This window comes from Nesoenas mayeri (genome assembly GCF_963082525.1).
Source record: "Nesoenas mayeri genome assembly, chromosome: 3".
In the NCBI taxonomy this organism is placed as follows: Eukaryota; Metazoa; Chordata; class Aves; order Columbiformes; family Columbidae; genus Nesoenas; species Nesoenas mayeri.
This window is the reverse complement of record NC_137544.1, coordinates 111,633,175-111,702,417: the sequence shown is the minus strand read 5'-3', so window position 1 is coordinate 111,702,417 and position 69,243 is coordinate 111,633,175. Positions and strand designations below refer to the sequence as shown.

At 41.7% G+C, this 69,243-nt stretch overlaps 1 protein-coding gene across 1 annotated transcript; it reads right to left on the bottom strand.

The window, feature by feature from the left end:
- Nucleotides 1-35,945: 35,945 nt before the first annotated feature.
- Nucleotides 35,946-47,940, bottom strand: MDH1 (malate dehydrogenase 1). The gene is made up of 9 exons (XM_080342743.1): nucleotides 47,903-47,940; nucleotides 42,135-42,233; nucleotides 41,728-41,824; nucleotides 40,637-40,812; nucleotides 39,145-39,267; nucleotides 38,836-39,012; nucleotides 37,144-37,257; nucleotides 36,869-36,958; nucleotides 35,946-36,518 (listed from the first exon to the last, which is right to left on the bottom strand). The coding sequence occupies exons 1-9, from the start codon at nucleotides 47,903-47,905 to the stop codon at nucleotides 36,393-36,395; spliced, it is 1,005 nt and encodes a 334-aa protein (XP_080198869.1). The 5' UTR covers nucleotides 47,906-47,940; the 3' UTR covers nucleotides 35,946-36,392.
- Nucleotides 47,941-69,243: the final 21,303 nt, after the last annotated feature.

The window sequence follows — 69,243 nt, the reverse complement described above, 5'->3', positions numbered from 1 at the left end:
CTTTTTCTTTTACATGTTTAAAGCAAAGAAGCACCCTTTGGGGCAAGAGCTGAAAGCTGCTGGATCAGAAATAAGCCCAGTCATACCTAAAAATCCTCCCATTAATAACCTCAGCAGGGAGGGCCTGAAGGTTCTGGGCGCTCCCGCTTGGAGCTGCACCACTCTTTATAAGTGTTTTTGTATCGCAGCAACCTACGAACACAACAGAGGCATCAAGGGCAGGATCTCCTGGTTTGGGGGTGGTTTTGGTGGTGGTGGAAATGGCTGGAGCTGCTCAGGGGTCACCAGGTAATGGGGGTTATTTTGTTCGTAAGCAGGCTGGGCAAAAGCTCTGGAATAACTGAGTCTCTATTTTTAACTCGCTTCTTGCAGTAATTTTGCATCACTTGACGCCTTGTGGCACATCAGCATGCAAATGGCACACACATCACTCCTGATGCAAGCCTGTGAGGGGGCTTCATCTGGAATAATAAAGCCCTTTCTGGCCTGGGGATGTTGGTGTGGTAGAGGGGAAGGCAGGGTTTCTATACATCCTGTCCCATGAGCTGGTTCTTCACGCACTGAAAGTCTTTCTGCTCATTTTTCATAGGAAATAAAGCCCTTGGGATAAACCCTTACGGCAAATGACAGGCGAGTCATGTCCTTATCACCACACGGTCATCACTCTTTCACATTTGCCCCGGGCTTATTCCCACCACTGTAATTAATAAGGGCAAATCAGGTGTCGGCTCGCTCCGTTGGACACAGCCATCGGAATTCTTGGCACGATGCTTTTCCTTTCAGGGCTGGAAGCCAAGTGCTGGAGAGATGAGAGAAAAACAGCTCATTACGGCCACGGCTGGGTGAGAGCCTTCTCCTTTTTCCCCCATGTGCTCAAGGCTGGACCCAGGACCTAGCTCAGACAAAGTGGCTGTGGTTGGACATTCGTGTGCCCACCCAGTTGGGGAAAGCCTCACAGTGCTGTGCCTGACTCACCCACCTCCTGGTGTCTGCACCTATGATCAGACAGGTTCTCTGCAACCAGGGACATGGTGGACCTTGACATGCAGACATCACGTTGGTGCTGCAGGAGCCAATGTGGGTCTGGAACTGATGGTAACACTTTGTGTCTGCAAGGGATGGAACTGAGCCACTGGATGGTGAGTCTCTCTGATGATTCCTAGCTGCCTTGTTGAGGTTGGCTGGGCATGCTGACATCAAAACATCCTGCTCTAAGGTTGTAGGTCAAGCCAGGAGGACAAGGAGACTCTGTCAAAGAGGCACCAAGACCAGCTTGCTGGTATTTCCATGCCTGTGAGAGAGATGCAACAGGGAAGCAAAACAGGGATGTCATGATCCCTTCGAGTATCAGGATGAGGAGGAGTGGAGGAGACAGCCACCTCCTCGCCCTGTGTCCACACTTGACTGTTGTAGCTTCTCCCTCCACACCAGCAAATCCGCTGCAGAGGCACAGGGGGTACAGCAAGGAGCACAAACCTCTATGCTTGGCCAGGATGGGAAAGGACACAGCTGTGCTACCAAACACAGCTTGTCCTGGAACCTCAGGTGACCTGACCCAGCCCAAGGCTGGGCATGATACCCCATGGGCCAACGCAACCACATCCGTGGGGTTACAGTGGTTTCATGGGATCCCTACATGATGAGTGATTTTGTCAGCCCTGGTAGCCCATCATCACAACCTACATTTGTCCTTTCTAATGATGAACTATCTAGGGCCCCTTTTCAGCCCATTGGCTTAATCAGGTCAGCACAGAAACTTGAATGAAAGTCCTAGCCCAGAGGACTACAACTAGCCCTGCTGATGACTCCTCCTGTAGAACAGGAGTGTGAAACATCTCAGGAGGATTTTGATGATTGACCAACAGTCAAGGGCGGCAATGAGCACGAGGTGGAAGATGAGAAATGCCAGTTTAGATATTAGGAAATAATATGTTCACCATGAGGGCGATCTGACACTGGAGTCCAGCAAGGTGGTGGGATGTCTGTTCTAGGAGATGCAAACCTAGGCCTTGAGCAACCTGATCTAGCAAGGGTTGGAGGAGGGACCTCCAGAGGTCCCAGCTCCAGGGGCCCTCACCAGCCCCTGTTCTTCTCCAGACCTATGACCATCAGGAAAAACCCACAGTCTGTTGGCAAAAGTTATAATCACTCCTTTAGTCTTGGTCTTAACCAATGTGTTTGTTTTATCATTGCCAGGTTCACCATGCTCCAGTGCATGTACTTTTTTTCTGCTGGTCCAACATTTAGGACCTAATTACATGCCAGAAAAACATCTCTTCATGCTTGTGGAGCAAGAGGGGACTGGATAACCCTCTCTCTTCTTGGATAGCTCAAATTCTTGTTCATGTGGGAGGTACTACTGACACATTTTAATGCAAAACCCCAGATTATGACAACAGGGAATGCCTTCAAGTAGTTAAGAAGTATGTGCCTAAATACAGTAGTTTATGTTTCATGCAATAACATTCACAGAATTTTAGTGTTTATTTTAAGTAAGTTTAATTTAAGGTAGCAGAACCTGAACAAGAAGGAGAATATGCAATATTTTTGTGGAGGCAGACAGAAGCAAACGCTTAAGGTGAAATAAAAGGATAACCCTTAGTTGGAGGGGAATTTAAGGACAAATTAGAACACTCAACTTATCTGTGCTAAAAATGTCCATCTCCTACCCGATTCACTACAAAAAATTAATATGGCTGTATACTCACTTAAGAATCATTTTTGTATCTATTTCTTCTCTCTGTGATACCATAATAACCATACACTGTCAAATTTGAAGACGAAAACAAACAAAACAAGATCTTAGCTTCCTTCTAACTGCTGCTGGGTTTCGTAACACCCAACAATCCTCAAGATAAATAAGGAAATGAAATACGTAAGAAAGACCTACCCGTATCATTTAATACCACGTTTGCCTAGCAGCCCAAACCTGTGCAGCAGCCCTGCCCTCCAGCGCACTGGAGACTGTGCCCTGGGCCAACTCCCAGTCCTGCAACGGTGCAAAACCAACCAGAAGACCAACCCCAGTATGTCCAAGTGGCCCCTTTTTTCCCTGAAATGCATAAAACAAATCCATTTGCATTTTATGCAATGGTTGTGCCAAGCCAGTACCTTACTGACACAATGTCAGCCTCCTTTCTTGGCATGTACGGGGTTGTATACACTACTGCTGGGGTAAGGAACCAAATATCACCCATTCTCAAGTATATAACAAATTCTCAAGGCCACCTGGTATTTTCTGGGTCCCTGTGATTTGACTGGAGGAAGCACATCCCATGGTGGTGGTGCTGCCAAGCACCCAGGGGACAGAGTAGCCCAAAGGGCCCGTGGTGGAGTCCAGGGTTTTAGCTGTGCTATGTCCACAGTGCTGCCTTTGGGGGAGTCAGCTAAGAAACCCCAAACCCCCTGATTTGCTTTGTATTAGTGGACTGCAGTCAGGGTGACAGGATCAGTAATATCCAACGGAAAGATGACCGAAGCTGCTGCATCCCAAAACCTCATCAGCAATGTGAGCCATTCCGACAGCCGAACATCTCTCCACAGCTGCTTCTCATAGACATAACACGTGGTGTAAATACTGGCTTCGTGAGGTCACGCTGCAGTGATTTCACAGAGGAGGAATGAGGCATGTAGCAGAGATTTGGCAGGCACATGCTGGACCAAAAGTCAGGACGGCCTCAAGCCTGGAGACAAATCTTGACGAGAATGTCCTGCCCCTGGGAGAAATCTGCAAAGAATGTGTGGTCTCTTTGAGTCCCCAGTGTCCCTTCAGGTGCTTATGCTTAAGGACATGTAGGAGGAAGGTAAGAAATTCCAGCTGCTGACCCATTTCAAGTAACAGCATTGTTATCATTGTCTTACTGCTTTAGTTATGTTTAATTTTTATATCTGCTGGTATGGGGTATGTTTAGGTCTAGAATAGAAAGGACAAGATTATGTGTTTATTGCTACAAATGAGCATGTTTCTCATCTCTTCCATGTCTTGCATTTTTAGCCAAGTTGTCCATTGCCAGGCAGGTTCCCCGGAGCCCCTAGTACATGCTCACGTGTATTTTTGTGGTAGAACAGTGACTCCACACAAAGTCTGCCCTGCTCTTTTCCCCTTTCTCTGACAGAAATCAGTGGGTTTCATCGTTTTAGTTCACACCTGCTCCACACTGGACTTCCCTGCTGTGTTTCCACTGAAACAATCCTGTTCACAGACAGTCCCTAGAAAGAACAATCAATAAATCCTTTTAATTAAGGCCGTGTTTGCATCCCTTAGTTACAAAGGAACAAAAGGCTTCAGTTGGAACCGCTGCTAAAGCGTTTCTTCACAGTAATAAATAGTCATGGAGAACCAGACAAAAAGTCAGCAAACTATTTTTAGTGCCCACGCTGCATATTGTCACCATAATCTCATTTTGGTGGCAAACATGGAGTCTCAGATACATTTGGATGACATGTCACAGCTGCTCAGGCTTTGCTGGTGGCAGCACAAATTGTCTCTGAGTACCATCGGCCACCATCCTTTCCACCCAAGTTTGGGTGGAAAGGCTGAACATTTTCCCACAGTACCATTATTTAACTGTTGGATAATAAATGTGTTGGATGATAAATCTGGCTGTTGATTATAAATTACATTTACTGTGGCTTAGCCATTTTCAATTAGATGCTTACTGAAGTATAACCCGTGCCTTCAGTGAGATCCTGGAGGCTTTCTGAGGGCAGTTGTGGTCCCTCCTGGTGGACCAGGTGGTGGCTGTAGGACACAGCACCGACAGAGAAAAGGACTGCAGGGGGGCTAGCAAGCAGAGGGACTGTCTTCTCCAAACCAAAGATATACTAGAGGCCTCTAGCAAAAATGAGTGAGACCAAGCCATTGTTGCACCTTGAAACATCTTGAGAAGACATGACAGCACTTCCTCAGGGAAGGGATTTTCCATCCCTTGATCAGAAATAGTGACTCCAAGGCTTGTGAGTCACTCCTATGCTTGTCCGGGCTGCCTGCATGCTGGGCAGCAAGGGAGGGGACCACATCTGCACCCTGCTTGCTGAGCTACATCACATCTGGTCTGGGAGGGCATCAGCACTGCTGGAGCTAGCTTAGAGGGGAGTGGTGCAATATTTTTCCCATTAATCATTTACTGCAGAGTGACGTTTTCTTCAGCAGAAGTGAATGGCCATGGTGTACATGTTTTGGGTTTCCGCAGAACTCCCGAGTGATTTGCTGCCTAACGTAGTATTTGAGTAAGAGGCACTAAAACCCAGACAGCCACAGATTAGGTTTGTGTTCCAGTCTGCATCCTCCTTGGTGGGGAAAGCCTGTCTCAGGCACATCTTCCTCATCTGGCCACAGCAGACCTCCGGCAGCTTGTAGAAAGCATTATGAGCATCCTTTCCAAACCATCCATACCTCCATGACCCAAATCAGAGAGTTGGTGTCCACGAGGAAGTCCTTACAGGAGCTGTATTTTCGAAGGTAGCAATGAGGGCTAAATCATGTAGTCATGACTAAATCATGGCTAAGCTTTTACCCAGCAGTGAAGTTGTGCTTTGATTGCAGCCATGAAAAATGAAACTTCACAAACATAAAGCCAGGCATTTCTGTCTCTGGTACATTTTCATGGAGGGTCCTAAAATTTTCAATCCCAATCAAGTTGCTATTAAGATAGAATCATAAAATCATTTTCATTGGAAAAGACCTTTAAGAGTATCAAGTCCAACCGTTAACCTAACACTGCCAAGTCCACCACTAAGCCATGTCCTTAAGCACCACGTCTACACATCTTTTAAATACTTACAGTGATGGTGACTCAACCGCTTCCCTGGGCAGACTGTTCCAATGCTTGACAAGCCTTTCAGTGAATAATTTTTCCTAATGTCTAATTTAAACCTCTCCTGGTGCAGGTACACAACAAGCCCAGATGTATTGCTTGCCCCAGAAAGCTGCTTGTCAAGGTAAGTGCAATCACTGATTGTTAAGGATCATTGTTCAGCACCCTGGAAATAGAGGACAGGACTGGAAACCATGTCTCTGAATGTGTGACTTCTGGACAACATGGAACCAGCAAGCAGCCTGAATGAACAACCTCACACCAGGCAGCAGAGAGACAGAGCTATTGAAGGACAGGAGACCTGGGATGTCTCCGCTGCCTTGTGCTGCACTTATTACTGGGACCATATAATGTGATGTGCTCCAAGACCTGTATTTCACCCCACCAAAAGCTGCTAAAAGCCAATGGCATTTGCTGTTCTGCAATTGGGTCCTGATGATACTGAAAGCGGTTTCTTCAAATCCAGGCTTCCCACCTCAACCCCACCTGATCTCTGTGAGAACACTTTCGTTTTTTTGCCCTAGTTTCCTTAAGCTATGTGGTGAAATATGAGTGAGTTTAATCTTCTACTACATAACTTCACCAGATAAATCCAGAAACAACCAGAAATGTTTTACAGACTTATCAAGGGCAATAAATGTTCTGTGCTCAAGTGAAGGGGCTTTTAAAGGACTTTGGCTATACTGGTCAAGGACTAGCTCTACAACAGAGGCAGTTTCTCCCTTTTGTGTCCCTCAGCTTTATCTGTAGCTGCAAGAAACAAGCTCACATGTCACTAAGATCAGGCTCTGGAGAACCAGCAACAGGACTGTGAGGAACAGGCTGGGGTGAGAGGCTCTCACTGAATTCAAATTGCACAGAGGAGCCAAATCCTGCAGCTTTCAGTAAAACCGATTTATTAGGAAGGGCAAACCACTGGGTTTGTGTGTTTTCCATCTGGAAGCCTCAAATAAGGAAAGCAACAAGTTGATTTACTGCAATGGTGAATGTGCTGGGCCACATTCCTGTGTTAATGGCAAGGGGACAATGCTGTTGCCTTTGTCAGCCACACAGGTTTGACGCAGTGCTGGGCCAGGCAGCAGCTGATAGTGTCGTATATGGGCTATATGCGTAGCGTGATTGAGATACCCTGAACTTTGGCATCTCTTGTGCATGCATCATCACACTGGGCTTTAAGGCAGGACTTGCCATTTTGCCCCTTTGGAAGTTTGAGACTGAAAAAAAAAAAAAGGCATTTTTTTCATTTAAAGGGAAATACACTGAAAAAAAGTCAAGACCAGAAAGCCCCACGGCCATGTAAGAAGTTAAATTGGTAGGTACTGCCTCTCCAGAGGACATGCCGTTTTTGCTCAGTGCTTTTCCTGCCGAACCTGGAGCTCCAGGGGCTGCTCCACATCCTGCTGGCTCCTTGGCTGGTGGCACCTCCTCCCAGCCCAGCACAGGTGCCAGCTTGTCCTCATTGCCCTCTGTCCCTGTGGCAATGCAAAGGTGGTTCTGCTCCAGCAGCCACACGGCATGGCCAAACCCTGCCTCCAGCTGCAGAGCCACCACCCTTCCTCGTCACCGCCACCGGCTCTCTGCTCACAGGCGGCTCTCCCTTTGCCAGCTCCGATTGCACAAGAAATGCAGCAAAGTGCTGCTGTCCCCCAGATGACAAAAATCCACATGCCAGATCCTTTGGAGAGCTCATCCTCAGGGGAGAGGGGTCCCAAAAGCCAGCACGGCAAATCAAAAGCTGGTTAAAGAAGCCTGCAAGGCTACTGGAGAACCACCCCGTGCTCCTCTTTGGCCAGGGTCCCTGTCTCAGGGGTCTCCCACAAGGACTGCAGTTATTATAGCGAGTGCATTATTTATGGGAAGTGAGAGCATGCATGTGCAGCCCTGCACAGTCTCCTGTGGATGTTTTACATGGTGCTGCACGACCGCAGCTGCAATGGTTGAGCAGGACTGATCACAGCAACACTTTTGCTACTGCAAATCCTTTTTTTACCTGCTCGGCACTGGACCCAGCAGCAGAGGACCTTGCAATGCATGTTAAAATGCTAAATATCCAAGTGACCAACACCTCGAGGATTGTGCTGTACTTTGTCAGCTTTTTGGATCTCTCCGAGCGTCCCTATCAGTATGTGTTGGTTGCAACCCTGCGGGACAGCAGATTTCACCCAAATGGCTGGGAGGTAGTGACACAAAGCCATACAGCTGGGAATAAGACAGCCTGTCAGGAAATAAGTACAGGACTTTTTTCCTGATGGCAGAAGTTTGGGGAGATCAGCTCATGAATTCAACTGGAGGGGCAGAGTAACTTTTGCCTTTTTTAGAGGCCCAGAAGATTGGGAGCCCCCGTAAACTTTAATGAGATACTTTTGCCAAACCATTAATAGAAGCTGTTGAAAAGCAAATTATACCCATGTATGGGGATTCAAGAAACTCCAGCAGTTATTCACTCAATGAGATCTGGCAAAACAGCCTTCCCTTCAAATTTCATAATCCCCTTTGTCAAGAACTTCCTCCTTTCTCTTGTCAGGTTTTAATTAAATTTGCCCAGGATGCGCATGTTTTCCTTCCCAAGCCACTTCTCTGTGGATCAGCCCAGAGCTGGATTCAGACAGGCAGGAAGCCTGGATTGTCTGCTGGGCACCGAGCATCACAGTTCCCCAGGGAAAACTGTGATCCTCAGCAAAATGAGACCTCACCTGGTGTGTCCCAAAGGGTGACATAACAGGTGGCCTCCAGAAAGCCCAACTGCTAGGCAATTGGATCTTTTTAAGCTGATTTAGAGAGACTCCTGATCTAGTCAGGTGGGAGGTGGATACAGCTTTTTGAACATATCATATGGCTTTTTTAATGCCGTTAATGAAACCTAGAGAGAGGGTAAATTTCTTAGCTGCTTGGCTCTCCTTTAAAAAGAAAAAAAGTTACAATAAATCTCAGCCTTTCCCAGAGAGAGACTGTGGCATGTCATCCTTCACCTTCAAGCTTTGTCTACAGAGCTGAGTCATTACTGCAGCTAATTAGAGACCTCAAGCTGATTATAAGGATTGCAATAAGTGGAGTTACAAAATCTCTGGGCCTGATACGCCTTAGTACAAAAGCCATTTTACACTGACCTGGCCTTAAAATACCCTGGGATGATGTAAAGTGCTCTTAGAGCAAATGGGATGAATCCATCTGCAAAAGCAGGGAGGGACTGGCACGCATCACAGACCACCAGCATCTGAGGCTGATGGGACTCTCAAAGGCCTCATCAACCTCCACGTGAAATGAAAGCATCTTTCTGGTCACACAAAGACCAGTCTTTCACAACAAACAAAAGTTTTAAAAATATATTCAGGCAACTACTTGAAATGCCGACTGATATTGATCCAATAAAAGCCAAACAAAACCTTGCCAAGTCCATTTGCAGGTGCCTCTAGGGGTGTCTTAAGACCTTAACAAATCGGTAAAACTCCCCTGCAGGTCAGTTCTGCCAGCACTTCCATGGATGGACTCTCCCTAAACTTCAGACATATTTTAAACTCGATACAAACCTGAAAATAAGAGCTCAGCTTTTCCATAAGAGTGATACAGAGAAAAGAGCTTCCTGTGTTGTTTTAAAATAACTCAAAGCAACAGATATCAGCCCACTGTCCACAACACAACTTTTGAACTGAAAACACCAGGGATGCACGATGATCTTGTGGCCTGGGGGTGACCATTTGGGGACAAGGTGCCAGTGCTTGTCCCAAACAGGGAAGAACCACACTCCCCAAAATGGAGAGCACTCTGCCAGCCCCAGAAGCCCCAGAGCTGCTCTGTCCCCACCCACAGGGTCCTCTCAGAAGCCACCAGTGGTGTGTCCCAGGGCAGAGGACTGCACACACAAGGCAGTTATCTTGGCAGAGGAAGGAAGCTGAAGAGGGAAGCCTTATCTCTAGGCTAAACACGGTTTCAAAAATATGACAATAGTCATGAGACCTGCGACCCCAGTTATCTAGTGTAAGGTTACTTCCACGGTGACATTTGGATTTCAGCATCATCTGTCACAGCTTTGAGTCAGCAAATAGCTACAGCCAAAGGTTTAGTTTTCCCTGAGTAAAATAATGCACGGTGTTTTGCTGGTCAGCAGCTCCCAGAACCTGCGGGATGGAGCAGGCAGGAGGTAGCTCTTGTCTTTGAACTTTGGGAGCGACTCCTCTGCTTACCCTGGGCACTGCAAGGTCCTGGGGATCAGCATCTGGGTATGCATAGAAGGTTATGCAGAGAAGCCAGAATACTACAGGTTCCCTCCCACTCGCTTACCAGGGCAGATCAGCCCTTTCATATGTAGAGATAGTGCTGCTGTATGAAGGCAACCTGTGATACGTAAAAGAACGTGAAAATCCAGCCAAACCAGTATGCCCAGCTGGCAGTATCGGGGAGAACGGCCCGACCCTGGCTGGTGGAAACCAGGACTCCATCTCCTTCAGCCCAGGCATCCTGCCCTTCCCCAGGACCAGTGCTCCAGGCAAGTGGGAGTACAGAAACCTCTGCCATCACCTTTGCTTGTCAGCAGATTAGAGATCTTAGGAAGGACTTTTTTCCTGCAATGGGAGGTTGTAGTGGGGAACAGGTACGAGCTGTGGGATAACACAGTGGCGGCCCCACACCTAGTGGGTTAGTGGAGAGGATAGGATCAGCATGGATCCCTCTGTCAACAAAACTAGAGCTTGGGCTGCTGTATTGGCTCATTTAGGAGAAATTATAGGTTAAGTAGGATGAAGAACTGAGAAGCAACCTGTTTCTGCATGAGGAAGAAATGCTTGTGCATAAATAAATACATGTATGTATGTATACAAGCATTTTCTGATTTAAAGAAAAATACATGTTTCCATGGCTTTGCGATCTCATACTAAAACATATAAAAATATGTAAATATTTCTTCATGTCCTGCAACCTTCCTGCTACCCTCACCTGTCTGAATGTCTGATCTGTAAGAGATGCTGCATCAGGATACAGAGAGGCAGAGTGGGGCAAAGGACTGGCACAGATGGAGCTCACAACACTCTGGATTATGTTCTGATTGCAGTTGATACAAAAAAGAGAACATGGACTTCCTGCAATCCTTTTGGTGGATGCAATTTCCATCTTCCTCACTTTTTTCCCTCACTTTTCCTTTTGGACTTCTCTTTGCAGACACTTTCCACTCTTAACCTGCTTTTCTCCAACCACTTCTGTCATGATCTTTTTTCCTCCATTTTCCTTTTCTGTTTCTCCTAGGCAGCCATTCCTCTGGACCAGCTAGAAGGAGGGGAGTCCTGAGCCCATCCCTTGTCCCATATGCAACAGGAGCATTTTGGATCACGAGCAGCTCAGAGGGCACTCCCAGACATGCTGTAGCTTTGCTATGAAGTTCTGTCACTGGCAAGATCGACCTCAGCTTGGGAGATCTGCTCCTCTGCTTTATGAGCAGCAGCATGCTGGGCTTTCAACACCAGCCCTGTTGCATCAGCATGTGGGCTGTGGTCTCTGTTTGCCACAGCTACAGTCCTCTGGGAAACACAATGTTTTTGGGAAAATCAGAAAAGCCTCCCTCGTTGTCCTTGTGCTGGCTGGATTACACCCCACAGAGGACAGAAGCTATACCAGCCTCTGCAGCACAACAGCTGCCAGGTCAGAGGAATGCCAGAGCTGCAAAGTTGCCATCTAAATTCAAATCCACGCTTTTCCCACAGATAGGGTGCTCAGAGACTGATTTGGGGTTCTTCTAAAAATAGTGACCCAGCTGCTCATTTCTGATTTGTCTCCTCCAAAGCTCAGGAGGTTTTAGATTGTTTGGAGACCCTGCACCAAAGCAAAACTGGAGACATCTAGCAACAAGTGAGTTAGCAAGTAGGACACATGGAAACAGAATTTAAAATGTCAGGGCTGTCTCTAGCACTGCTGTAAATCCTGCAGTTCTGCCATAATTATGTCAACAGCACAGGACATGGATCCCCTGTGACTTCATCTCAACCTTTCAGAGTGTCCCAGTTCACACTTGATGGGTGACCTTCCTCCAAGTCACTTTGGACATGATTGGGGAGGAAGAGAGTTTTAGAGTGTGGATAAAACCTGCTCTTTGCCAGTTGGCCCCCAGTGCCAAAAGCCATCTCAAATGCTTGTTCCCAGCTTGGACAGGATGATTGTGAAGCTGTGTCTAACAAAAGCCTTAAGAAAAAGAGCTACAGAAATATTCCAGCAGCTTCATGTTTCCCAAGGAGAGGAGGAGCAGGCTGCCAGCTCCCTTGCCAAACAAATGTATTTACAGGAGGAACCACTCCATCAGCCCACTCTGTATCCAAAAACCCAGGAGGAAAAGGTCTAATGCCTCTACCCTGGACACACAGCTCAGTTTTATGCTGGCATGTGTGCTGCATAGGTGGCCAGGGATGTTCTCAAGCACAGGACCTTGATCCCTTCTGTGAGTAAATCATTAGCACAGCCCTGGGCAGTTTTGGCCAAGCCAACCAGCCCTGTCCCAAACCATTCCTCTCCAGCTCTGCAATGGGTAAAGAGGCGTCTGAGCAGAGTGGGCATCTTGCATGCAGAAAAGGTTTTCTTTGCCTTTGTCAGGGACACCTAAAGAAAAGGGCAGACCTTATTGGAACTGACATAGAGAGAAACATGCTTTAAAAATACCCACCTGCATGTGCCAAAATGGAGCAGAAACAAAGTGAGAAAAGAGGCATTTTACTTCCTGGCTCATTAGCAGGCCCACAAGGGGAATTGGGTCACACATCCCATATACACCAGGAGCTGGTGGGATGCCAGCAGCCAAGCACTGCAGCACGATGTCTCCAAGAAGCCCTTTTACAGGGACTGTAGCCTGGAGCAGATAGATATCTGCAGCCCAACAAAGTGCACCCCCTGATACTTTAAGGCCAAATAGCTGGTTACTGAAAGTAAGGTGCTGAACTTAGAGGTGGCTTAGGTTTGTACATTTGCACCTGCTCCCACAAAGGCAACAGCACCTGGCTGAGCTGCTGTGGAGGAGCTAGTGTGGAGGAAAAACAAGAAAATGCTGCCCTAAGAAAATCTGTATATAGCAGAGCTGTCACTGTGAACACACATAAATAATAGTAAACCAGCATGGAAAAAAATATCTATGGTTGCTAGGCAAATTAATGTTCCAGCTTAAACAGCAAATACAAATTAGCTCAGGGTGCACACAAGAGAGTGCGGCCTTTGCAGGGGCATGAGGTGCTTAAAAGCTAAATGCTGGACAAGGCAATAATGTTTGGTGAGAACGGAAATTAATGCCCTGTTGTTAGAAAAACAGGGCTAGGGAGGAGGGGTGCTGGCTAGAGAAGAATTTGTCAGTGCATCACTCCCATTAAATCTTTCCTGTATGGGTTTTGGGGAGAGCTCAGGCTAGCTGAACTTCTCTGTACCTTTTTTCAAGTATGTAATAAGGTAATGGCTTGTAATTTCTCGTGCACAGCTTGCCGTATCTTCCAGGTCGATCCAGTGCTCCCATTTTGCTCTTCTGGAGCAGACCCTGGCTGTGTCCCCAGTGGCATTTTGAGGCCAAGCTGGTCACATGGTGAGATGGTTAAAAGGCACCGAAAATAGCAGGAGCTATTGAAAAGACAACTCTGTGCCGGGAAGGCTGCAAATGGACCTTGGGAAGGAAGAGAAAGTCACACTACAATCCCTACATTAATGGCACCACACGCTGAGTGTGCTTTTCATCTCTCACGGCTGCAGAGAGAGACAGGGAAGGGTCATGGAGGCGTTTCTCATCCCGGTCCCACTGGCTCCAGTGGCTTTTGTCTTCTTGTACCCCTTTCAGATGGGGAGGAGAAGACAATTCTGTGCTTTTTTTCCCCTTAGAAATACACCCTTGTTGAACTCTGCAGCACACTAGGTCTTCAGTGGAATATTTAGAGTGGCTGTGAGTCGTTCTGCGGTTAAACAACAAACAGCAGTACAATACTAGTACATTTTCCTAATGCAGGAGACAGAGTGTCTATTGTCATCAGCACTTAAGAAGGGCTATTCTTATATGTGATCCCTGTCCTCATTTTTTATCCAGTTATCTGTTCCCCAAAAGCTTCATTGGGAGCAGATGCTAAATGTATGTCATCAATTCTTGCCATATATTGTTATTTTGAAATTCAGCAGTTGTTGTCAACTTTTTGTGAAGTCTTACTCGAGAAATGAAAATAAGATGGCCAGTGCTATTCAGTTTAAGAGATTTCATTTCCTAGTCCTTTGAACAAGGGTATAAGCAAGCAACTCTACTCATATGAGCAACTGCTAGGACTGAATCTGTGTCTTGCTGTAAACTGAATCCTTTATAAGTCATTCTGTCTGCAAGCATTCACCATCTAATTATTAAATGGCATAACACAAGGAAGAAAACTGTGAACACCAAAAGGAATTTAAGTTTTAAAATGCTGTAGTTTCACAACGCTTCATTGCCTTTCTCAATTGTATATTTCCTACCAATAATTCTACTAGGAATTTTTCCTGTTGAATACAATATTTTTTCCAAGACTAGCTTGTAATTCTGGGCTATAATGAGACTCACTGAGAGATTTGCCATTTCCATACAAAATTAGGGGGAGAAGCGTATCCAGATTTAGAAGTATACACAAAAAACTGCAGGAGACATGAACCAAAATCTGCTCTACAGTGGGTCACGTCCAGTTTGTATTAAAGAAACATGCTCTGCTACTGAGGAGAGGTGAATCAACCCGTCTGTGCTGTCCTGGGTCCCGGTTCAACGACAGCACATGTGTTTGGATATGCAAAGACAGAATTTGGCCTTCCACTATCATCACATGAAAAACAAATGTAATATGGTCAATGTAGTGATGCAAAACCCAGCTGGAGTGTGACTCATATTTAGTTTTCCTAGTATAACTCAGCAAACCTCTATCCACGAGGCCGCACGTGACATTTTTCATTAAACTGTACAGCACGTACCAAGCCCTCTGTCTTTAAGATGACATTTCAAGCCCCCAGAGGAGGGACGGTTGTCAGGGCTATGATTAAAATAGATCCTTGTTTGTTGGTGTGACTTTTACTTGGCTCCCAGGAGATGTGTCAGTGAGCCTTGCCACCTCTCCTAAAATAAGATATGCCCTGGATGGATGCACATATAACATCCAGTTGAATGCTGACGGCTCTGAACCTGCTCTTGTTTGCACCCATCCTAGTTGGGCTGGTGATCGCCTCTGAGCACCTCTCCATCGTGCAGGTGTGAGGACACCCAGGCTGTGTGCAGGAGTCTCAGATGGGTTGGCAGAGTCCTTCCATCCACCAGGGAGAAAACCTAAAGATGTCCTGGTACTCAGCTAAGGCAAAGAACTGGGGTTTTGTGTCAGAGCCAAGAGCAATAATTTGAGATCCTAAAGCTGCATTTGCTTGTGATTATGCAGTTCAATTACTTTTGGGGGACCACAAAGATCTATAAGAAACCTTGAGGGTTGATGTCCTGTAGCACGTCCATCACTTCACACAGCCCCACAGCCCTGGCCATGAACTCAGCCCAGGCTAAAAATAGGGCTGAGCCGGTGCAACTGAGCCCACATAAGCAGCTCTAATGCAACACCTGCTAATCACTGGCTCTCGGGAGAGACAGACACTCAAAGCTGCCCTGCCAGGGTGGGTTTCCGGAGCTAACACTGGAAGATAAACCTTTTTCTGACATTGCTCTTTCAAATGGAGCAACAGGGCTAAAGGGAAGTAGCTGTGGCTGTGTATTGGATTAGACACCAAGACCTTGAAATATGCCGGTAGAGGCAAAGGAGAGAACACAGGAACTTCGCAGGTGGGAATGGGACAATAAAATCTTTTTGTGACTTCCACCATCTTCTTGAAAAAGTCCTATAAGGAAGTCCAGCAGCTACTCACTCAATAAAAGCTGGCAAAACAGCCTAAACTCCCTAAAAGCAATATCCCATCCTGTGACTGCTCAAGTCTTGCACCACAGAGTGGCTCCTCCCTGGACAGTAAGCTTAAAACACAGACTTCATTCCCGGTTTCATCCAGACATGCCTTTTCACTGAATCTTACTCTGACTTCAGCAGCTCCCTGGTAGGAACATGATAGATGCCATGACCCAGATCTCATTAGCTTATAGTTGTTTGAATGTCTCAAACCTCCTTTTTTTTAAACTCATCTTGTATTCCAGCTGGTTCAACAGCTTCCTTGGAAAAGGAGCAAGCTATAAAAATACGTTCTTCTTCCTAACAATACATCTTCCACTTGTTGTCCACTCCTTCTTTAAATCCTCAAAAGTCAGGCCTGGTATTTTTGGCTGGGGTGCCAGCAGATGGGACCCGTGACTTGGTGGCACTTCTCCTCTGAAGGTGAGAGCTGATGAGAGCTGGACAAATGCCAGCGCTCAAAACTGAGGCCAGCTCAGCCCTGGCTGATCCGCCTTTCCCAGATGGATGACCACGTCTGCCTGTCAGCCCTGCAGAGTGAAAGGCCAGGTGAAATAAATACAAAGCAGCTTAAATATTGCTTTAGAGATACACTGGGTGGTTAGAATGAGTAAGTTTTCTGCTCTTAGTAACTAGGAAAATCCTTGGTTTGCCTTTGAGTCCAGTTCGATATCAAGTGGGGCTATTACAGAAAAAGCAAAACCTGCTTTTTTAATGTTTTTCTCAGTGACAACTTGTAGGTTGATTCAGTCCATCTTATCAAGGGACTTTAGAAAGTTTAATGTTTTGTCCTTGGTATCAGCAGGGCAGTGTGTGCACACAGTGAGTGGAGGACCTGCTCCCAGGCTCCAGCTTCTGCTGTTGCATGTGCCTGAGGGCTAGCAAACTCCAGGTGATTAAATATTAACATTTATTGCAGTGCATCCACTTTTTTCTACATCCAGTGCAAGCTCTTTCTCTCAGGAATGCAGTGGTTATGGTAAGCCAAATAACGTGGGAGCTCAGTTATTGTGCACAGTACTGGCAGTGAATAAAGCCTTCAGTTAGGTTGATGCCATTACTCCCATTTTGGCTAGGGTGAATGGCTACATAAATAACATAACACCATCTCTTCTATCCTTCCAGCTCTGATTTAACTCTTTGAGACTGATTTGTATGCTTTTTTTAATTACAGTTTTTTTTTCTGTCTGCTCCACCACTGCTTGGGAGAAGTTGTTTATGTGCCTTTGAATGAAACTCTCCAGGGAGATAGACCCAAACCATTCCTTTTACCCCAGCTGGCATGATTTCCCTTGCAGCACTTACAATGTGCTTCACCGGTGCAGCACTTGCAGTTTTATGTATAGCAAAGAAAATCTTGGATCACCTGTGAAACGGTCACTTCTTAAATGAAGCGAATTTTAGATCAAGTCATAAAAAAAGAGAGGAGGAAGAAACACTTAAAAAAGGAGGGCTGCACTGACAATACTCAGCACTTATAGGTACTGGATGTAATCATAGCTAATGCCTTTCTATCTTTTTTATATTTCTCTGCTCTGTTGAAAATTGATGACCACTTCAAGAGCTCAAATTTAGTGTCAGTTTTACAGCTACACTGCGAGGGTGTAGAACAAGATTGTGCAAATTCACCTCCCAGCCCCATCATATCTCCTGTGACACAGCTAGACAGAAGTGGGCACGGTATGGATTAATGATTTGCCTTTTCTTTCTCCTTCAAAGAAATCTAATAAATCTTTGAAAACCTGTGTTCGTGTACAAAAGCTAACACAAACGTGGTCACTCTAGGGAGTCTAGAAGAGAAACTGTAGTTTGTCCAAACAATTTGTCTATATGATATTGATTCTGTCAAAGCAGCATAAATGGAAGAAAAGCCTTTAAGTCTACGTACCAGAGTGCTGCCTCCATTTGATGTAATGAGCACATGTTTTCAGGAAACATGGTACCCTGGGAACCTCCTGCTTTCCAGATATCTGCCAGGTCAGCTTATGGGCTTGGATGAAAATGGTTAAATGATGGTGGCCTGAAACATTTTGCAACTTTTGCGTACTCAATAGCACACCAGGATATGAGTCAGGAGAAAAGGTGAGGCATGTCCTGATTGTTCCAAGTAACTCTGGTGTACAACGGCATGAGCAGTCTTAGAAAAGCACTACCAGGAAATCATGTGGGAGCAGCATGGATAGCCTGATGCTGTTTTCTTCAGCTTGGACTCTTGTCTCTCGTCTCTTCTTGTATTGTCTTTTTGCTGCAGCTGGGGGTTCAGCTGAATTTCCAAGCACACTTCAGCTCCAGGAGTTGCTGCAGGATGCTCCATGCATTCACTGCCAGAGAAGGAGCCGTCCGACTGCTGCTCGCCCTCAGTGCTGCTGCACACCTGAATTAAATTGGCCATTAGATACAGCCAGCTGACTGCTGAAACTGTGTCCAGAAATGGAAGAAATTACTGTTCTCTGCCCCTCCAGGCCCTCAACTTGAGCTGTGCTGGACCCCTACTAGCTCCAGAGAGAGATCCCGCTGCAGCATGGTCTGGCTGGGGTTGGGAGCAAGAACCTTCTCCAGCATGGAGGGTCCCTACAGCTCCCCCCGTTCTCCTGACTGAACCGAAAGAGTTAGCTCAGTGGTGATGCGAGTAACATTCTCCTTCATTTTTTGAATGTTTTGTAAGTCCTGCCCCAGCTTTGCACCCAGGATCATTTCCAAGCACAGGCTCTCCTGCTGTCGCTGCCTCAGTCTTGATTTTTGACCTGTATGATTTCCTCCCAAGCCTTTCCCGCAGCCTCAATTCCTGGCATGTGCACAGACTTCTTCACAGCAGTGACAACTGGAGTTGCCTGAGCAACGCACCTCCCCTAACCCCATCCCCATCCACGCCGGCTGCCATCTGTACTCTGCCTTTCACCCTAGTTAACCTCATTTGCCTTGCCAATGCCAAAACAAACACAGCAGAGGTGCAGCATGGCACAGACAGTTCTCTTGGCACGTGCTCTCGTAGCTATCTCCTTGCAGCCTCTACTGGACCTTGGTAGCCCACCAGCTTCCTTCAAAGACACACCAGGTGTGACAATGCTGCCACTTGTCTCACATGGGGTTGGGCTGTAAGATGGATACCATCCACCCAACATCTCCAAATGCCAGCCTCTTCTCCATCTACCTTCCACTGGCACCTTCTGTTGTGGCTGCTCATCTGCTTTCTCCTTATCACAGCGTTAATCGATCCTTCCTTCTCCATGGCCCTTAATTCTCCCTATTTCTGCCCATATTTCCCTTCTCCCAGACTTTGTAGCTTTTGCCATTATTCCTCAGGCTAGCCTGGCTCTCTTCCCACCTCTCTCATTTCTGCTTAATCAGCTCCTCCTAACTAGAGGTGATGTCCTTGTCTTCTCAGACAGGTTGTCTTCCTACCAGAGTCACATGTTTCATTTTCATGTCTTCTCTCTTGGGGGCTCAGCTGCTGGTTTTGTGAGCTTCAGGCTATTGGTTCCTTTGACTCATCTGCTCATTTTCTCCTGTCGCTTTAAATTCATACTCTTAATCACCATTCCTGACTAGCTTCCTTCACTCCACTTTGCTTTCAAAATATAAGTTAACCTCAGCTAGAATCAAAACCACACCTGCTGTTCAGACAGAGGGGAAAAAAAAAAAAAAGGAAATCTCTTTTTCTTATTAAGCACATTAAAAAAGATTATTCTCAACCAATTCTAAAATGGAAAAAAAAAGTAAAATAGATCTTTTGTCTGAAGTAAACAGAAGACAATGGCAGACAATGCAAAAAGAAAAGGAAGGGTGCTAAAATTGAAAATGAGGGATCTCATTACAGATAAGTTGTCTGGACAGTACAATGTCTACCTTTTGGATAGGCAAAAGGTATCTTAAGATGAAGCTCATGAACTAAAAAACTTGTCATGATGAAAAATACCTGATGCTATCAATAGCATATAATGGACTGAAAATAAGAGTGAGAAGCAGTATTGATTTTGTGCCTGGTCCTGCTTTTAGCGAAGTCCATAACCAAACTCCAGTCAAAATCAATAGCAAAAGTGGTTGGGACACTACAAGACAGCTTTGATCAGGTTGCATCTCTGTGGTTTTGATTTTCAGTTTGAGGTCATTCAAACTGCGTTTATTGACCTTTTTCAGTTCAGCCTTCTTAAAAAAATATGCAGGAGTGCCTTTGTGCCATGATACCCCATTGTTTAGATTTCCAGAATAATAATTAAATAATACGAAAGCCAAGGTAAACTTTGAGTAATCATTTATTACTTCTTTTACGACTCTTCCACTTGTTTGACTGTGTGCCTGAGGACACACGTGGATGGACAGCTCTTTTGCAGTCACTTCCCCAACCTTTTATGACTGGCGTGCTTTGTCACGGAGTGCCTGGAAAGCACAGATCCCAAATCTTCCCTTCGTGCTAGTGAAAGCTGTATGAGGCAGCCCAGCAGTGCTGCCCACGTCACAGGCAGAGGAGCACCACGCAGGAGCCTTGTGAGTCAGACACCTATTTATTAATATTTGCTCAGGTATCACTGCCATTGCCAAGAGAAATTTTACGCCTGGGTAGGTGTGGGCCTCATCACCTCCCTTGTGGACATAGCAGGAACCAGATGGCACACGGCATGAAGAAAAGCTGCGGCACTTGCAATAAAGGTCCAGAACGTGACAGCCCTTCTTTCACTGATGAAGTTTTTGAGGACTTTATGACTTGTATTTTTGATTAAGATAGATAGTAAGGTAAACTTTGTAGGGAGTATTTCTGACTTTTTTTTTCCACAGAGTTCAAGCAGGTTTTTTCAAGATTATTTGTACTGACGGACATTTCAACAAAGCATCTTTCTCGAGTGCCTCAAGAGGGATGAATGTCAGCTCCCAGAGTTTGTCATTGGTGGTTTGTAACAAGGCAGCCTTGGATTTTGAAGAGGAGTTGCAGTAACCTTCAGCTATGGGGTACCTCTGTCCTCCATACAGCCAACATGTGAAGGCGGTTACGGGGCATATACCGTCCAGCTCCTGCATTCACTGAGCACACCATGGGCAATTTCTATGCCAAAAGCCAAAATAAGAGGTTACTCTCCACTCGTCATGTGACCAAGATCATTTATCCAGGTTAAAAGAGCCAGTTGAAAGACCAAGGACCTTCCATGCAGGTTACTCTGAGTCATGTCTCAAAGCAGCTAGCTTGTAGGTTTGGGGACACTGTTCAACACATATTTTTCACTTAGGTCTTTCTTTCTGTTGACTTCTCTGGTCTGCTGAAGAGCATTAACATCAGCTAAACCCTGTGTTGTATTTTAGAATAACAGTGTTATTCAGTTAATAGCAGTAAGAGTGGGAGGCCTGATAGTGGAGTGTAGAAGTATAGAAAGTTAAACATAGAAACTCTGAGCCACCTTTTTTCCCCCACTTACCAAAAATAAATGAAATCTCTGGGATTTTCTTCCATCATCAAATGTTTCTCTGTGAACCAAAATGAAGCATTTTGTTTCTTTGCTTGGGTGAAAAGGAAGAAAAGCTAGTTTCACATTGTGGTGGTGCTTTCGGTTGTGTCTATTAAGTGGCTCAGAGCTTCACAAAGACATATTGCGTCTGCTGACCTCTTTGCCTGAGAGAATTTGAACTGCTTGGGAAAATGCCAAGACTCCAGCATATTTTGGGACATGATGGGAATTTCTAATCTCACTTTGTAGAAACAATCATACAGCAGCAAGAACTGATACCCTCAAGACCCATTTGCTGTAATCTCTATGAGGAGTTAAACAGACTTATACCACCCTTTTATACTCTCTGGATCAAAAGACCAGGAACTAGGGTGGAAACCTTCTGCACCAAAATTATCACTTTTTCTGATGTTACTGTTTGTCTAAGAAGCATCATTTCTCTAGATCACTTCTCTGCCTCTGCCTGGCAGGCACTCTGAGACAACAGTGCAGTGGAAACAGGAAAGAAGGTCAAGGTAATTGGCACGTCTGTTTTCTCTTGCATTTACATTGTACCTACTCCATGTAGAGATCCAAGAGACACTGGGCAAGATCAGGTCTTTTTCTCTCCAAATAAAAAGGGATCTATGTTTCTACCATAAGTCAAAAAGTAAACATTGGACGATTACCAAAAAAACCCAGAAAAATATCAAGAAGCAGATCTTCATGTCCAGCACTCCAGGTTTGTGTGTTCTCCTGCGTCTTCCCTCCAAGTCCTCCCCAAGACCATGCAGCTGCCCTGTGGGGACACCTCGTGGTTCAAGTGACACTTTTGGTTTAGGTGTTGGTGGCTGGCTCCAGGGAAACAGCACCTCTTCAGTGCACTACGTTCTGCCCAAAATATTTTAACTGCTAGTGTGCCTGGTGGGAGGTGAAACATGAAGTCAAATTTGGAGGTGGGAACTAAAGTGGGCAAGTCTAATCTATAATTTCCGTAAAACACAGTCTTCTCCTAATAATTTTCTTAGCAGCTAGTGCCCATTTCAGACAAAACCCAAAATGTTGCATGAGTGATTTGGTCTCCCTGAGTATTCATCACTTTTAGATCAAACCACAACCAGTAGATTGAGGAAGTGATGATTTCTCTTTACTTGGCACTTTTTAGCCTGCATCTGGATACTACATCCAGTTTTGGGGCCCCCAGTACAACAGCAGTGTTGATAAACTGGAAACAGCTCAGAGAAGACCTCCAAGGTAGTGTATGACAAGGGGCTGAGGGACTGAGGCTTGTGCAGCTTGGAGAAATGGAGGCTTCAAGGGAACCTAAATGTGGTCTTCCAACACCTACAAGGAGGTTGCTAAGAAGACGGAGCTAAGCTCTTCACACTGGTGCACAGCAGATGAAAGATTATGGACATGAATTGAAAGAGGGGATTTTCTCACTAAGTATTAGAGGAAAAAAGTAACAATGAGGTTAAGTAAGTACCAGAGCAGGTTGCCCAGAAAGGCTGTCCAGTGTCCATCCCTGGTTTCAAGACCTGACAGGATAAAGCCCTGAGCAACCTGGTCACATCTTGCTGTCAGCCTTGCTCTGAACATGGGTTAGACAAGGAACCTCCTGAGATCCCTTCTAATGGGGGCAATTCTGCAGCTACATGGCAAATGGACCCAGTACTGGTTAATAAGGCCAGAAACCCATTATTTTCAAATTCCTGAGGTTTTAAAAGAAAAATCTTTGAGAAATGGGCAATTAGGCCAGAAAGAATCAAAATCAAGCTAGGATGTGGGCTCTTCACTGATGGAAACTTGAAAATGAAGTTAATTAACATCTATTAGGTACTAAGGAGGAGATGTTATTTGTGCTTTCTTTTCCACTTGCTGCATGTGTTTAAAACTCCTTCCCAGCCTGAAGCCATCCCAGTGCTCATTTTGTCCTTCTGGAGGAACAACCCTCGGTATTCTTCTTGCAAAACACATTTTCTTTCTTCAAGGGTTTACAGGAAGCACTAGTCCTTCCAGCACCAGTAATGCATGTGTATGTCTGTAGACATTTTTCCCCTCCTGGACCTGTGCCTGCCATGTGTTTGTGATAAGGGATGGCCTCTAGCACAGAAAGGTCCTGCTCCTAACAGCAGATACTCATTTTCCTCAGACGGTGGCAGCAACAGGAGCCATGTTCTGCAGTAACATCCTGTCTCTGCAAAATAACCAATAGCAATAGCACAAGTGTTTGTTGTTGCCTGGACATGGGCAGGGATGTGATACAATCAAGATGAAGACCTGTGAAAAACTCACTGTTGTCACGCTGAGTATGAAGAAAAGGTTGGGATAGCCTACAGGAGAGAAAACCTGTTTATTTTTTATACTGGAAAGAGGTGACACGCTATTCATTTCTAGTGCATTTGTCATGCTGGCTTCCTAGTGGAAAGCCCATCTGTCCGAGCTCTTCTTGTTGCTTTCTTTAGCATGAGACTAATCACCTGGGATCACAAGTTGTTTTTTATGAGATCTCTCTGTTCCCTGCACAAAATCTCTGTAACTACAAAGCCTTCACAGGCATTTTTCTCATGGGCATAACATTGCATCATCAAGTTAGGTGTGTTGTGAGTCTTCTTACTGGCTTCACAGAAGACAGATGGGTTCAAGACAGATCCCAGGTGTCTGGTGAACCTTGGCCTGAGTCAACTAGAAGTGCGGTCTGTGATTATGCAAGACATGAAGGAACAGTCATGCTCATAAACTAACCTTCTGATGACGGCGACCAGAGTAGCCCATCCACACATCTGCAATTGATCTGTTGCACACATCAAAAGGATCAATGCTAGTCAAGGAGGTGGCCAGGTCAGGTGACCTACATGTATAATTAGCCTTTACGGAGAAGATTGCTTTCCCTTCTTTCTCTGCACAGCCTGTTCTTGTTGTTTCTTCCTCAAAGATTTACTTTTTTTTTTTTTTAATTGATCCAAGTGATTTCTTTGGAAAAAACAAGGATTTTTTCTTCCTGTGAAGACCTGCATGCCTAATAGAGTCTGATTTTCCCAAATGTGTCAGTGGGTGGAACAAATAATGTTGTCCCTCCCTGCAGATTTTGCTTTGCCTACAGGCTTAGATACTGCCTGGTCACCTGGACATCCAAATAGAGAAACGGCAACTATTTTTGGCATTGTTTATTTTGGTTCTTATGCATGCTCGTAATACATAAATAATTTAACTGAGTGCTTCTACAGGAACATCCAGAAATGACTGCCTCACCAAGGTGACCAGGTGGCCTAAAGCAAGAAAGGCTCAGAAAAGGCAAAAGCGGGGTGTGATGAGGACTAGCTTCCCTCCCATGCTGTAAAGCAGCTTGTGCCTTTTCTGCTCAAGGAAGACAACTTCCAGCAGATGCCAAGTGAAAGCACAGGGATCTTATCTGTGCCTTGAGCCTCACCACCCTTCCACGCTACTCTTTTTTTTTCAACTTTATCTCATCATGGGCACGAGAGCAGGGCAGGTCTGCACTGCATTCCATGCAAAGCCCAGGTGGCAACACACCCATGTCAGTGTATCACTGCTGCAGAGAGGGCAGGTGTCCCACCATGGCTGGACCATGGGTTTCCTCACTCCCCACATGCTCCAGCACAGAAGGCACTGGCTGCTCAACCTCAGCCTGTGGGTGCCCTTCCATTATCTTCCTGTGCCTAGAAACTCTTCAGGAAAATTGGCTTTTCAAATAACACCATTAGCATGATGCTTTTGTAGTAGGGTGAGTGTGGGGACCTGGAGGTGCAGCTAAAGCCCATAGATTTCAAGTCTTTATCCATCACATTCAACCTCACAGCGTCTTCTCCACTCAAAGCAACTTCCAGTATTTCCAGCTTAGTAAAATAAATCACCAAGGTGCTTGCATGACTGTCTCCATGCGCATTCAAATGGAGAGACACACACACCATGTCAGTGCGGACATACATGCAGCTGACAACAAGAAGGCTTGTTCTCCTACATCTCCCATGTCCTGCAGACCTTTAGGGACCCTTGCAACTCTGTGAAGTTGCCACATGTTGCCAGCAAGCTAGGAGAACTCCATGGGATTAGTAGAGGACATGACAGATCCACTGCTCACCAGATGAAAGAAGGGAAGCTGAAGAGAGATGGAGGAACAAAACAAGGGTTGCAGGACATTCTGCAGAGCCCACCTACCCACATGCAGTCTCCCTGTGCCTGCCAGTGCTCTTGTCTTGCTTTGGCACCTAAGAAAGTGGAAGAAATGTGGAAGGGCACAGATCCAGGCATGTCAGCCAAAGTGGCAAAGTGGCCGAAATGACCCAAAAGCTGGGAGCAAGGAGTGGCACCACCCAAGTGAGTCCTAGGATGCCAGCAAGGATGTTGGGGGGAAAACTTGGTCTCTGTTGACTCAAATAACTCTACTGGTGTATTATGCAGAAGACCTGAGTCTCAGACCCATACATGAGGTAAGTAATATGGAAAGAGAGCCAGGAGTGTGTGGGATGGCTGAAAGGCAAACAGACAGATGGCACCCTGCTATTAAAGAAAACAAAGATCTGAGTGCAAGACCTTGAGAATCTGACTGAGAGTAAAGGGACGGTAGGCTGGGGAGGGAGCAGAACAAAGCCTTGAAAAAGCCATCCTGATGTGCTGCTTTCCCAAGGGGCTGAAACCAAAGAGGATTTCTTCTCAGCAGAAGGAGGTCTAGTGTTCATTCAAACAACCACAAACCGGCTCCATCAAGCAGGACTTGCATACATGCAAGTACGATGGCGATCTTCCTTGGGTGCTGCTGAAGGTCATACAACACACAGATAGATACACATACAAACGTACATGTCTGCTCATGTACTTACACAGTCTCATCAGTGTGTTGGTAGGCAGCCCCAGGAGCTGGAGTGGGATGAAGAAACAAGCAGGTAATTAACTATTCAGCAATGATTGTACAACCGAAAATCTCCAAGCGCTGACAGCTAGGCCTGGGCAGCCCTAGAGGCTTTTGCCATCTGCTCCACACCTCCTCCAAGGGCTGCCAGCTCCATTTACTGGTTGGCCACTGCAGTTCTCAGTTTTAGTGCAAACCTGCCTTAATTGGCCAAGTGGGCAACAGGAGTGAGAAGCTCCATCACAAGCAGAAAACAAATGAAAAGAGGGAGGAATAAGATCCTGAAGGGGCAAAGCTTAATCCACCAGTCTGGCCTAGGCACGAGCCACAGCTGCAAGAGCCCAATGACAGTGAGGCGCAGCCATTGAGCTTCACTCTACTCGAACGTCTGGCCCATCTCAGGCTTGTAACGAACACATAAAGCAGACTAGCCAGAGCATTTAAGTTTTTAATATTGTATTAGCAACTGTCGAGGCTTTGATTGCAGGGTGACAATAAAACCCTGGCAGACGTATTGTTAACCCCCTCTACTCTCTTTCACCCTTCATCCCCTCCCTTTCCCCACTTCCCACTAAGGACAGGTGACTGGGAGGGAAAGAAGGACAGAGAGAGAAGAGTCGGAAAAATTAAAAATGTTTTACTAGTGCTACCAATAAAAATAGAGAAAATAATACAAAATATACAAAACCAACCTTGAAAGTCCCGACAACTTCTCCGGCAGATGAGAGGGCTGGCACCTGAAGTCCTGAATTGAACCGGAACTGAATTCAGTCTGTCACTAGGCCTCAGTTCGCATGGACGACTAGCAAGGTCCTCTCCTAATGTCAGCCATGAGGAAAAGGGATGAGATCCTCATGATCTCCCACTTTTATACAAAGTATTTATGTGAATGAGATGTTACACTTCAGTTGGTCAGGTTTTGGTCACCTGTTTCTTGTTGCCCCTCTTGCAAGAAGTACATCCATCCTTTATTATCAATGACCTCGCATTCCATTGCTATGTCTACCAAAACATTCATCTGGCTCTTCAGGAAAATGCAGCTAATATGAAGGCTTTAGCTGACGGGCAAATTCACTAAAAGAGAAACTTGTTTTTAACAAAACCAGGACAGCAACTTTATTATTTTATATTTTAGCATATAGTATTTTTATATTATTTTATATTTTGTTAGGATGTGCTCTGCTCTGTCAGATGGGACTAGTCATGGCACGGCTTTGCCGAGGCCCTTGGCTGCCTCCTTGTGCTGTGAGCAGGCAGATTGGCAGGCAAGGGCAGGAGCAGTGAGACACCTCGAGTATCATCCAGCCCTGCCATCCTGTGTTCTGGCTTCTTGTACCTCCTGCCTCCATTTAACTCTCACTTTCTTTGCTCAGTGCGATGCCAGCCCCCAGAAGTTGTACAATGTGTTCCGTTTATTCACAGATCAGTTGTCAAAACATCGGAGACATTTAAGCATCTGTGTCCCCATGGTCACAGCAACATGCTTACCTAAATATTGCTCCAGGCGTGAGCTGGAGCAGTTCGTGTGATTTGGTTTCAGTGAATGGCGTGTGTGCTTGGGAGACAGTGAACTGGGTTTCTGTCCACTGTGGAAAGGGGGTATATAAAGAAGGGAGGGAGGGATGGCATTTTGTAAACTACTTCTTGTACATGGAAAGATGGCAGAGGTGGATGTTGGTTCTGCTCTACAGAACGAAAACATCCTCTTCACTGCATAACACACAACTGTGGGAGTGCTGGGAAGGTATCCACACACACCGTGCTGGACAGAGATGGAGAAACAGAAATAGAAACGCACATTCTGTGATGACACATTTGAGTGAACTATTGGCTGCTGACAAGCAAGATAACAAAGACTTGTAGTATTTTTATAATAGAAAGCTCATGCAAAAACAAACAAACAAACCCCAGAAATATTGCTACAGAGCTCTTTTCCTTTCAGGAAACTTGTGATAGTCTGGCAGAATAAAATCCTAATATTTAGCTATTCACATGGATTTGGGGTAGGAGGTACCTGAATTTCAGATGCATTCTGCATGGACATCAGATACAGAATTTGAATCAGTATAAATTCAGAAAGCATCTGTGACAGAAGACTTTCTAGGGAAATTATAAGTGGCTGATGTAGAAACCCCAAAACTTTCAGATCCTCCACCATCCTTTTGAACAGCAGCGCTTGGCTGCTGCCCCCTACTGCCAGCCAGGGCGGGCAAATCCCATTAACAACAGCCCAGCCCCACTGGGGAAGCTGGGACCACACTGGGGAAGTGGTGCCAGCACTTGAGTTATGGGGAGTGCAGGTCAGCTGGGGAAATGGGTTGGTAGCACCTGAGTCCAAATGGTTCCTCAGATTTTATTCTTATCAGACTGAGCACCAAAGAGAAAATTTATCCCACGTCCATTTTTGCAGTGATGCAGCTAGAAAGAACGATGGCTTATGTGGAGTCTGTATTAGTTATTTCTCTGTGCAATGTGCAAATGAATCTCCCAGTGCTTGCCAAAAAAAAACCAACCTCATCTGTGGCTTTGCAGAGAGACATGGGAATGGCTGGTAACTCTCCGGCTGGCTCCTCTAGTCCTCCGGGTATTTCCGTTCAGCGACATCAACAAGGCCAAAACCCACAGAGATGGCCTCTGGACAGTCTCTATGTGGTTCATCTCCTTGGTTTATCCCCAGCAAGGCAGGACTTTGAGACTCTCACTGTTTCTTGGGGGAAGCAGATGTTTATCATAGAGCAGGGTGCTCTGCTCTGCAGGCATCAACACCAGCATCACCACCATTCCACACTAAAGAGTTGTTACCAAACAGCATTGAGATTTCTTGCAATACAGTATTTCACAATGAGGAGCATTGCTAGTCTTTAAAGTTTTTACCTTTAAAGCCCACAAAAGCCACCCACACCTGTATTTAACTTCTCAGGGGAGGATAAGTTAATAGCTCAGGATTACTTGTTTTGTGGTTTACTTGTTGATTAAGAGGTGGCTGAGCTTTCCTGCTCTGCTTGCATCTCACACCAGTGTCACCTGCTGCACAGCCACCCTGTCTTCTCCAAAGTGCTTAGGAGGAAACTCTGACCACACCCTTAACATGGTCCTCCAGACAGCATTCACATTGAAAATATCAGCTAAAAGAAGCTGAGGGGCAAAGGTGGGCTATCTGGCTGCTGTTGACCTGGATGTCTTCTGCAGAGCCAGCAGCAGAACGTGTTTCCTGAATTTATAACTTGATCTCAAGTGCTATTCCTGCTTCTGAATGGGAGAGAGGGTCACCAGCAGAGCTAGCACCACGTGTCTAAAACAACGTGTTTCTGGAGTTTATACTCCTTGCCAAGGAGAAACTACTTTTTGTGTAGACATGTCCTCTGTTGGATGGAGGCAAGTGTCCACATTGGTGGGGACGAGGAGTAGCCCATATCTCTCCTCTCCTGTCCAAGAGTTTCCTGGGCCCCCAGGCTTGTAACTGTAGAGCTCGAAGAAGATTTGTCTGTTTTCTTTTGCTCGAGTATTGAAATCCTCCAGGCTCACAGGTTGAGGGAAAAAAACTCCTCCCAGTGTGACTCCCCCTCTACTAGCTCCATCTGGAGGCTCCAAAAAAACTTGCATGGTAATTTTTTTGTTTAATGTATTTATTTTGGATTTAAGGCTGTTTCGGCAGCGAAGACCACTAACACCAAAAAGCATCATAGCAGCAGTAGTAGCACCGTACGTGCAGAAAACCGTCTCTGCTTCTGTCCAACCTGCTAAGCAGAGCCAGAAGCACCGTTTACCATTCAGCTCAAGGATCCATGTAAAAAATGCTTCACTTGAGAGTATCCTGGGATAAATACCAGTATTGCAGACTATTATTCTAGCAAAAAGTCCCACCAGAGATACATGCACTGCCCTCTTCCAAAGTAGGAGTTATGTAGGACAATTCTCCAAGGTTTTCCTGCTTAGGAACAACCTGCACAAAGACCTGCAGCCCCTGGAGTTGTGCTTGCCACTCTGCTCTCTCTTTGCCTCCACCAGCAAGACAACCATTCCAGAAAGCTGCAGTTGTTTCTCCACCAACAGACATCCTGGGTAAAACTACCTTGGCACTAGCAATGTCCTTTACAGGCTTCAGATGTCAGATGTCATCTTGCCTGATGTCTGTGCAGCATGAAGGCAGCACGTTGCCAAATCTACTTTTCCTTCTCTAACTGATAACAAGCCCACGCTGGAAGCGCTTGTCAAATCAAGCTGCTGCTCTTGAACTCTGAGTCTGCAAACAGCTGGGCAGTGACACGTCCATTAGTTTCAACTATTTTAGGAAACAATCTGCCCTTTTTCAGTCATGAAACGCATGAAAGGCTGGATGGCAAGATTTGAATGCAACAAAATCCCAACTTGGAATAGTCCAAAACTACCTACCTTATCTTTCACTGTAATGTCGTAATTATGGTGTGTAACCAGGAACATCACCTCTCTCTCTGGCTACCTGACCCTTGTACCAGCACTAACTGCAAGCTGTTCCCTGCTGACCTCCTGCCCCTCCTTCTGGGAACTGAGCTTTCAGCAGATGGCAGAGCTCATTGCTGCTTGGGTCATGATGGAGCTGCCGCTTCCTTATACAGCTGCTGCTCAGTTGTCAGCCCAAAGAAGGTCCCCTCTCCTGGGACCCCCATCTCAGGTCCACAGGAGTCACTGGAGCAAATGTATACCTGTGAGATGACCACCTTCTGACGGGTAGAGTAGAAACGTTGCAGACTCTCACCTTTTGCTTCCTACTGAGCTGTCTTCCCTGGTTTTTAGCCCCAGTAGACCTCTGTATTTTCACTCATCTAATGTGTGCTGCCCTTCTCCATCCTTGATCTGTCTGGGAGTGATGGGCATTGCGAATACACACCCTCATTTCCCAGTGGGGTATGTGCACAACACAGCCATACCTGTCCTGGCTTCTGTTTATTTTGTAGTCAACTTGGCTTTTAATATCAGAAAGAAAAGTTAACATTGCCTTGTAGGAAGGTGGTTTTGTCGTTTTAATTTGTTTTGCTTGTTCGTTTGTTTTTTTAGCTCAGAAAACATCAAGATCCTTTGAGGGGTTAAGTCTCTGCTATGACCTCTGCTGAGAAATAAACCTCATTCTTCCCCATCTTCCTTGGCTCTTTGTCTTTTTGGACTCCCTCTGAGTTTAACTTCAGTGGGCTTCTCTAGGAAGAATCTGGTTATGACAAAGTGGGTTTTTTTCCCCAGAACTGGAGGTCTGAGTGGGAATTAGCACAACATGTCCATGTTCGTGAGGCTGAGGAAGTGGCGCATACTCTGTTTAAAATTCTGATTGGGGCTTGCATTCCAGCCCGCTGGTATAAACGGCTTGCACTATGCTCTCCTCTGTCAGGCATCCTCACAAAAAAAACGTGTGTCTGTTGTCAGCTCACCGTGCAGAAGAGATTTAGCTAAAAGTACTCATTACTCTTTCCTTCAAGCAGAAAACCCAGATGTTGTCTTTTTTCCCCTCCCAGGATTATGCAAGTGCAAAGGTATGGTCAGAGCTTCCTATTGCCACCTTCTCAACCAAGGAAGCTGCCGCTTCCTTGTACAGCTGCTGCTCAGTTGTCAGCCCAAAGATGGTCCCCTCTCCTGGGACCCCCACCTCAGGTCCACAGGAGTCACTGGAGCAAGTGTATACCTGTGAGATGACCACCTTCTGACGAGTAGAGTAGAAACTTTGCAGACTCTCACCTTTTGCTTCCTATTGAGCTGTCTTCCCTGGTTTTTAGTCCCATCACTGTCTGCGGGAGAGGCCTGTTGCTGTGTTTGGTTTCTTATAGAACCAGTTTTCAGTCAGATTATTAAGTCTACATCAGTGGGCTTTCAGCAGGGATTCAAATTGCTCCTGAAATAACTCCCATGCTGGCTTGTTAGTGGCTTCCTAAATCTTCTGTCTCAAGCTTTGGAAGGATTCTGTTCCCACTGGCTTAGGAAATCATAATATAAAGTTTTTGTTTGTTTTGTGTTTTGTTTTCTCTAGGATCACATCAGCCAAGGTGTACTGTTGGTCTCATTTTACAATGAGTCAATCTGCCCATGTTTCTTGAGAAACACTCATGAATGAGAAAGCAAAACCGAATATTTGAATATAATCACTGAAAATTTCACAACGCAGGCCTATGCTCAATCTCTGGAAAGCACAGCTCTATGGCTTTACAAATACTAATTTGGTTTAAAAAACAGAGACCAAAATTTAGCAAACTGAAATTTGTATTTTCTCAGCCGTTGACATTTTTGGCATTTTGCCTTCGCACGTCTATGTGTGCACTTTTGCTGCTGAACACACCAATGCTAAGGGATGACCACTCAACAACTGGCTAGCAACTCAGTGAGGCTGACCTGAGCTGCTGGGCTGGATGCTCAGGTACATCCTGGCTCCAGTGCCGCTGATAAAAAACGAAAGCTCACCTTCATCCCAAGCATTATTAGTTACCTGCTACAATAAAACCTTGCATGGTTGATCTGTGCAGCTTAATGATAGCCATGAAGGTCTTGGTTTGTAAGGACAGCCAAGTGGCTCCTTTGAACTCCAGACAGGTTTTCCACTGTGCACACGTGAGCGTGTGTGCATACGGATGCGCACAATGTATGGAATAGTGCCATCTGCTAGGGAGGGAGCGCCACCTCTTCCCCAGCTTTGCTCTTCAGGTGTGATGCAGAGGGTAAGGAGAGGGAGTGGGTACCGCAGGAGCAGGATAGCCTCAATTCAGAGTTTTCTGCCACAGAGAGAAACTGAGTCATCATAGTGTGAAGTCAACAGGACTGAGAAGCCCTGAGTGGCCACAGATTTTCATGCAGCATATTTCACCAGGAGTCAACAAAAGCTCAGAGCCTTCAACATGAGTTGGCTTTAGTTGAGCTTCTAATGTGTTTAAGCAACAAGTCAGTTCCCGGTGCACGATCACGGTGTTTTTTGAGAGCAAGCAGGCTAAGGTCTCTGCGCAAATCCTTTGTCATTTAGCTACAAACCACTTGACAATTGTGGTTAGCAGACTTGGAAAAAGAAAGCATCTGTGCAATTAAATTTTTAGCAATAAATTAATATGCACAAGAAAAGATTTCATAAAACCAAAACAATGGGATTATTTCTGGCTAAGCTAAAGACTATATGTCTATCTAAAATTACTTACCTGCAGTAACTGTATTTTATTTTAAGCAGCTGACCGATCAGCTTCTGTTCTGATGCAATAGCATTTGTCATGTGCTTCTGCAAAGTTGCTACTTAAAAAGTTGGTGGAATATTTTTTTTAAAACTCTGGTATTTGAACACGAAATATCAGCATTTTCAGTCGTAAATAGTAACATTTACATACGTTCTTTCATTTCAACTGAGCTATAGTTATCCCCTAGGACTTGCTATATGGAATTCAAAATGTGCCTATAAATGTAAAAAAGTCCCCAAAGCATGGGAAACTGGGGACAAAAAGATGAAGAAAAATAATTCTAATAAACACTTCCAGGACAACTTTCCTGTTTCATAAATCTGGTGCTTTGAAAGCATGCTGCATCTTTTTCACTTGCCAGAGAAGCTCTCTTGCCTTCCCTTGTGTGAAGTGCGATTCAAATCCTATTTACCTGATACGACATGATGTCTTACAAATCTGTGAAACTCTGTGGTGAGCATCAGCATGATGTTGATTTGGATTCATCTGTAAGAGCTGGAGTTCTCAGTTTTACCTGCAGTCACTGTAAAAACCAGCAGGAATAGCTGTGGTAGGATAACAAGGAGAGATGAACTTGAATCCATTTCTTGCTCATTTGGAGAAAAGCTTTATTTTTATATTCTCGTAAGAATGGAATTTTGATGGGAATGGAAAGCTGTCATGAAAGCACAAAGAGATCAGCCTAGCAGCCTGCCCTGTACAGCTTTCACTAGCACGAAGGGAGGATTTGGGATCTGTGTTTTCCAGGCACTCCGTGACAAAGCACGCCAGTCACACTCAAGCCTCCAGTCTTCTCTGGGAGCCTTTCTGCCAACACACAGACTCAGCCAGGAGCCCTCATGTTCTCAGCTGTTCCATCTAGAAACCTCCCAGAAGCAGATCTTACAATTCAAATTTAATTTCCCCCAGGATTCATTTCTCTAAGTATGTTTGTACGTACTCATTTGGGAGTTGCTGATGAGCCCTAACTTTTGTTCTCTTGGGGAAGTAACCAGCAAGTAAAAAGTGGATGTGACATTCCTTCCTGCAGAGAAAGTTAGTATATACTGAAAATGCATGCAACACTAACTGAAGAATAACTTCTGATACTTTTGTATCAAAGTTGCCAGATCTTCCAGATTCTTTTAAAAGCTTCTTCCATACACTGTGATGTTTCTGCAGGTATGGCACGAAACATACTGCACACCAGCAGGATTTATCTTACCTTATTTATGGTTTTCAGGCACAGATGTGTACTCTTTGCTTTACTTAGCCTGTAGCACTTTTAGACTGAATAACAGTGTAGTGTAGCTATCTCCTGTAAAAAAATATTGTCTTAAAATAAGCTGTTGCATGGTAATTACTGGAATGAATTCCTTGGGTCCCCAGGTTCATGCTGAAATGCAATTTTACAGAGTTTGTATGGAACATCAGAATGCAGCCATCACACTGGCAACTTTCCTTACCTCCCTAATTTCTGCACAAGTTCCCAAACTGCTGTGAAAGACACATACAGGAGAATTCTTATTATTTCTCCGTGGGGTTTAGAGCAATAAGAAAAACAGAGAAAAAATACAGTGTATTTACTTCTTGTCAGTTCCTAAGACTGAAAGCATGTGTAAGTTCTTGCAATGACTGCTTCATAAATATTCAAGGCACTCACTTACTGTACCCTGTCTCCAGCTGGCCTGTGCTACAGCAGACATTCCCATTTTCTGAAATGCTTGTTTTCCCTTTCAACTATTTATGTATAATAAATCTTTGTTGCATTACTGTCACTGTACTTAGTAGCTACAGTAATGTTAGTTCTGAGAGCAGACTTATTTTTAAAGATAAGCTTATTGATGTTTGCTGATTTACTTTATATTCTAGTTGATAAAACCTCAAAGAAACTATTCAATTTAGTTAGAAGTCAGCTTAAGCTTTTTTGTTGTCAAAAAAAAAGAGTTGTACTTCTTGAATCCTCATTTAATGACAACAAACCAGAAAAGGGCAGTGAGATGACACCAGATATGACAGACCCAAGATTTACTTTAGTACAAGGCAGAAACACTTAGAACAGGACAGACCAAAGCTTAGCAATGACACTGTGTATGAGAAAATCCCAATATTGTGAGAGTTTGAGCTCTGCACCAGGGCGGGAGGTATCTAAAATGCTTAGAAAACAAACAGAACAGGTAGTATATCTAAGAAATTCCCAGAACAACAAATCTGTTCTAAATCCTTAAAGTCTACAAAAGGTAGATTACTACAGTAGAAACAAAAAAGCAGAAGTTTAGGAGAAGAGTTTACAGCAACATTCACCTGTGTGTTTGCAAAGGAGTAACTAAACTACAATCTATTTGAACCTTCCTGAAATTTGCGGGAACACTCTTAAGAAAGTATATTAACCTCACTTGGTCTTAACCAAGTGAGTACTTGTCTCCTGGGACAAAAGGCTTTGAAGCTACAATCAAATTAGTGCTGAGCTACAGTATCAACACTGCTTTTGAATTGTAGTGCTGGAGTACAAACCTGACTTTAGGCTTTTGTGTGTGATGTTGACATAAAGCAATTTTGCCTGGGAAAGACAAATGAAGTGCTGGTCATCAATAAAGCTTCTTAAAACTAGTTTCCCTCAGTTTCTTAAAATGGGCTTTCGGGGTGTTGGGGTTTTTCATGTTTTATTATCAAATTCTACTAGTTACCTAACTAAAACATGTAAATAAAACTGCAACAGACTACTCTTAGCCATTATTGTGATTAAACATTTTAATATTTCTATTGACAAACATTGTAAGCATAACCAGAGTGAACAGTATATTCTTGAGTCTGTCCAGTGATTGACCTGAGTCACTGAACAGTAGGTGCAAGAACTATTGGCATTCTAATTTCATTTTGAGTTAAGCCACAGGATGATGAAGTGGTCACGGACTACGACTTGCGCCAATAGTGCCAAATTCTAATAAAAAATGAGATTGTGCGTTAGTAGCCAAGGCTGAGACAAATAATTATCCTGTATCATAAACAGAAAGCAGCTAGTATTGAACAGAACAAATTTGGTCAACCAACTAGTTTTACTTCTTTAACAATCTTTTTGCTAATAACTAAATAGGCACAACAGTACCAGTAAGCATATGTACTTTAAAATGCACAATTGCCACAAATGGTTGCCTTGAACATAGCAACGGTGTTTGATAGCAGACTTAGAGACGACTTTTAGATTCTTCCACTCTTAAATTATTTTGTATTTCTCCATCATCTAGTCATGCACTGGAGAGGAATTCCACAGCAGTCTCCTTCTCTTCAGTTAACTCTTTTGCAGTCAGCTCCATCTTCTCACGAGAAAAATCATTAATAGGAAGACCTTCAACAAACTTCCACATCTTGTCCTGTTTGAAAACAGACAAAAACCCCCTTCATATGAGAACAGGCTTCATTCAGCCTGTTGGAAACTCTGCAACGTAAGAAACCTAGTTTACAGCCTTAAAAAACACATCAGGTGGAAGTTAATTTTGTTTTCAGATAAAGAATACAACCACCACCAGCTAGTCATGTCAGATTCTACTCTAGTATTAGTACAACTACCACAAAATGGTGAAAAATGGTCCCATATGTGAAAGACTGCTAAAACCCCCACGTCCCAGAAGCTGCATACTAAAGCACTGCTGCTAACAAGCTTATCTGACAGTTCAACTAGGTCCTTGCAGGATATACTTAGACTTAAATACAATCTAGTTACCTTGATCACAACAGGGAATGAATATAGCAAGTCTTCAGGAACACCATAAGAATTGCCATCAGAAATGACTCCCATGGAAACAAATTCCCCCTGAAAACAGAAGAGGAATGGATAAATACATTTCCCACTGCTAGAAGCAAGCATCTCCTGTGACACACTTTATTTCACAAAAAGACAGATTCTTCCCTTTCTCACATATGTGCTTGAGGTCAAAGACACTGGCATGTAATCAAAGCATTGGACAAACAAGCACTTACTCAACAGTAACATCTTACCGCTGGAGTGCCAAACCAGATGTCCCTCACATGATCACAGATAGCTTTGGCAGCTGACATCGCACTGGATAGCTTCCTAGCCTTAATAACGGCTGCTCCACGTTGCTGAACAGTCTGCAATTAAGAAAAAAAAACTGCTAAATTGTAAAGTAGCAAAATCATGGCTTAGTTTAAACGCTGTTAGTAAATGCCATGGGGAAAGACCACCTTTCGTCAGTCAAGATATAGTTCTATTACTAAATGAACATAACACACAATCCAGAAACTCAATCTAGAAGAGTCTTGCGAAGATAAGCACATAATGAAATATTTCAGAGGCTGTCTCGATTCTTAGTATGTGTTTTACAGCTAGCAACCCACTGACTTCTCTCGTTCCAACCAGATGTTTCAAGCTTTTACCACCAAGAGACTTCATGTATGTCAACAGTTAACAGATGTCTCAGAGTAACACTGGGAATTTTTTTGTGCTGAATACCAACATTAACTACTTGCTGGTCTCAGTCCTACTATATTTAATGAATAAAATTAATTTAATTCCTGAAGACAGCTGATTCTACCTCCCTATACTCAAATTTATATTTAGAAATTTTGTACTGAAAAATTGTGTTTCTTAGAATTAGAATAGCTTCTTAAACCTTATATATATATACGTTATTTTTTTTTAATATGTTTTGGTAAGACTTTATGTCAACCAGACCCCAGTCTATAAAGCAGGAATTATGTAATTCCCTTATCTTTGGCAAAGTATTGTAGCATAGACCAGCATGACAATGTACCTAAGAAGGCCAAACCGGTAACGTGCCTTGTCCACATAAGATACGGCACAATCAAGGCCAAGGACAGGTTTCTGCTTACACTCTGGCTCATGAACTTTGGTTGCCAGCATACAAATATTTATTCTGTAGGAACAAGAATGAACTGGAATAAGCTATATCCAAAAATGAGACAGGACAGAGCATGGTCATTTGACAAAACACATCCTCAGTCCCCAAATAAAGGTGCCTTGGCTAAGATAAGAGTATCTGGCTGTCTGCACAACAGTAACATTGCAATACCAAGCAAAGTACAGCTACTTGGAGTCATGTTCATCAAGGGCTTCAGTAATCCTGTCTCACTTGACATTGCCTTTAGGGAGCCTGTGCTCTTGATCAATTAATACTATTATTCTGCTTTACTAGCCTACATTATTATTTATTACTACCCTACATTAAAACATTTGCAGGTGTTTTCTAATTTTTTCAAAATAATTTTCAGAATGCTGCTGACGAGGACATAAGATTTAGATTTGGAAAGCACGTGTATGCATGCATGCATGTGCAGGTGGAGGCCTGCTGGGCTTTTCTGGTGCATGGGGAGCAGCAAACAGATCATCCTGCTTCACCTGCAAAGTGAATAGTGAAGAGTCAACAATGCTGGTGTGTCAGATGAGTTGCACCTGAGCTACGATCAAAATTATTTTTGTTGAATCATTTTAGCATTCCAATGGATTTTCTAGTGGTATTTACATAAGTTTCATAGCACATTGAATTTTTCAAGAGCAAGTAACTGCTAGAGACAAGCTATCTCAAGATGACTTGTTCTAGTGAGATACGACGAGCTGCTTCACTAAGTCACTTACATAGTTTACAATGTCATATGAGGTTAGGAGAAAGCAGACGCACAAGTGATGATTTAAAACAAACAAGATCTTACCAGGATAAAGTCTCCCTTCAGCCAGCTGTCATCTTTTATAGCTTCATAAATTCCAACTTCCTTTCCTTTAATGTTTACTTTTGCATGGTTAACATCTGGATATTGAGTGGAGGAGTGGTTGCCCCAGATGATGACATTCTTCACATCATTAGCAGTCACACCAAGTTTCAAAGCAATCTAATCAGAAAATAAAGATGTCCATTGTATCAATTTCAGCTTCTCAGTTCACAGGCTTCTTGGAAAGCACTGCTCTGTTTGTATTTAGCAGAGACAGCAGAAAGCATTCTACTTTCAGTGGGCCCTTTTTACCTGAGATTTAGCTCTGTTGTGATCCAAACGAGTTAAGCAGCTGAAGTTTTCCTTTGGTATTGATGGGGCTGACTTTGATGCAATCAGGCAGTTAGTATTTGCTGGATTCCCAACTACCACAACCTAAAGCAAGAAAGGGGAAGGGAAATGTAAAAAGATAAAGCAGCTACTTCTGCAAAACAGCTCCCTCTAGTGAAATACATGACTTTGCCTTCAAAGAAACTATTGAAAAGTTAAGTTTTCTAAATCTCTTGGTTGTCTTCAACAAGATTTTTTTAATATGTGCATTGTTCATATTCACCGAGTCTTTTATAACTGTATAGAAAAATACATTCTAGCTAGGTATTTTCCTTACAATTCGACATTCAAATGTGAAAGAGAACAAGACTTCTAGGAAGATCTGCACATTGACTCACAGCCTGGCTTCAAATGCCATGCTAACTAGATACAGAGCAAGCAAGACACACTAGTCACCCCAGTCACTTCACCATCACCTTTTAAACGGTCCCTAGACTGGCTGCCACAGCTTGATAGTTAAGAAAGCCAGAATAGTTACTTACCTCATTGTTGATAGGAAATTAGGAATAAAATATTGCCTGAACTTACATCAATTTATTACTATGGAAAACAGATTTTTATTCATCCTTCATCTATTCATGTCCCTCAAATGATTAATATCAAGCTCCATATACTTTCAATCACACAAACTAATCTGCTTTGTATTTCCCCTTTTAAAAGTGAGTGCAGTAAATTTTCCATTACTCTGCAATAGTTACATTGATAGCTTTTATTCCAACTGTACAAAGAAGCAAACAAGTCTTTAGAAGCAGTAGGAAGTTCATGAGCAGAGGAAGCAGACATTAAAAAGTCAGTTACAAGGCACAGTTGGAGTCTGGGTTTGAGATTAAGAGCAGTAGGAGAGAAGCCACATGATCCCATTAACTGTGCTGAAGGAATCTGAGAGAGAACAATTAAAAGCTTCCATGCTCCAAAGACCAAGATGCAAACAACCCAGATAAAGCTGATTTTTTTGTGCAACTGTAATTCCATATCGATACTGAAGTTAAGGGCCATTATGTTAAAGCCACAGATGGATATAGAGTAGGCAGCTGCACACAGATAATTTAGTTCTCCCAGAAAAGAGAAATAATGAGCAGAACACTGCTTTATTTTTAATGTAGGGTTTTGGTGGGTTGTTTTGGTTTGTTTTTTAGGGTTTTTTTTTGGAATTGCTGATAATCAGTTCAAAGTGTGTGTGGACTACAGCAATACAATATAAAACCTTTTTCACTGAATAAATTAAAGACTAAATCATCTACCTATGTAACATACTGTATCGCATTTAATCTTGACCATAGTGTATTTTCCAGGGCTTAAGGAAAGGAATGTCTGCACTGAATAGGCTCCTGCTTACGCAATATCATTCTACAATGTATTTAGATCTCTACATAACTTGGAAAATTAATTTTTAAGATTCAGATCCTATATTCACCTTGACAGTCTTTTTGGCATACTTGTCCAAGGCTGCACCCTGAGACTTGAAAATTTTGACATTTGCTTTGAGTAAGTCCTTCCTCTCCATGCCCTCCCTCCTTGGCATGGAGCCAACCAGAATTGCTATGTCAAGGTCTTTGAAGGCAACTTCCTCCTTGTCTGTTGGAATGACCTCTAAAAAAAAAGGAAAGGGAGGGAGGAGAAAAAATCTCAGATAAATACTCATGGCAAAGCGTCAGCAGGAATATTCTCTGGTTCATAAATAGTATATAATCTGATCTGACAACACTACCATCTTTCCATTAAAAAAAAAAATATAAGTACAGTCATTTGGCCCTAACTCCACAGATTAAATACTTGCTAGTAAACAGTTTATATATACGAATATTTATCTAAAGCTTTAGATATAAATTCTGAGAACACAGATGAAATCTATGGAAAAAGATCTATTTCATGTGTCTCTATCTAAATATATATACATATGTGCATATGCTATTCTTCACTTTTACAAAAGTTTTCCTCTCCCTTTAGCAATTCAAACCAAATAAGGTTTGATTTGTAGAAAACCAGGTAGCTACATGCCTTTTTTTTAAGTACTGTAATAATTACAGCAGCATGTACTTGCTTCTTTCTGCTTGTTTATCAGAACTTGTTTGCACAACTTGATGAGTGATTTTTGAGCATATGTCTTTATGCAGATGATATTTCTAAAGACTGATTTTTTTTTACTTAGTAAAGGCATCTTGACGTATCTAAAGATTCAATGTTGTTTTACTACTACGCCAGAAATACAATGCATGAATGCACAAGTATCTGACAATCTGTTGCACATGCTGACAACCCAGATTAGATGATACATATCAATACCAAGGTATCTGTGTAGTCAATTCTTTACACAAAACTCATTTGATGACATTCTTCCTAGCTTACAGCCTAAGTTAAATTAAATTATCTTCCACAACATTTAAAACCAATAAAGAGTCATGTAATATTTTATTCTGTTTTACTTCCTGTCAGCTACAGGAACTCCTAGACGCAATAGTTGTACTAGAACATCTTGTGGGTATAAGCAAAAATTATTTTGACCACCTCTCAGCAGTGGTAGAGCACAGTCCTGCAACTCCATCACGACACCTTCCAATACAGTCATCATGGGGGTGATATCCAGCAGTACAAGAATGAGAGGCTGTAAAGAAATAAATGGTTTTGTGTAAGTTGGGTGTAATCTGTTTTGAAAATGAATCTTTTTATCTGCTAGAAACTGCTATCTTGTGCAAGACTTAAAATCCATTTACAGAAAAACTTCAGCATGACCAACAACTGAAAACTTGTAAAACATAGCAGGACTCCATTTTCCCCACTTGAAGAAATTACATGCATATTGGCAAACCATTCAAAGTGTATACAAGAAAACAAGTCTCCGGGACAGCAGTTCTGACATTAGCTTATTCATGACTGTGCAACAGAAACAAGTGATAATTCAGTATAAGAGTTACCTGGTCTTTGCCAAAGACATCTCCCTTGGCAATGCTGTAGAGCAGCGAGTAAGCAATCTGCCCAGCAGCTCCAGTCACCAGGACTCTGACAGGTTCACCCTGCAAGAAAGTCACAGAGACTTACCCACAGCTACACACTGCAGGCTCACACTATCTGAGAATGGTAATAATTAACATCTACTACAGAAATAAGGTTATAATTATTTAACCTGGATCAAAGTATGCACTTAAATGTAGATCAGGGCCTGCTCCTGGGATCATACTTCTGCTAAAAGTACCAGCAATTTCTCTAATGATTTAGAGAAACAGACCACATTTGCAAAAATATCCCTAATAATTGCCCCAGGAAAAGCTTCCAAAATGCCAGGAATGACAATCTGAAAAATTTTGTATTCCTTTTAACAACACTGCCTGTTTAGTGTAATGTGTTTCAACATGCACCCATTCATTAGATTACCCATTCAGACTTCATACTTATTACACAAGTTTTAGGAGCTGCCACACTTTCATCAGTTCTCAGATTCTTCCCATTTTGAGAGCTGTTTCCATTAAGAATTTTTAATGCTTACTTGCAACCAAGAACTTACTGAATGCCAGAAAGCAAGGAAACTAGTGGACTTAAAAGTACTGGCTCACTAAACGGTTATGCAGCAATTTAATAAATCTACAAGACAAAAGCTAAATTATGGACAAATACAGACACTAATATCCATAATAGAACTGCCCATTGTCAAACTGACCCAAAACTCCAAAAGACTGGGAGAAGACCGCCACCATACTGCAAATAAGGGGGGGAAAAAAATGGGTTACCCTATAGCAAAAGCCCATTTTGTTAAGCAAAACCAGTACTTGGAGAACTCCAGATGTTATTTAATATTGACAATAGAAGGCAGAGAGAGTTGAGGTTGTTCAGCCTGGAGAAGGCTCCAGGAAGACCTTATTGTGGCCTTTCAGTACTCAAAAAGTGGCCTGTAAGAAAGATGGGGACAGACTTTTTAGCAGAGCCTGCTGCAATAGGACAAGGGGTGATGGTTTTGAACTAAAATAGGATAGTCAGACTAGATATAAGGAAGAAATTTTTTACAATGAGGGTGGTGAAACACTGGTCCAGGTTGCCCAGAGATGTGGCAGATGCCCCATCCCTGGCAACATTCAAGGCCAGGCTGGACGGAGCTCAAGCAACCTGATCTAGGTGAAGATGCACTTGCTCATGGCAGGGTGGTTGGACTAGATGAGCTTTGAAGGTCCCTTGCAACCCAAACCATTCTATGGTTCTACAGAAAGGGATAACATACCAAAGGCTGTTCACAAACCAATACTTTGTAAGGCTGTTTTTTGTATCTCAATTTTTCCCTAGGGGCAACTGAACTGGGGCAGATTGTGCTAGGACAGGAACCAGCCTGCTGGAATGTCATACACACTATTCCAAATAATTAGAAGATGATCATCTGAGTTATGGACAAAATATCCTCCACATTCAGTTACGTCTGAAGTGATTTAATTGCATAGTGGTATGAATGCATACTGCAGTATGCATACTGCATACAGTATGAAAAGCGTAGCTTGCAGAGCAAAGGTAGGCAATTCACTTAGTGCTGGTGAGGTTGCAGCTGGAATACTGAGTCCAGTTTTGGGACTCTGAGTTCACATCCTGTAAGACAAGGCTGAGGGAGCTGGGCATAGTCTAGAAAGATAGAGATAAGGGGTGATCTAACAGGAGCCTACTACAACTTCAAGAAACGTTAGAAAAATAATGCTGCCAAACACCTCTCAGTAGCAGCAGATGGCAGAACAGTGGGCAACAGCCACAAATTAAGAGAAAAATTCTTGATTAGAGTGGTACTGCTGCACTGGAACAGGATATCCCAAGAATCTGTGCAACCTTCATCTTCAGTGGTTTTCAAGACCCAGACAAAAAAAAAAACAAACAACTTGTATGACATGATTAGCAGTGGCAAACACCTTGCTTTTAGGTTGGACTGGGCAACCTTCAGACTTAGAGCAAGAAAGAGGTCAGACTGCATGACCTCTAGAGATCCTTCCCAACCAACACTCCTGTCACTGACATTTATAGGAAAACCATTTGGGGATCTGAGTGTATTCTTTACGCAGAAGTGGCCAGCCAAGCACAGCTTCATCAAACTAGCATTAGATAGCTATAAAAATTAGGCCACTTATCCCATTTTAACACATGCTACATAACACAAGCATAAGTGATGAAGTTAAATTACTGAATTCACAGATTTAGACCTCAACATGATTTTGCCTTTGTAATGGGAATGATTATTTAAATTTTTGGTTAAATGGCTACCAGTTATGGAGTTGAACTGCTTTATGTTCTTTTGAACCTATCCTGTTGAGAGTCTCATCCTCTCACACCTCGTCAGAACTCAGCAAGGAGGGGGAAGGAGAGCAGACAATTGATTCTCAGTTTTAAATCTCAAAAGTAGTTTTGGTACACTATTCTTTGGAAGGAACATTATAGCCTACAAATGTACCACAATGTTTGAAAGATGATCGACAGCACAGACTATGATATGTATGAGATTTTAAAGCCAGCTTTTCAGCACATTTTTAAGGAGAATCTACATTTTATTTATATAACTGGAACAATGAAAGCTCTTTTAAAGCAGCTAATCATATTAGCTTGGAAAATAAGTACTGTAAAGTTATTGTGCTGCAAAGCCTTAACCTGGTAAAATCCCATATCAGCAGTATGTAAAAAGTAATCCTGGAACTCGCACAGAACAGAACACACTTTCTTTGAATTATATGGTATGTAAAATCAATTGTGAAGTCATCTCTGAATTTCTAGTGAATGGAATGAAGATTTTAAGAAGTCGGGCTCTTTCTCCATTGCAACCTGTGAGCCAATCTGAAGTAGAGTCACAAAAGGGGAAAGTCAACAAGAATTTTTTCAGTGTGTGCATTCTGTAAGCTAATCAGATTTAAAAATATAAAATGTCAACCTATGTGCTAGCATTATGGTGAGTATTCAGCATAACAACAGGAAAGGGAAGGAATGGAAGATAAAAAGCAAAGAGGTAGGTCTGTTTTCTTTTTTTCTTTTTCTTTTTACTGAGACAGACTTAACATTTAGTGTTGTTACAAAAATAAAAGTCCTTCAGTCATGACTCAGCTGCACCTTCTTAAAAAAATTATGTTTGTTTACTACCATCCTTCCTGTTCTTCCCCCATTTTGGGCTGGAGCAGGGAGGAAAAAACATAAGCTAAAATAAAGTGAGGAATACTGCCTACTTTTTTTTTTTGGTGGTGTTTTTTTTTTGTTTTGGTGGTGTGGTGGTGTTTTGGTTTGGTTTTTTCCCTCCAAACCTTCAGTACACTGGATTGGCATACAAGTTTTCCCCAAATCCCCTTGTTGCTGCACCAACTGTGAGCAATTTCATTATTTCCCTTGATTCCAGGAGCTAGATTATCAAGCTAAAAATGTTGTACTTTTAACAAAACATAGTTAACTCTCCCTGGAAAAACTTACATCACATATAAAAATTGGTAACACTGAGCATTTGAGGTTGGATGTTTAGAGAAATGAGAAGCTCCCCAATGGAAGTTGTAGGCTGCACAAATTAATGTTCAGGCACTTTAATCTGTGACTTGGCTCCTGTGCTGGGCTTCGATAAGAATAGTTTCATGTTGTGGTAACTACAGAGGTGACCTTCACTCACTCTCAGGTATATAAGAACTAGAGGCAAATTAAACAACAGCTAACTGAGCTTTAGTTTCAAAACCTTCCCCAATTCACATACAGCCAATGTATAGTTTAAAAGTTTCAAGAAACTGAAAGGCTAGTAAAGGTAATAAAATAGAAGGAAAAAAAAAAAGTGAACATTACATCCCCAGATACCTTTCTCTCTCTAATTCAGCGAACACACAGGATTTATCCTCCTCCTAAATTATCACAGATAAAAATAAAGCTTCCAATATCAAGAGAGGAACCTGTGGGCTGCCCTCCCCCCACACATACTTTGGCTTAAGAATATGGTGCCTAAATTACCTCTGTCATAGTGCTGATGATAAAATATCAGTGCCATACATGAAAACAGCACTACATTGCAAAACTGATTCAGGAGGTTACAAAGGTAAGTAAAAGTGTAATATGAAAATTGTAATATGAATCTATGTCCTGTCTAGAGAAGTGGTGGACCTTGCATTACTAATTACAGTTATGAAAAACCTCTATAAAGATTATTACTGATAAACTCAATTATCTGTAAAATATCAACAACCTAAGGTCATTCCTGTATATTAAAGCCAACTAAGCCATACCACCTTGCTTGACAACAATGCTTTAAGCATTAAAGTAAACTATTATCTCCTCAAAAGCCTAAGGCCTGCCTAACAAACTTTCTCTTCGCTCTTCCCTGTTTAAAGCAGAGTTTCAGTGGCAATAAATGTATTTGGAAGAGTGGTAGAAAGTATCAGCAAGGCAGTTACGCACTTTTGCCACCCCAGCAGCACTGTGGTTCATAGACTGAGTTCCAAAGGAATTATTTCTATAAGAAATGACCTTGAGACAGGTGCCCTTAAAAGCTTATTCCATTTTTTTAGAAGTTTAAAGCCTTTTCCCAATGCCAAATGCATAACTGGAATAGTTAAAGTACAGTAAAAAACAGTGACATCTTAAAAAGTCTGTGCAAAGTAAGTTTCAAAGAGCAGTTCTTCTGGAGACCAGCAAATTCATGGTAGCCAACGTTTTGAAAGCACAAGTGCAAACCAAAACCTGCAGTCTTATGATCACTCCTGAGAATACATATTTTGAATAGAAAGAGTATAGAAGTAGAATAGATAATGTCTACAGATTCTGGTATTTTTTAGGGTATAGCTGAAATAATAAGCCAGGTTTCAGAACATGCAAGCATCTTTTCTATAGAAAAGTACTAAAAATTAGGGTTCAGATAACAGGGTATAAATTCTAGAAAAACATGGAGATGTCTTCATGATTATAAAGGAAAGCAACGTCTCTGTGCAAATGTGTGTGTGTGTGCATATATATATATATATATATATATATATGCCACAGATTACCAAAGTGCTCCAGTAACCTCAGAGCAGAACTAGAAGGACTCCTTAACAGTTTGGAGAACCTACAGAAATAGCTGAAATTCTGACAGCAAGCAGAGATGAAACAAGGGAGGAAAACGTTTTACAGTCATTTCCCCTTGAGCTAACTCAAAATTGCGCATAAAACCTTTAATATCTCATGAAATTAAGGAGCAGGCATCCCCATCTTCTCGAAGGCAACGTCGCCAACCCCGGGGCTCACAGAGAGGCTGGCTTTAGGAAAAGCCGCGATTAAAGCCCGAAGGGCCAGCTCCAGGCCAAGGAGGTTCGCTCCGCCTCGGCGGGGTGACCCCAACAATACCACAGCCTGACCTCCCCTGCTCGTCCTCTACGCCGAGAGCAGGCCAGCACGCCGGGGGCCGACATCGACCTCCAAGTCCCCGGGCTGGAAGAAGGTCACCCCGCCGCGGAGCTGACGGGAGCCCCGGGCCGCCGCCTCCGGGCCCGTTTCTTCGCGGGTGCCAAGAGCACCTTCAAGTCATCCCCCAGGGCCTTGCGGCAGCGCAGCCCGACATCAGAGCCCGCCTGGTGAGGAGGAGGAGAGGGAGAGCCGGCGCCATTTCGCAGCCACCTCCACCTGACAGCAGTCCCGTCCCGATCGCCCCGCCGACGCGGCGCGGCCCGCCGTCACCCTGCCCCAACCGCCGCCTAAAGGACGGGCCACTGGCTCGGGGAGCGGTACCGACCATGGCTGAGAGGAGCAGCGGGTCCGTCAGCCTCGAGGTCACCTCTACAGCGCGACTGGAGCGGCGGCAGCGCGGCTCTGAGGTACCGCGGAGGGGCGGGGCGAGCCCGCCGCGCGCGGCCGCCTGGGGGCTGTAGTCGCAGCTCCCGCTGCCCCGCGCAGCTCAGAGCTCGCCGAGAACTACAACTCCCAGCGTGCCTCGGGGCGCGCGCGCCTCGCCCCCGGACGCTATTGGCGGCGTGGCAGGCGTGACCCGCCTCCCCCTTGCCCCATTCATTGAAGCGCAACGCGGGTCCCGAGATCAGCTCTGCTGAGAGCCGCTAGGGGGCAACAGGCAGCTCCCTTCCTTGCGCCTGCGCTCTCGGACGGTGAGCGCCAGGGACTTGCGGCAGCGCGGGTGTTTCGGTGTGCGCATGCGCCAGGCAAGGCGCCGACATTGGCGCCTTATGTTCACGCGCGGGCACAGCGTTTAAGCGCCGCGAGCGTGCGCGGACGCTGCGCGTGCGCAGGTGCGGTGCTTCTGCGGTTGCTAGGTGACGGGGAGCGGCGCGCGCCGTCCTCCCCCGGCTCATGTCCCCGGAGCGCTCGGTGGGTTCGGCGGCGCGGCCTGGCCTGGCCTGGCCTGGCCGGGCCGGGCCGGGCCGGGCCGGGCCGGGCCCTTCTCTGGGGTGGGCAGCTCGGGGGGGCCAGGGCCACTTCCGGGCGCTACCTGTAGCTCCCCGCCCCACCGGCGGTGTGCGGCCCTTGGGCAGCGCCAGTCGCCTCAGTGAAGCTGGCAGAGAGGAGCCGCTCAGGCCGAGCTCTGGGCGCGGTGAGGGCGGGCAGAGCCTTCCCTTTGCCTTCCTCCCTCAAGCGCGGCCTCTGCCCGGGCAGTTGTCTGCAGGCCCTCGGGAGCCCCGGGCTGCCGCCCTCGGGCACTGCCTTTGGCTCCTGTGCCCGTTCCGTGTTCCTTCCCTCGCTTCCCCTCCTCCCTGCCGCTTGTGACACGTTTCTTTCATCCCTTCCGGAGAAGGTGCATAGCTATGCTTAAAATTTACTAAATCCTGTCAGCTTGCGCTTGGCCGTTTCCTTTTATGTACTTGCAGCAGGGAGAACTGGGGGGCTTACCTGTGTTATGCTGCTGTTAAAACAGTGTGACTAAATTAGTGTACAAAAAGAAAACGATTAATTTAGTTACATTTTAGATTGTTGACTGAAGTAAACTCTTTTGATCTGTGCCTAAAGTGAAGCTGATACTGGCATAAATATTTCAGCAAGACTCCACAGATTCTTAAACTGTATTGCTATGCTGTAAAAGAGAATCGGATGGCACAGCTGATTTATTTTTTTCCTCAAATACTGGCAGGGTTCCTTCTTGAGCAAATTCTGTAATTTACTATAGTCTATTGAAGTTGCACTTGTCTGAATATTTTTCTATAGGATTATTTTTAAATCTTATTTTAGTCCTTATAGTCGATTGTATTTATTTTTTTGAAAAAGAGTCTAAACAGCATGTACACTTAATGCAATTTCTCCTTCAGTAATCAGGCAGAAATAAGTTACTCCTTTAGGGCAGTGGGTGTAAAACATAAATATTTACATTCGTTATGCAAAGTGTTCTAATTTTAGCGAGTCTTGTTGCTAATTGTGCTCATGCCACAACTCAAAACTTCTGAGGCTTGAACGAGTCTTTAGCTGAATCTCTGACACCTTCTGCAGCACCGAAAACTGCAGTGTCAGAGGTGAAAAGGTACGGTCGTACTTAGTTTATTTTAAATGTCAAACTTTACTGATTTATGTTACTTAATAACCATCGCTTTTTAATATGAATGAAGATTGTACCTAAACTCCCTTCTGGGAATGAATTTGAAAACCAAATAGCTGCAAGCAAAGCTGAGGTCTGGCTTACTGTGAAATGTAGAGAAGCTTGGTAAGTAGAAGGGAGCTTGTTTTCCAGTCAGGTTATTCCAGAGTGTCCTAAGATGGTTTTTATAACCTTTTTCTCATCCAGTTGTTGTACGGACTTAATTAACACTATTTTAAGGTTATTTAAGATGTAAATGTACACAAAACCTGATGTGGACCTACATATATTAATTTCCACTAGGCATAATCAGTTCAATTTAAATTGATTCCTTATCAATTTTAAGCTGAGGCAATGTTAGCATGCTGTAAACTGATTTGTGTGTTTCGAGATAGCGGATTGTATTGGTTTAGTGGATTTCAGTTAAGATAATCAAACTTTCTTCTGTAGGTAAAGCTCTGTATTAATTCTCACTCATTTTTTGCCCAAACTTGCACTCTTTGTATTATTTGTTGTTGAAGATAACAAGGTCTTGTTTTGAAAGTAATTTGTAGTTAATATGGTGCAAAGCCATGTGCAATGCTTTTGTTTGTCAAAGACATATATATCCGTTTATTTTAAATCTGTTCCAGTATAATTAGGCTGCGATAGAGCTAAATTAGTTTAAGACTGTCTACACTCTCTTTTGTGCTGCTTTAACTAAATATACCTTAAAGTTTCATCTTTTATGATTGTGGTGTAATTTTTAAACTTAACAAAGCTTAACAATTCTACTGTTTCTTTCTTACTTGGCTTCATTTTTTTTTTTCTACTTGTTAAGCTTTACTATCATCCAAGCAAAATGTAAATGTACGAAAATAAATTAGAGATGTTTTTGTCTCCCCATCTGGTTGTTACAGCTCCTTTTCCTGATGTTTGTTAGTTTTTAGAATATATCCTTTGCACTTGGATAGAAACTTTTGTGGTGGTGTAGGAAGTGTTGGTTCTTACTAGTGTTTCTCATGCTGTTAAATCATGCAACTGTCCTCAGAGTGTTGTCACTGTAGGAATCTAGAAATAGACAGTGTTTTAGTTTCTGCAACCCAATCGTCCAAATCTGTGCTTTTTATCTTCAAGAAGTGTGGTGTATTTGACTTATTTTTGCTTATTTATTAGTCTTACCACCTCTTCAAAGTTTTAGATATTTTCATTCTAAATTTAATGCTGCTTTTCCTGTCAGCTTTGTCATAGTCTTCAAATTTTCTCTGGTTGATTATTGTCTTGTAATTTTCTTGCCAAATTTGTGACTTCTGTTGCCAATATTTTGGTTTTAGAACATAAGGTGTTGGTGGAACTTTTTAACGTGGGTGAAGCATTAAGGACCATTTTACTAGTATGTGTCTTTTGTGTAGTGCTTTATGTGCAAAAGAAGTAATGCAAATGTAGTGTGCATGTGGATTGGGCTCTTGGCTAATTCTTGAAATACATTTTACAGCTTTTGCACTCAAAAGATATTGGATTACTTGGAAATTGGTGTAATTAAAGCACACACTTAATACTCAAGATGTTTTATTCTCCATTTTGTGGGGATTAAGTGTTATTTTTCAAGGCAACTAGTAATTTTGAAGACTAGTCTGCCAGAATTTTTTTTTTTAATTTTGTATTTTAAAATAAATTATTCTCTGTTAACAGCTGGCTGTGTTCTTTAACTGTATTTTGGATGGAATTTTCTTTTTCTTCATTGCCATCTGTAGAGATTGATGAAATTTTTTAGGTAAGTTTTTACATTTAATTTTCAATAATTTGTGAAGTTATATTTTTGTTATCTCCCTGTATAGTACAGTTTTTATTTTATCTCATGTATTTACTTAACAATTTTTAATACAAAACCATGTCTTCTGTGGCTAAGTCCGTGTGATATAATTAAAGGTTAAGACTATGTGAAGAAATTTAACTGTATAATGGCTGGTTTCAATCACAGAAATACTATTGGAATTGCAACAATTTTGGAAGCCTCTTCTGGGTTATGATCCAAGGGAATAATAATAAGTAATTTTTCAGAAATAAAATAAAGCATTAAAAGTACTGAAATAAGATTAAGAGGATCAAAAGCTACTTTTAAAAGTATGTGAGAAATTTGTAATAGAGTTTTTAAAAGATAAAGATATACATATAAGCAAGAACAATTAAAATCTTTAGAAAAGGAAAATAGGCACATTCTTGTTAAGAATGTATATTTTTATACATGATTTTTTAATTCCTAATGCTAATGTCCCAAAATGATTTTTTTTTTCACTGTTCCTTTCTGAATTTCAATTATGTGATAATGCACAGGCACAAAATGGCATGAAGAAACTTTTGTATCTAGAAATTCTGTTTATAGCTCTGCTTTTTTTTTCCCCAGTGGTTCAGGAAACTTTTTTTTTTTTTCTTAAAGAGAGATTTTATCTTTTATGGAACCGGTTTCATTTTATTTTATGGCATAATTTTTACTTCTTAATAGTTTAGTTGGGTTTTTATGTAATTATAGAGGTGATTAATCATTTATCAATTGATTTATACAACCTTTAGTATGATTTAATAGGTAGATAGAATGCCATAAAATATTCTGTACTGATGTGCCTACTGACTATGAGGAGACGCAAATGATGTATAGCATGCTTGTAATATGTATGAGTAATCTTTGAGTCAAATCTTAATAAAAACTGTGACCTGAGTGTTCTTTTTTTGTTTCTTATTTCAAAGTAGGTTAATAGTACAAACACCTACTGTACTTTTACCAGAGGACACTGTGACAGTGAAGGCCTCGTTGGCTGGCTGTGCGTAGGTAGATCTCAGGTGCTTGGTGTGACCCTTGTAGGGTGCTGGTGCCTGGATTGCTTTTCAGGTATTGCAGGGCTGCATCACTGGCCAGGGCTTGTGGGAGCACAGTGGCTTGATAATAGCAACCCCATTGTAGACAAAGTTGAGAGATTTGGGAGATTTATTATCATCTACCATCTGTGAACCAGTATTGGAGGATTTTCTTCTCACAGTTCTTAGAAGTACAGGAGGTAGCGAATGCCTGTCAAACAAACAAAAACATCAAACGACAAACGAAAAAAACAAAACAAAAAACCCTCCATACACACACAAAGACTTTGGTAAATTGGCTATAAATTCAGTAAAGTTCATCTGTGACTTATTACAAATAGCCTTACTGAATTATTTTTATCTTAACACAAATCTGCCTTTGTCTTGGTTGAGCAGATACTTTGTGACAACATGTGGATTTTCTACCCGCTAATGTCAGTGTGTGAAATAAGTTGATAGTAGTTTGTAACTTCTGAGGGAATTAGGTGCTTCTTCCCATGGTAGGTGAACTGAGGTGGTAGAGGGTTTTGGAAACCCTTGGGAGATGAGAAATGGAAAGAGGGGAGGAGTAAAAGCATCCTTTGCAAATAGGACAATGGCGTGAGTATGACAGATAGTGCTTTTCTATATTTGCTGTCTGTCTGTTCCGCTAAACGGGTTTCCAGGACATAGAACCTAAATGTATGTTTCTGGTGAAAACTGACAGCCTGTAATCTGGACATCATGGGTTCAATTAGTTAGCTGTTTGAACACTTGCATTGAAGTACATCTAAAGATACCTTTTTCCATGCAGACTGTATAAAAGTAATAAAGCAATTTCCTTAGGAAACGTGAGTTCCCAATTAAAATGCAATAAGAAGTATGCTACATTAGGGGTTCCCGTAAGAAGAATGTCACCTATGCATTGATCACAAGAAGTGGTACATTTCCTCAGTTCATTTGATTTTACGAGTGTTATGAAATTGTTGTGTGGATGAGATAGGTTTCCAAGGCATATGCATTGCGTTGCTTCTTTTTGAGAAATTTGAATGAAGATTGTACTGCTCTGCTTTAATGTGTTTCTGTTCAGTAAAACTAGCAGGTTAATGCATTAGTGGTAAGCATATGAATAATTGAAAATCTGCTTTTTTATGAACATCTAAAAATTATCTTGGTATTGTGCAATAGCTTCTTCATTCCGTATCCTATTGTTTTATAAAAACTAGTAGAAGTGTTGATGTGTTTTAAAACCAGTCAGAAGAAGCAGGTTGGTATTCTAAGGAAGAAATTATCTGTGTAACAGTTCAGCAAAATCAAACCATGTCATCCTAAGTTAATTCATTATAACAATTAAAAAACAAACTAAAACTAAAAAACCAAAACCAACAACAACAACAAAACGCAACCAAACAAAACAAATCCCTACCACCCACTAGTCTTAAACATTAAGCTGATGTCCCTGCAAGTTTTCTAAAATGAAGTAAGCATTTAGTCAAGTGGCAAAACAGCTTCTACTGAAAATGTTTGCTTTTGCTCATAAAAGACTTTCTTTTGAAGTTGTTCATGATAACCTGATAATCAAGGACTAACTTTTGATATGAGAGGTTACAAGCCATAATGATTACTGTGCATTTTTCTAGACTCAGTGCAGGCAGATGAATCCATCTGCTTCTTTATCCATTCTTTCCATGTCTGAATGACTGGCGGATGCTTTTCCATGCCAAACCTGTCACATGATTACAAGTGCTGTTCTTATTAAGGTTGTTCTATCAGTTATGATCACACAGGTTGTTTGACATATTTCAGCTTGACTTACAGTAACCGTTTGTATTTGTTTCTATATTTTCACAGATCGAATTTATTTTCTTCCCTCCCCCGCCAATATCAATAAAAATATCAGGAGAAGGAGAATGTCTTGTCACGTTGACTTTTTAAAGTAAATTGTGTAAAAACTTTACAGAATGAAAATACTGATAAATTTTAATCTAAATGACACTATTCATATGTGAAAAATATTTTTTTTAAAATGTGAATTTATCAATGATAAGCTTAAGAGAAAACTAAATATTTTATTTCCTATATGGAGGTTTTTCTGCTGCTTCAGAGATTCTTTTTGGTGTCTGGCTGGCTTTTGGAAACCTTGAAATTTTTATGTAGCAGCTGAGTCTATGGATGTCTTTAGTGTTGCTTATAGCACTGTCCCTCTTTAGTGTTTTTACTGATCCTTGAGGAGAGGAAGAAGCAATTGTATTTAATCATTCTGCTCATGCAAACACAAGTACTCAATTTCTGCATATGCTTGTACACTGTAAGACTGAACTGTCCATCTCTTAAGCGTAGGCTCATGAATCCAGCTGTGTGGAGTCTACTGGCCATACCCATGCTACATAATTTTGGGTTTCCTGCAGCTCCAAAACACACATAACGATGTTTTGTTGGTTTTTCAATTCAAAGTGTTGATAAGGGTTGTCTTGAAACCTGTGAGAATGGTTTGCTTACAGCCTGAGACTGAGGATCAATGTTTAAAACTTCTGATTGTGTCATGAGGCCTTGCCTGGCTGGGATGATGTTGAGGAATCACTTCATTTGAACTTGCGTAGTCATACTGTCTGAAGCAGTGTTCCAAGCTGTTTTGAGGGGAATTGGCAGGTTTCCTCTAGGACAGAACCAAGGAGTAAGTCTGTATGTGCCCAGTGTGAATGATAAGGGAACCATGGCCATGGAACAAAATCGGGAGTGTGACCAATTATATTGTGGACACAAATGATGGAAAAGAAAGTAGCTACATCTTTAGATGAAGGGGGCTTTTCCATGAAGTAATCAAGCAAAGGGAATCATGATTATAGTTAGGCTTTTTTTTGGTTTGTTTCTAGAATGATACAATTGTGCCTTTTTGTTAGGTTTAATTTCCATTCTACCCTTAACTGTACTGAGTACCATGGTAATGCATTAACACATGTATGGTGAAAGGTTGGATCTTGATTGGATAAAAGCCTTTTGAATAGTTTGAGTCATATTGGAAAGGTGTTACTCTTGACTATAGAGTAGAATATACACTTTTAATATAGGCAAAACCACATACATTTATTTCATGACAGGTAATCCCATTTATTTACAATAATGGGCCAGATACTGTTTTTCAAGTTGCCCGCTGTCTGACTTAGGAAAATATAAAGTATTGCTATGAAATGGCCTTTTCCTTTTACAGCTGTCTGACATCCAGGGTCTAGCCTCAGTGTATTAGTCAAAGGAGCTAGAAATACACTGCAGTTAAATTATGGGTTTGTATCTCCAGGTGGTGCTTGAATTCATGGTTGAAGACTGTAGAAATTAATTTTGCTAAAGCAAGAAACAACAGGACATTAAGCTACTATGCCAGCTTTAGATGTATGCTTCAGAATTTTTTTTGCTCCTCAGCATTATTCAGTAATCTTTAACTCACATTGCAGGAAATATTTGAAATTCCATTCTAACAATATCCAACAGAGAATATTAAAGAAGCATTAAATTTCAAATGCCTGAGGGAAAATGTTCTCTTGCAACACCGTGGGCATTTGGATCTCACTAGTATATGCAGTATTATAGTCTAATATTATGCTTTACTTGGTCTAAAATGAAAGCCCAATTTTAATTCTATCTCCAAAAACTTGGCATACTGCGGTGAAAAATAATTTATTTGAATGTTGTTTTTTAATACATTGCAACTGACTTTAAAGCTTCCTCATATAAGACTCCCACTATGGCTTTTTGTAATCTGACTCTTTCATTAAAACTTCAAATATATTCCCAAAGACTTATCTCAGTTCTTTCATTGCTAATTTGCAAGTTATAAGATCCTGAAGTTATCACAGAAGTTTTTATCATTCTATGTGATTTTTCTCTTAAAATTTTAGAATATCTTTGTAAATAAATAAAACACCAAAACAGAGGATTAATACACTATTAAGAGACAGGTAATATGCAAATACAAAATATGGCTTAATGATACATTTACACAATCATGGTCTGGTTAATTTGGCAAACCCATTAGTGAACTTAACTCAAAAAAAGTGCTCATTAAACCTTTGTTTTTATAACCTATATACCCTACTTGATAGCAAAGCTATTTCAAAAGTGAGTCATCAGCTTACAAGATTCTGGGGAAAGAGCAGAAGGGTATTTATAAAAGATCTGGAAAATCTTTAGCATGAATATATTTCTCACCATATGATTAAGTGTCTTAGTATTTGACAGAGCCAGGGCAAGTGGCATGTTTCTGTTGGAAAATTACGATCGACAGTCTTTCGAGAAATAGTAGGGTTTTTTCCACCTGTAGCTGACATCTTTCCTGTTTGCAGTTTTGGCTGATGTAGACAGAGTAGTGTCAAGGAAAATATCACTATAGTGGTATTTCATACCTGCTTAGAGTTTAATGAGAAGCAGGTTTTTTAACAATAGTGGGCCTGTGAAACTGGACCATTGTGACTTGCCTGACAAATCACACTGGGGAGTGAATGTAATTTAAAGACTTAAAAACTGCAGAGGTAATTTGAAAGAACAGCATACTTCAGATGGTTTAAGATGCATAATAAATGGTTTTGTATTTCATCATGTGGCTATGAGGACTATGAGTGTAGGTGTAAATGTATAGCATGTGTACTTTAACCTATTTGTACAATGTAGCCATGTGGGACATAAATTAGTGGAATTTCATTTAAGTATCATTAGTTTAACTGCAATACTAGACTCAGTTCTTACTCAGTTAATGTAACATATTTCACTATTGAAAGTTAGCGGAACATCACGGCCCTGCTGCAAGATCTGCTGGCCCTGCTGGCAGCTCCAGTGTAGTACTGGTGGACACCACCTTGCCTGCTGAGGGCCTCTCATGGGCTCTGAAATACCACATAGCGTTTAGTGGGAGCCAATTCCCACTGAAGGCTGCCATGCTGAATGTTTTTCCATCGTAGCTGGTTTCAGGCAGTTGCACCCAAACTTCTGAGTGAATGAGACACTATCTTGCAGATGTTGTTGTTGTTGTATAAAGACTGATATAATGTTCTATTTGAATGTACCTCCTAGAAGGGAATACGATCCACTTCGGAGAAATAACACCATCTTGCTCTGTAATTTTTGGACAGAAATGACCAAACTCTTACTAAATGCAGTCATAAAGAATATTTGGCATTTTTGGAGGATCTCTCCAATTTAGAGGCAAAGATGTGTAAGACCATGTCAAAGGCCTTAGAGAAGTTAAGGTAGGTGACATCAGTTGTTGTTCCCTTCTCCACCAATCCAGTCACTATTGTAGAAAGCCAACAGATTCATCAGGCACAATTTGCCCTTTGTGAAATCATGCTGGCTGTCTCTAATCACTTCCCTGTCATCCCTATGCCTTGATGTACCTTCCAGGAGGATCTTTTCCATGATCTTACAGGGTACAAGGTGAGGCTCTCATGCAAAGCAGAACAGGCACCTCCTGTGACAGTCTATATACATCATGACATGTGAGAAAGCAGACAGGTGGGTTTTTTTAAGTGCTGATAATTTTTAGATATTGAAAGAGTTCCTTTGTAAATTAATATATTCAAATAGAAACAAAATTCTTAATGATGTAATGTTAGTGAATGCGGCGCAGCTTGTGACAATTAATGTGACGGCTCAGAGTGCTCATTGACACTTCTGGCAAAGTCCCATATCTGTTAGGAGTGCTATTAACTTCATTATTGTTTCAATTCGCTGTAAAGGTTTCTTCATGTGGCATTCCATGGAAAATTGGTACTTTAAAACTTGTAACAGTGACATCGTTGTGTCAAAGTACAAAATTCTGACAAGTAATGAAATAGTGGCATTGGTGGCAGCTTCATTTGAGTAAATCGGTAGTAAGCAGACCTTACTGCTCAGGGGACTATGTGATTTCAGAATAACTTGATTACTTGACATTTCATCAAAGGGCAAATTAAATATTTAGATTTCATAAAGCTCTAGCTGAACTAGCTTCTTTGGCATCTATCACTGATGATGTTTAGCTTTATCACCTTTTTTTCTTTTGCAAAGAGGTTTTTTTGTTTAGTTTTCTGGGTAGAATTTTTTATATGTGATATGAGGAAACTCCCTAAGTAGCTTTTTTCTGTTTCTCTGCTTTGCAATATATCAAGTTGTATCCCTGTTGAGTACATGATTTGATAAAGCTACTGCACTGCTGTCATGCTTGTTTTCTGAATGTGATTGGCAAAACTGTGCAACACATTAAATTCTAGTGCATAGCTGGACTTCACTGTGGTGATCACGAAATTAAGCACAATGTGCAAGCAGGTGAACATTCCTTTAAAAGCAGCCTATAAAATATGCCGCCTGTAATGTCAGTAAAAAAAAAAATGCCAATTTTGGTATCGGTGTTCTTTTAAAATATGTACTGTGCTGAGGTTGTCACTCTGAATTCAAGGACACAAGAATGGAGATGTTGCATAAAGCTGCACAATCGGCATACTTGTGAGGGTGCTGTGGCTTGATTTTTCAGAATCTGGCATGCTGTGCATTTTAAAATTCCCTAGTCATGGATGAACTGTAGTAAATGTAATTTTGTAATTGAAGCCATGTAAGTTAGTTATTCTATATTTATTTTTAACTTAATTTTTCAATAATATCTTTGCCAGGATCAAAGAAATGTTATTATCATGCAAGGAAATAATGCAGTTTGCTGAATGAGGCAAGTAAGCAGAAGAATAAAAATTCTGCCTATTTTTCTCATGTATATAATAATTGGTATGCATTTCATGTATTAGTGTGAAGATTATGCTGTTTACCATCTGCTTAAGAGTAAAGGAATAATGGTAATGGTGAAAATATTGCTGTTTCCTTTAACATATGAAGGTGGATGAAAAGGAAGCATCACTCAGAAATTCAAGGGCAGCTATCACTTTAGTATGAGCAAGCCCAGCTCAGACAAGATTTTCGGGAAAAGAAATCCACAGATGAAAGTGATGAGACCCCCTAAAAAAATACTTTTTAAAAATAAAGGCTTGTGTGAAATACATAAATTACTTAACTCTGCTTCTGCCAGATGAAGCCATGTACTGGTTTTGTTTTGGACTGCCCATGTGGAAGATTAAACTTGCTGAGTTAATTTAATCATATCTTTTACAGCTGTGGAAATCGAAAGAGCAAAATGTTGCAGCTAACTAGTCAGTCACAACTCCATTTGAGAGGTGTTTCAAAGTTGCTCAGAATTAATACATTTTCAAACAATGTCCTTAAGTGATAAACCTTGGAGGAGCTGTTTAAAAAAAAAAAAAAATTATCTTTGTGGTTGAAATCATACTCCAAAATTTGTAAATGATAAATTATTTGGAATACATGGAATTACAGATTTACAAACACACGGTGAAAGACTTCAACCAGTTATTGATTCCTAAGTTTACATAAAAGGGTAAAAATGTATAAATTAAGGGTTGCAGTATTACTATAACAAAAGGACATCAGTTTGACTTTTATGGCAAAAGCTGACCTATAATATACTCAAAGTAATAATGGTAGTGGGTAATTGTTATATTTCATTTTTTAAATTTTTTTCCTTCTTTTTTTTTTTTTTTGTTGGTTTTGTTGTTGTGGTTTGTGCTGTGGGTGTGTTTTTGTTTGTTTGGTTTTTTTAAAAAAAAAAACCAAAAACCTGCAAAAGCAAGAAATTTGCCAGTGGTTGACTAATGCTGCACAGGCATCCTTGCATGGCCATCTGCAGAGTTACTGTCAAGTAATAAGTTGTTTGCACAGCACCATAGTTTCCATTATATTGCCATTTAATTTTGGTATAAATTGGAGTCATATGATAAATTGGTTGCTAGAAGGAGTGGGTCAAACTATGAAATGATTGAAAATTAGAAGATACACAGGATGCAAAGAATAAACTTAAAGGACGTGAGCAATCTGTCCAATTCCTTGCTTTTTTATATATATTTTTTAATTTTTATACAATACTGAGGTAGAAAGCCAAGCTTCTGTGAAAACTCAGATCCGGCCTTTGGGGAACGGAAGAGACAGAGCAATGCACTATTTTGATGGTTGTTGGTAATTTGGGGCTGCCAAACGAATGCTATTCACACTGACATCCTGTCTTTTCAGACAATGAAGTAATTTATTGAGGTAATTAAAGACAATTGCTTGTAATAGCAGAAAATTACTATAATTGTTTTGTTTTCCAGATAACAAATGCACAGAATGCATAAATAGTTATTATTCCATTATGGTTAATGTCAGTGGAATGAATTTAACTCAGTTTTATTTAAAAATCCACAAGGACAGGTTTCATCCTTATGTTAAGCAGTTTGACGTAAGCCCATCCTTTTCAAAAGCTTGTTCAAGTTTTGTCACACCTGTTGATCGCAAATCATATATGCAGCTTGAATGGTAATGGATGCTTTTTTAAGGTTTTAAAAAGAGGTTAAATTAATCTTGCAGTGAAAGAACAGCAAACTTCAAAATGCTTCTGCCTTGTAGTGATTTCATGAGGTAACTCCAAGTCTATTAGAAAACTTGGTCACTTGTATGCTGTTTCCTCATGTTCTGTGACATTTTCCCTTCCAAATTTGGGAAGGCCTTTCCTGGCAGAAGCTGGTTTAAAATCCATTTAAAAAAAAAACAATCTTTCAACAATTTATTTTGAGACATAGTTGGGTGTGATGCAGCCAAGAGGTGCACTGAATTTTGAGTAATCTGAGAAGTTGTCACAAAATGTACAGCTTTGCCTATACCATAGGGTTGCTATTCAATTAGGCTTCTTTTTCCTTTGTTAATTATTGTGGCTGACACGATTCATCAGTGTAAAGAGCAGTCTTTCTTATAGAGGACCTTCAGGTCTATGTTTGTTGATCTTTGATTTTATCAATTTAGAGGTCATACATAGTGAACACCTATGTTGTGTTGAGAATTAATACAGATACTTCTGATATGGTTCATACTAATTGTACCATGGCCAGTTTCTTTATGTTACTGATTTGTTTGTCCCCTGAAGTATTGCAAGCTTTGTCAAGGTAAACTTTGATTATATAAATAATATTGCCTATTCTAAAAACATTTCACTTGTTACTTTAAAAACCTATATCTTTTAAGTGACATAAAAATATCTCTTTAGATATGATTGCAGCTTTTTATTTAAAGTGTTTTAACCATCTCCAGTTTTTCATGTTAGTGAGGTCCTTATCTTTCAAAAACTAAAAGTGAAAGGCAAGCAAATGGTTTGAGATTAGATGAATAGTTATGTTAATGGTCATGAAACAGCACCTGAGGAATCAAAAAAATTGTGATACAGGAGTATCAGGCTGGTTTTCTAAATGCTGAAGTTTTGTTCTCTGACTTAAGCAGAAGCTGAAGATATTTGGAGGATGTGAAGCTGTTAACAGTTTCCCCACCTAGGCCTTGTGTGTATGTCTATGTGCTGCATTGCAGTCTTGATCTCAAGGGATAGTGCAGATCACTGTCCTCATAAAGGACCAGTATCGGAAGTATTTAAGCGAGTTTGAGTCCTGAAGTTCTGCTCCTGGCAAGCAAGTTGTTTCTCTGTCCTCATGTCTTCGAGTTTCCTGCTGGGCTTTTGATACTGCTTTTGCAGGAGGTTAGCAGAAGGTGCCATTCATACACCTGAGTGCTTGAGCTTGAGTCTTGACAATAAGTGACAGTAAAACTAGAGTGGATATCACTCTGTCAATTCCTGCTTCTTTTGAGGTTCTACAGGCAAAATAGTCCGCTTCCAAAAGCACATGGACAGAGTAAGTGCTCCTTCAGAAGTTTTTTTCGTAGAGGAAAACAACAGAAAAAGGACTGGGCATTTAGTGCATTAACATCAAGATGCACTAGAGGGCCCAGCCTGCACATAACCATTTTCCAAGAAGAAAAACGGGTATTAAGCTGATGGAACTTTTGAGAAATTACAGCAAAATTAGGAGGAGAATGAACTGTCTGAAGCCAACAGAACTCAAAACAGGACCAAATGTGGAGAAAGGTGATAGAGTGACAAATGCATTCAACCTGAAAATGTAATCAGACAAGCATGTTTCTCTGCTGGAGAAGGGATTTAGCAACTTTGAACTCAAAATCATGTGATTTCTTCCTCCTCCTGGCTAGATTAAAAAGGGGAGTGATATTTTTAATATTATATCATGCTTAACAAACCATTGCGTGCTGTGTCAAGTTCATTTTCATTATCATCTCTGGCTAATAACCATTGCTATCTGTAGTCTAGCCTGAAGGTGACAAGAGATTTGAATCATTGTAATTAGGCACTCATCATACTGCAGAAAGATACAACTATCTTGATGAATCAGTATTAAAGAAAAAAAAAAAGCTCTAGTTTTTTTCTTTGTTTAACTGCAGTTGGTGCCTGGGAATGTGAGAGTAGAAATGAGCTCAGCAAGAACTGAGGCAGTTTCCTCAGCATGGCAGCTATTGTCCTGTTCTCTATGGAGAAAAAGTTGAGGTTTCTGTCCCTCCAAGTCCTGTTGACACCTTCAAGTGTTCTTGGGCCTCTCCCAGGTTTTACTTGACAAACATATTCATATGTCCTACTTCTTTTTGATTTTGAGAAATACATAAGAATTCACTTTCTGCACTTAAGCAAGAGCTATGAAATGAGTTATTGTGTGCCTTTTAGAATTGTTGCTCCAGGGCACGCTTTTACTATGAAGTTGAAGTGATGAAAAAGTGGATCTGCTCGGCAAAGTCAGGATTGTGGTTGGATATGGCAGAAATGGGGTATAAGGAACTTTATCCCTCTGGGGAAAGGCATTTCCATATGCACCAAAATGTGGGGGTTTTTTCACCACCTTTATTACAGCTGCCTTGTATTAATAATTAGGTTTTGTTCTTATTCTCTCCTACATTTTAGAAAAAGTGCAGAAAACATTCATGAAATGCGTATGGCTTTCACCAGGTAGAGGTGCATTGCAATTTTTACCTTTTCTTTCTGGGAACAATGAATTACCTTTCGTTCTTTTTGTTTGGAGATACATTATCTTATCACTCATCCATGCGTCTTTCCTCAGAGCTTGGATAACATTCCTTTTGATTAAGATATTAAATTGTTTGAAAATGAAGCAGGGAATGGCATTTATTGCCCAGTAGCATGTTTACTGTGCAGTAGAGTCTTGTCATAACCACAAACTGTTGGAATTCAGGGTCCTAATGCCAATTTGTAAGTGCTCTAGTTTTCAAAAGTGAAATGTGAATACATATTTATGTACTTATTTTAGACAGTGGCAGTTGCAATGGGATAATGTACTTCAGGAGGGGGAAAGTAAGTCATTTACCCTGTGTTACTACCCTATGAACTATGGATCTTTCAGAGTTTTGAAAGATGGGTATTTTTAATGAATATAATATACAGTTTTATAGAAAATAAGATAAAATTTTAAAACCCCTGAAAATAGTTGTCAAGCTATTTTTTGTGAAAAAATTACTTTTCTGGAGTGAGCAAATACTAGTTATGTTGGTCATGGAAACTTTCTCTTTGTCTCTATTGAATTAGAGTCTAAATTAGTTAATCTGCATTGCTGAAATATTAGAATGAACTTGCGTGTGCAACCTGAGTTGTTTAACAAGAAATGTAGCTAAGAGTTTTCCTGTCTTCAGATTGTTACCTGGAGATGGTGTTAACTCTTAGCTGATAGTAGCAGCCATAATTTCCAGATAGACAACAGATGCACTTACATTCAGAACAGTGTTATTTCCCTTTTTTTTTTTTTTTTAATCACCTCAGTCCTGTAAGCAAAATCTGCTGAGTAAGGGAACAGTGTTTTTTCTTTCATTACCTGAAGAGACAACTGATCACAGTCTGCCTGTCACTTCCTGCATTTGTTTTTAGAGCTTGTTGGCTGATTGCATGAATAAAGCAGAAGTCTTAAAAGCTCTGTTTCGTGGAAATCTAAGGACATCCAAATTGGTACTCTTCTTCTGCAGGCTGCTCAAGAAAAGGCTGTGACCTGAGCGCAAGGATTTTTCTTGTTGTTTTTTATTTGGACTTTGATAGAAATCATTAAATATGTACTCACTGATGGCTGAGAAAGCTGCTTGTTCCGGATCAGCAATAGTGTCCTGTAGTGGCAGAGAAGAGGAAGAAAAAGGGAATTTAAGGGCAAGGATACAAAGAAGTGAATGAGCTGAATGTAGACAGTATTTGGGAAACTCGAGAGAAAAGTAAGGAATCTAATGTGGAGGTTTTGAAATATGAGGATGACGTAGTAGTGTTGGGCTTGTAGATCACCAATCCATAGAAAATCAGACAAGTTACAGAACTGTTCAGTCTGTATGTCCTTTGGATTACAACTTGCGTATGTTGTGGCATACAAGCACATTGAAAATAAAATTTTAAGTACTGTGTAATTCTTGTTGCCATTTTGGTTTTAGTTTGGTCACTTACTCATCCTGGGCAATGTTTTCTGTGTTTTCTGCTGACAGAAAAATGCTTCCTTGTTCTTACATGTTGATATATTGCTTCGTTTAAGAGAGAATGCTGGTGTTGTCTTTAGCACAGATGATGTATGCATTTGCATGTCTGGAACACTTTCAGAGTTTCCCATTTGCTTTTATCTCCTCCACAGAATGAGCATCTGTTTTCTAGTTTATCTTTTCTGAAGATCAGCATAGATTGTTGATTGCAGACAGCAATAAATTAACTTGTCGACTTTTTCCACATTTCATGTTTATGTTATGTATCTGAACAATGTTGAAGATTTATGGAAGACTTTAAAAATTAATCCAAGGCATAAATATTTGAGAACAAAAGCTTTTTTTTTTCCCCTAGTGGCCTGCTACATAAGATTGCATGTCTCTTTTTAAAACAAGCTTTTAAATTTTAATTGTTGAGGGGTTTTCCTAGTGATTTATTAGACACCTGATTTTGTGTAAAACTGCAAGTGTATAATCATAAAAATAAAAACTGTTGTCATCTTTATTCTCCTAAACCAGAAAAACAGAGAATTTGAAAATCCAGTGTTTATTAAGGTAAAAAATATGTTTTTTCATGTTGTGTCCTTTAGTTTGCTTTTAAAGGAATTTACTTTCAAGTTACTGTCTTGCAAAATAGACTTCAAAACCTTCTCTGTATTCACAATCTTAATTCTTCATTAATTTATTATCTGCAATTACTGGATAGGTGAGAGAAATTTGTAAATTTGACTTTCCCAGTAGAATCAGCTGAATGACTCTCTCCTGTACTTGAGGGCAACATGCTGGTTTGTTTTCCAGTTGCAGTATATAGAAGCAGTTCATTTCTTGCCTATCTAGTTTGTTTAAATATTCTAACCAGAACTAATACTTTGAACACGTCAGTGTTTTGAGCTGGAAATATTACCCAAACTAAGCTTTTTTACATAAGCATACCCTCAGGTTTGCCTCTTAACCCAGTACTCAGTGTGTTCTTGTGAGCTTAAAGTGTAGGAGTCAGAAAGTAATGGAAGTACGCCAAGTGTTTGCACAAGAAGAAAATACCCATTTTCTCTTCTCTGTGAAATTCCCCCTTCAGTGTTATCCAGACAGTGTTGGGCTACTCAGAAGGTAGCCCTGGACTGCCAGGGAATACATGACAAATACAGAAAATTTCTTTGTTTCTTTGGGCTTGCTAGAAAATTTTGACCATGGCATGTATATGTTCCTTGTGGCTGTGCAGTGGTTCAGGATAGACTTAGGATCACAGAGAGCATCATCTCTCCAAACAATAAATTTGTCATCACATTTACATTTACGTTGGGATGTGTGTGATGCATAATATGCAAAAAAGTTGCTCATGTATCTGAGCAATCAAGAGCAGATCATTCCTCTATAAAAACATCTTATTTGTTTTTTGTCAATGTGATGGTTGTGTGATTCTCACATCAAGTCTCTCTCGCTTTTGTACGCTGTTGGATGGTGCAACGTGCTGTGCCACTCAGTCTGCAGTGCAGTGCCATCTTTGGGGCTTTTCCAAATCATTTTCTTAGGCTTTGTGTGAAAAGAAATCAGTCCAACCACCACCTTAAAACTTTTGCAAAACAGTGTGTTCCAGTAGTTGACTTGATATTTTGTGGTATGGAATAATGGAAAAAGAACTTTTTTACTCTTTAAGTGTTGATAAAAACAGCTGCATTAAATAGGATGCAAGCAAATGTTTATCTTAAATAGAATACCAAGTTCTCAGAACAAAAATACTTAGTGGCTTCTTCGGAGAGTGTGGTTTGTGGAGGTATCTTAGGATGAATGCTTTTTTTTTGTCTGCAGTTTTCCTGTAAATTACATAAGTGAAAGTGAGGTACTGTACAAAGTGCAAGGGAGTGAGAATGTCTGAAAAAGCAGCTGTGCCACTGAATGTTGTTCACCTTGTATTGACTTCATCATTTAGAACAACAGAGTCTAGGGAGGGATGTCTCTGTCCTAACCACTCTGACCCCTTGTCAAAACCAGCAGGGCAGAGAGATCGACTGCCCTCATATCTGTGAATTTGTGTCTGTTGTTTTTGAGGGACCACTGTGACACTTTTTTAATGTGCCTATTCTTCTGATGTCGGGGATCATGAAGTCTCTGTGAGCACGCAGCAGTTCATAGTTAACTTCTGAACCGCCATCCTCAGATACATCAACTGAGGTTTAAAACCACAGGAGGAGATTTTCTGCTCTACTGTGGAAGGTGGAGCTGGGCAGCCTTTGCGTGGTTTTAGTCCTGCTGGGAGCTGTGGTAGCACTTGGTGCTCAAGAGCTGGATGGAGATGTTCCTGAGCTGGACTTGATGTGGCCAACCAAGGTACCTTGCATCGGCAGTGCCGACACATTGAGCCCGTCATCAGCGCTTGATGTAGCTGGAGCCAGATTCCCACTGTGCTTTCTTGGGCACACTGGTATACCTTAAGGTTATGATGCTGCAGGCACTCCATATTTAGGAAGACTATTTTAGAACTATTAATATTTAGCCCAATACAACTTTGTCTAAAATTAATCAGACTGTATGTTGCAAGGTGTTCGTCAGTCTTATACATCATGGCAACAATGGAGCAAACAAATTCTGTTTATTTTTGAAACAGACCTTCAGACTTAAAATAAGCAGAAATATCAATAATACCTCGTGGCAATGTGGAAACAAACTGCATAAATCTTCCTCTAAGACTAGCTAGGTAACTTTTCTTCTACTTAATTGGAAGATATGAATGCCAAGTGTTTTCACAATTTTTTTGGAGTGAACTCTTGGATTCCACAAGAAGATAACTAGGCCAAGTACTTTTAGCAGACAAATTTTGTTTCTCATAAGGCATAAACTATTTTCTGTCAAGCCACTTGTTTCCCTTTTTATCCAATGTGTTGGTCTGAGGGGTCAGAGGAAAATCCAAGGAAATTTTTTCAGGGGTTCAAGGAAGCATAAGGTGATTTAAAAATAATACAAATGACAGGCATTTAATTCCTTTTTTTTCCCTATGTTTATTACATGTGTAATTTCATTTATGTCCTTTCAGATTATAATAGATTCCAAGATAATTTTTCTGCTTGATTTCTATTAAGTGGTAAAAGATCCTGAGAATTTACCAAAAATCGAAGTAGGCCTTTCTGTGTGTGACTTTGTAACAATTTTCTGACAGGAAAGGTAGGGTCCCTTCTCTTGTTCTCCCCCTTGCCCTGCCACCTTCCCCCAAATAGGACCTTCCTTTTGGCCTTGGGCAGTTTTTTTTTTTTTCCCATTGCTTTACCATATAAACTTGATTACATGTCTTTGAATGCGATTTAAGGGATCCCTAGGCAAGGAGTAGGTCAGACCTGAAAAGGGAAGATGGTTGTTGCTCCCTAGGAATGAATTTGGAAGTTTGCCTATTTTCTCAAGGTATTTTTTTTTTTCTTTTAAAAGCAGCATGTAATTTTTTCTTTGTGTAGTTTCTCTGTTTCTACTGGAATGTTCAGAATGTTCACCCCTAAGTATCTCATAAGTTTCCCTGTCTATTGAACTTTAAGGAGCTCTTCTAATCGTGTTTTCTTTGGTGGTGGTGTTTCTTTCCCTATGGCATCTTTTGTCTTAAAATTTGTCTTGAATTCAGATACTTTCTTCAGAGAGTTCAAGTGGTTTGTTTTTTTTTTTTCTATGGGTAGGATTGACAGTGTGAGGTTCTGTACTATAACCATTTCTTAAATTGTCCTATAAATTGAAATTGTTTTGTGTGTTTCAATGGGGCAGGGGCTGTATTAGTACCTCTTTTGCATGTTCTTTGGATTCAACGTATTATAAACTAGCAAAGGCAGTGGTGTTAATGATGCTAGCTGAGAATTCAGCCTGTCTGGTTTTGAAACTGCGGATTTCAAGGTTTTTTAAAGTGATTTTAAGGGTACTTTTTGGGTGTTAGAAAGTAGAAAAAAAATTTACCATTACCATTGTGATCTTCTCCTCCAGGTCCATTTTTGCACTCAACCTGAGTTACCTGAGTCTTTGGGAGACTAGGAATAACCAGCAAAGTCACAACAATGGCTGCTATGAGAACACAAAAGTCCATGAGAACACTGTAACACATTTTAAAATTATTTTTTTTAGATCCATAGAAAGTTTCACAAGTTTCGTAAGTAGAATGGTAAGAAGTTCCCTGAAGTGATGTTGGTGTTTTTTTTTAAAGGCATGTGGTAACTCAGGTTGAAGAAAAATAGGGGCCTGGAGGAGAAAATTCAATGGGTATTTTTTCCAATGTAATGGGTATTTTTTTCTATTTTCTAACATATAAATTCTAAATATTCTTGCCTTGTTAGGATTATCTTGATAACAAATAAGCTGTACTTTTGCTG

Excerpts from the sequence above, each read along its gene's own strand:
- MDH1 (XM_080342743.1), bottom strand. Across the intron at positions 39,268-40,636 it reads ATGCCAAAAAGACTGTCAAG|GTTGTGGTAGTTGGGAATCC; the intron begins GTGAATATAGGA and ends TTCTTGCTTTAG. Across the intron at positions 37,258-38,835 it reads TGAAGGGAGACTTTATCCTG|ACTGTTCAGCAACGTGGAGC; the intron begins GTAAGATCTTGT and ends TCTTAATTGCAG.